This window comes from Lytechinus variegatus, chromosome 16 (assembly GCF_018143015.1).
Source record: "Lytechinus variegatus isolate NC3 chromosome 16, Lvar_3.0, whole genome shotgun sequence".
In the NCBI taxonomy this organism is placed as follows: domain Eukaryota; kingdom Metazoa; phylum Echinodermata; class Echinoidea; order Temnopleuroida; family Toxopneustidae; genus Lytechinus; species Lytechinus variegatus.
The window spans coordinates 16,774,721-16,846,809 of NC_054755.1; the positions used below are offsets into that span (position 1 = coordinate 16,774,721).

General features: G+C 38.1%; 3 protein-coding genes across 4 annotated transcripts; 2 read left to right on the forward strand and 1 right to left on the reverse strand.

Annotated features, from left to right (window-relative positions):
* Window positions 1–17,982: 17,982 nt before the first annotated feature.
* On the forward strand, window positions 17,983–18,801 carry LOC121430255. Its single transcript, XM_041627532.1, has one exon. The coding sequence runs from the start codon at window positions 17,983–17,985 to the stop codon at window positions 18,799–18,801; it is 819 nt and encodes a 272-aa protein (XP_041483466.1).
* Window positions 18,802–19,161: 360 nt separating this feature from the next.
* On the forward strand, window positions 19,162–22,804 carry LOC121429895 (probable Werner syndrome ATP-dependent helicase homolog 1). Its single transcript, XM_041627155.1, has 2 exons — window positions 19,162–20,293; window positions 20,789–22,804. The coding sequence occupies exons 1-2, from the start codon at window positions 19,770–19,772 to the stop codon at window positions 21,285–21,287; spliced, it is 1,023 nt and encodes a 340-aa protein (XP_041483089.1). The 5' UTR covers window positions 19,162–19,769; the 3' UTR covers window positions 21,288–22,804.
* Window positions 22,805–26,233: 3,429 nt separating this feature from the next.
* LOC121429809 (centrobin-like) lies at window positions 26,234–53,960 on the reverse strand. 2 transcript variants are annotated; one of them, XM_041627045.1, is made up of 20 exons: window positions 53,722–53,960; window positions 49,661–50,491; window positions 48,635–48,713; window positions 47,859–47,958; window positions 43,985–44,171; window positions 41,808–41,924; window positions 40,848–40,964; window positions 40,011–40,097; window positions 39,458–39,604; window positions 38,571–38,777; window positions 37,533–37,825; window positions 36,824–36,889; window positions 36,324–36,538; window positions 35,514–35,758; window positions 34,924–35,167; window positions 33,935–34,124; window positions 32,882–32,942; window positions 32,287–32,356; window positions 31,496–31,659; window positions 26,234–26,595 (listed from the first exon to the last, which is right to left on the reverse strand). In XM_041627045.1, exons 2-20 carry the CDS (start codon window positions 50,489–50,491, stop codon window positions 26,467–26,469), a joined length of 3,549 nt encoding a protein of 1,182 aa, XP_041482979.1. In that variant the 5' UTR covers window positions 53,722–53,960; the 3' UTR covers window positions 26,234–26,466. The 2 variants fall into 2 exon arrangements, with proteins under 2 accessions (XP_041482979.1, XP_041482978.1); XM_041627044.1 differs by having other exon boundaries at window positions 33,935–34,127; window positions 53,722–53,959.
* Between the last annotated feature and the right edge of the window lie 18,129 nt (window positions 53,961–72,089).

Consider the following 72,089-nt stretch of genomic DNA (forward strand, 5'->3'; position numbering starts at 1 on the left):
TCCGGGTTTTCTTACGATGTAGGTTAAGGTTTAGAGCTGTATGTAGACCGGTATTGTGCTGTGTGTTGCTATGGACGATGTGTAAATGCTTGTTGTAGGAGTACTTTGTGGTACATCCTTCCTCTCTCGCAACTTTTTCGCAAATGGCGGCCGCGAGTATGTGAGATATGATCTTTAGTAATTAGTATGAAGCACTGCCAACAGGTGGCGCTATGCCCTTCATTCGACATGCTTCCCGAATGCACACTATGAACTTGGGTTTGCACCCAATACAAGAGTGGTTGCACCTGTTGCGCTTGCGTTTATTTTGCAGGGCTGGTGAAATAGGGAAGAGGGGCTCTTAACTCGGGGGCCCCTATGGTTTGTTAAGAATAGAATAGACAAAATATGAGAGAAAATTTCGAGGAAAGAATAAATTATACTAAGAAATCTGATCATTTTCAATTATGAGTTTGATGGTGGGTGACGATGATGACGGTAATGATGATGATTACAGTGATGATGAAGATAAACAGTGATGTGGTGACAACGAAAGGTAAGAATATACGAATAGGTTGCGATGGTGATAGCGACCACGACGGTGGTGATGACGAACGGTGATAAATATGATGACGGTGATAAACAATGATGATCATTGGCGTACAGACCCCCCAAAAAAAAGGGGGGAGAGAGAAATATTTGCATTTTGTTGTTGAATAAAATCAATTTCAATAAATCACAATATATACAAAAATTGTAGTAAAAAAAATCAATTAACCATGTCGAATATACCACATTATTAGTTTTCATTTTAAAAAAGACACTCGATCAACTAAAAAGATGGTCGTTGACAATAATGGACTCTATAATTATGTGGTGAATAGTCATGATAGTGGTTGATGAAGATATACTGCTCATAACAATTTTGATAAAAATGGGTATACTAACTGAATGTTACATATAGGCATAGATCTAAGTTTTCATGTATGGGGATTCAAAATAAAAGACTCTTAATTAAAAGGGCTCAATTAAGTATTGAATTATTACTTACTTTTCACCAAACCATACTATGCTTTATTTACTTTACATATAGCTCCAACAATGCCTCGTAATAACTATAGATCGATGTACACCCAGGAGTCGGTAGATCGGGCAATAGAGAGAATACGTCTTGATGGAATGTCAGTCAGGAAAGCGGCCATTACCTACAGCATACCTAGAATCACACTACTAGACAAGGTGTGTAAACATTTAAAGTGTCATTAATATTGTGAGATATTTCCATATTGCCATGTCGTCATGAAGAAATAAGTTATATATTCCCACATGTCAAGTTAATGGCATACATCTTTAGACTTAAAATATGTTCCATTTTTAAAGACCATGTATTACGTTCTTTTCTCGTTAACATGGAATCGGAACAAATTGACACATTCAAATCGAATGATTCAGACACTAAATATTAGAAGCATATTTTCATAATTTATGGACATGAATAAAGAGAATCAAAAATGAACAAGGCAAAAGCAATTTTGTATGAAAATAACCAGAAATATCATGATTTGTGAGGGCAATGAAGACATACTCATGATGGTGGACCAGTTCACCAAATGGGTAGAATGCATTCCGCTGCCGTCGCAGAGGATACCCGCTGGCTATCTTCACAGACCAGAGGCGAAATTTTGAGAGCAATCTCTTCAAGGGGATTTGCGAAGTGCTCTTGATCCATAAGGCGAAGACTACACCATACCGACCATCAGGCAATGGCCAAGTGGAACGGTACAATCGCACTCTGATGGATGCGATTCGCTGCTACATTGGCCGGACTCAGAAACGATGGGACGAGTTTCTTCCTCAAATAGCGGGGGCCCTGAGGGCCACTGTCAATCGTCACACGGGCTATACTGCCAACCGTGTAATGCTGGGGCGAGAAGTAAACCAGCCGGCGCATCTGATGTACCCTCTGCCGGGAGAACCAATGTCCCTTGACAGCGGGAATATCTAGGGAGACTGACTAAGGCTACTCACATTGCCCATAAAGTCGCCCGGGCTACTCTCAAGGACACTCAGCGTCGCATGAAGCGCGATTACGGTATCCACTCATATCGACGGCAATATGAAGTGGTGATCCGGTCTACATCTTGGACAGCGCCAAGGTCAAGGGTAAGTGTAAAAAGCCGAGTCGTCCTTGGAAGGGTCCGGGCAAGGTGGTGAAGCAGCTAACGCCTGACCTGTATCGGGTAAAGCTGCGAAATTCAATATCTACTGTCCATCAGGATAGGATGAAGCCGTGCAGCGACCGCGAAGTTCCAGATTGGTGTCAGGGGTCAGATGAAGTGGATGCGGAAACGCTCTACTGCATCTGGGGCATAAGGGCCCTGGGATGCTAAATTGCATTTTTTACTGGGATAACGGGTTTATAACCACCCCTTTTATGATTGCTGGATACTTATATTTTTCTGTTCTGCCTTTTTGTCTTTTCTGCAGATGGAGGAAGCGGTCAATCTTCCGCTACCCTCTGATGGGGAACTTGAGGGCTTTGTTGGAGAGGAAGACATCCTGATCTCTTCTGTGTGAGTACCGTACGTGTGCATTGTCTATGCTGCTGGCAGCTTTCTGTATATGCACGTGTGTATACATTTGTTTACATTGAATGCAAGTGATACGGACGTACAGCGTTTGAGTTGGATTATCGTGGATGTTATAAGAATTTGTAGGGTGTGTGGTGTAACTTCTTCAACTACGAAATGAAGACCGTTGAGAAGAATGACCCTCGTGTTAGTGATATTGACAAGGATGTCTCCAACAAGTTCAAATGGCAGTGGTTGGACCATGAAGTTGAGCTTGCAAAATCAGCTACGGTGACAAAGTCTTCAAGCCAATCGACTTCTACAGGGCCTGTGGCGTCTGGTGCAAGTTGTACAAACTCCTAGACTGTTCGGATTCGCTTAGGTGATACCATCAAGAAAGCTGAAGAGGCAGGGAGAGCTTTTTGTAAAATTTGTCAGTCTCTGATTAACTATGGGAGCCTTGGCCATGTAGCACTTTGTAAGATATGCATTGTATGTGAATGACATAGCACCAACAGGTGTCTACATGATTGAATTTACTGTGTAGCGTTAGGAAAGTCGCATTGCGCATTAAACACACTTGAACTGGCAGAGCTTGTGTCATGATGTGTTTTTCTGAGTATGTTACAAATTGGCGACGAGGATGCTCATAAAGCTATAGTCTTAATTTTGCTGGTTAAAGGGACTGCTAATCTGTGAGAGGAAAGTTGATCCTAATTTTGAGGTCATAAAGTGACATTTTATGGATCTTTCTTGAATAGAGCTTTGCGAGACATACCTGTTTGGGGTTAGCTGATGAGCGAATTCAGAACAAATTGTTGAATACTCAAGATTTAGATTTTGATAAAGCCTGCCAAATTACGTTGTCGATGGAGATGGCATCAAGAAATGCTCGTGAACTTCGTTCTGTTCAAAATGCTGGAAGTGTGCAGAGTCAGAAAAGTTACACCCGTAAAGCTAAACCAACTAGTCGTGGAGGTAAATCCAAACCCTCTAATGCTGAAAGTGGAAAGCATGGAAACTGTTATCGCTGTACTTCCAGAAATCATCTACCTCAAGAATGTCCATTTAAAGGTTCACAATGTTTCAAGTGCGTCATGAAGAGACATATACATGTAGCTAAAGCTTGTAAGTCGAATAGAGGAAAATCTAGGGTACCGAGTAAATGTAAATCGCGTCGAACTGGCGGCAATGCTGAACTTCCTGAAGTTCATGCGTTGGATGAAACTGATGATCTAAAGAAATCTATGCAGCATAATTTGAATTTGTATTGTGTACAGATTCGATCAATAAGTTTGAAACGGAAGTTGTAATCAACAAGAAACCCTTGACTATGAGAATTGACACCTAGGCAGATTGTTCTATGAGTAAGGAAACATGTGAGAGAAACTTCAGTGATGTACCTTTGAGACCAAATTCGTTATAACTTATAACATATTTTGGTCAGCAGTTGGACTTGTGTGGTGAATTTGAGTGTGAAGTCACCTACAAGAAGGGAATACATTGTTGTTGCCCATGATGGTAACAAGCTACACGAATCGTCCTACACTGATGGGTAAGAATTGGCTGACTAAGTTGAAGTTAGATTGGAATAACGTGTTCCAAGTTGAGTCTTCAAAGTTGCAGAGTCTACTTCGACAGTATAGCGGCATGTTTGAAGACAGCTATGAAGAGATTTCTGGTGTGGAAGCGCACGTAAGAATCAAGGCGAATTCAACTCAAGTCTACTGTAGACCGCGACCAGTACCGTACGCACTGAAAGAAGTTGAGAAAGAGTTGAAAAATCTGGAGAAAAACAAGGTCATCGTAAAGACAGACTACAGTGACTGGGCAACTCCGATCGTAGTGGGGCCGAAAGCCGATGGAAGTGTTTGTCTTTGTGGAGACTATAAGACCACGGTCAATCGAGCAGTTGATGACAAGTGTTATCCTCTTCCTACATCACAGGATTTGTATGCAGAGTTAGGAGGTACCAAAGTTTTCTCGAAGTTGGATCTTTCTCACGCGTATGCACAACTCAACTTGGATCAGCAAAGTCAGCAGTATCTTACTATGAACACGCATATGGGATTGTATTCCTACACAAAACTAACATATGGAATTAAGTCCTCACCGAAGATCTTCCAAGCGACAATGGATAAGATTCTGCAAGGTATCCCCCATTGCTTGTGTAATCAAGATGATGTATTGATAGCTACAACCACAGTGGGTAAAAATCTTGATGTGCTTGCGCAAGTCTTAAAGCGTTTGAATGATCATAATGTGAAACTAAAAAGGAGCAAATGTGCCTTTGTGAAAAGTGAAGTGGTGTACCTAGGGCTGAAATTAAGCTCACAGGGGCTTCAACAGTCAAAGAGAAAATTGAGCCAATCATCAATGCTCCTATGCCAAAGAATGTGACCGAGCTAAGATCAATTTTGGGGATGGTTCAGTTCTATTCGCGATTTCTACCGGATCTTGCGTCAGTGTTAGCACCGCTCCATAAGCTACTACAGAAGGAACAGAAATGGGAATGGTCGAAAGCCCAACAGGAAGCATATGAGAAATGCAAACGAATCTATATATATATATGGAAGCAGACTAAGCAACACGAGCGAGTGAGCCTCTCCTTAAGATATTTCTTTTGACACCCTAGATATCGCTATTTCTTCAACACAAGTTGATAAACGTTCTTAAATTGGCATTAATATCAATCTGGTTAATATAATCGCCATTATCAGTATGAAGAATAGCCCCCCAAAAGTGCAAAAAAGGCTACCAAGAGAACCCGAGGAAATTACAATGTTCTGAACGATGAGCTTCAAGCTGCTGCTGCCGTCTCTTCTGGCCACATTGATCACACAATTCCTGCTAACAACTTGGACTCTCTTTCATCCTCTAGTGTGGAACTGGCAGAATATCTTAAAGCTGAAACCACCAATTTTGAAAAAGCCACGGATAAAGCTGTGCAGTCGTTGATTGAAAGTGTTCGAAGAGTGGAAAGGGCCTTAGAGTTTGAGTTATTCCTTTTTCTTTTCTTTTTTTTATTTTTGATCCTCCTTTATTCCTTCCTTCCTTTCCTTCTTTATTTCTTTCTTTTTTCCTTCCTTTTATTCCTTCCTTTTTTCTATCCTTTCTTTGCCTTTTCTTTTTTTTCTCCCTTCCTTCTTCTTCTTCTTCTTTGTTGTAGAAGGACGTGTCTCGAGCGAGCTCCAGAGTTTTTGTAAGTTTTGTTGAATTTACACTGTTTTATTTAGTTTTTTAAACTAGTGTACTACTAGTACACATTTATAACCATACCAAACCAAGTCCACCTATTATTTCTTGTTAATAACTTGTATTTTCAAGGATTTTTGTGGTGACCTTGTGTCAGGAATTTTTTTGGCCACTATGGCCAGTAAAGCCGGACAGGCCTCCCGGGACAAGCCGGGAACCAGTTCGGCTCAGGCTGCCGTTCCTGTTTCTGCTGCCGAGCCTTTTACGTCCGTGAGCAGAAACAATGGTATCTCTTTTGTGGCTGCTGCACATGTTCCTATTCATGATTACATAAGGGCATTCGCAGACACAATTCCAGCCCATTGTATAGTGTCTGCTTCCCGCATCAGTAACCAAAGAATTGCCATGTACCTGAATTCTAAAGACGATGTGCTGAGCGCGGTGAACAACGGCTTGACCTTTAAAGGCGCTTTTATTGAGATCTCACCCTTAGTTTTGCCGACAACCCGTATTACACTGTCTAATGTATACACTGAAATTCCCAACTCTGTTCTTGTCAAACAAATTTCATCTTTCTGTAAAGTAGTCTCACAGATCCGTCCTATTCCCATTGGTTTCAAGGACAAACAACTAGCTCACATCATGTCCTTCCGTCGTCAAGTTCAGGTGCTACTTAGTCCGAATGTCACTCCACCCGATTTCATTCATTTTACTCATGCTGGTATCAATTATCGCGTTTTTATTTCCACTGAGGCGGCTCGTTGCTTTGAGTGCGGCGAGGCTGGCCATCTCAGTAAGAACTGCAAAAAATCAGTCCGTCAAGATGAGTCTGAAAACCCACAAGCTAAAGGAAAATCGGACCCACGTCATCCCCCTAAAGTATCTAAACCTAAACCACAACGGTCTGTACCCGAAACCACTGATAAGAGGGCGTCCCCAGCACGCACAGAAAATTCTATTGGCCCCAGTCCTACGCCTGCCTCTCCGCACTCCAAAGTTGCCGTGACTGCTGAAGGAGCCTCTGCTAGTTTTCAGGGCGCGAATAATCTGCACAGCAATGATAATAGTCAAACTAGCAGCGACTCCGTGGGCATTAGCCGGGACAAAATGCCTCTTCCCGAGGCCCCCACCTCTCCTTTGACCCAAACCCCTTGCGACACCATTTGGGGAACACCGCCCGCCCCTTCCAGACTCTTTGCAGATGTTGTCGCAAAAAGGAAACAACCTCTCGTACCTCCTGTAGAAGACTCCCCCAAACTTATTCCAATTGTCTCTTCTACCCCACCCCGGAAATTAATGAAAAAAGTCTCCTCTCCTATGATCTCAGAACCTCCCTCCCCAACCCCCGTCCTACTCTCTACATCACCAACCCCACCCTCTCCCGCTTCCACGGTAGACACTACCGACACTGATGACGTAACGGTATGGGATGATGCACAGACTGACGATGAATCCTTTGACTGGGCTTCCTCATTCCCATCCAGTCAAGGACCCCTCTCTTCCAAGGAACTTTGCAAATTTCTGAAAATTGTTAAAGCACGGAAAAAACCCCTAGAAGTAGCAAAAAAATTCACTTCCAACATACCAGGACTTGTTAGACAACTGAGACCTTTGAGAAACAGTCCTCTGTTTACGAAAAGTACACAGCAGAGGATTTACAAATTGATCAAAAATCTAGATCTGAGATCTAGTATGAGCGTAGACATGCATGCCTTTCTTTCCTTTTTTATGACTCTGTCGTTGCTCACCCTTAACACTGGAGGTTGCTCCAATGCCATGAAGAATGCCTCAGTTTTTACTTATGTTGATAACATTGCCTTTGATTCTGATATTGTGTTTTTACAAGAAATAAATGACCTCTCCCAGCATTCTCATTGTTGGGATTTATGGTCATCCTATAAACCATTTTGTGCCCCCGGACATAATCGAGGATCTGGAGTTGCTACCCTTGTAAAGAATAACCATTGTAGCATCACAGATTCCTTAGTTATACTTAATAGTCATATCTTATATGTTAAAATTGAGTTTGATAGTGGCATGTATCATTTATATAATGTTTTAATGCCACAGGATGATAACCTTGCTATTAAGGCCATTCGTCTTCTTGTGCATCATGTTAATCAGTGCAGCGACGGTGTTATTTTAATTGGGGGAGATTTTAACTGTACCCTATCTCCAACATTGGATAGATTGTGCATGCCTAATGAGCATAGACCTAAGATATCATCTGCCCTCAAGAAAGTGATTGAAAGTAATAAATTATGTGATGCGTGGCGAAGACTTCACCCACATAAAAAAGAAATTCTCTTGGCATAGAAACAATCCTCAGTGTATATGGTGTTTCTAAAGCCAGACTTGATCGTTTTTATGTGTCTTTCCCTCTAATACCTTCAATACACGCTTGTCGTATTCTGCCTTGCACTCTCTCTGATCATTGTGCAATTTCCCTGAAAATTAAACCCCCCCACAGAAGCCAAGAGGAAGTGCTTTTTGGCAACTTAATAATTCTCTTCTCGATGATAATGACTACAGAAATATCATTTATCAATTTTGGACGGACTGGCAAAATAAAAAACCAACTTTCCTAACATTCTATCATGGTGGGACTTTGGTAAATACCACATTAAATCGCTCACTCAAATGTACGGCTCCAAGTTAGCCAATGAGAAGAGAGAAACGTTATTAAATATTACCAAAACCATCGACAAATTGCAATCTTCGCCTGACTTCACGCCTGATATTCAGCAGGCCCTTGCTGAACAAAGAAATGAATTAAACATTCTTCTTAAGAATCAAGCCAAGGGTGCTCTTGTAAGGTCATGTTTTCAATATGCAAATGAGATAGACACTAGCTCAGCTTATTTTTTCGGTCTTGAAAAATCGAACTCTACTTTTAAATCACTCTCTCGTACCCGTCTCCCTTCGGGTAACATTACAGAGGATCAGAGTGATATTAAAATTCACGTTCGGAATTTCTATAAGAGTTTGTACAGTCGTGTGCCAACTGATGATAATGCGGTTGATATTTTATCTGACTTACTGAAACTTGATACTGAAGATTCAAAAAGTCTTAATGCTCCTTTGTCACTTAATGAATTTGATAATGCTGTTAAACAGCTCGGGAAAAATAAAACGCCTGGTCTAGATGGACTTTCTTCTGAATTCTATCAGACTTTCTGGCCCTTGATACAAAATGATCTTTTTTCTCTATTACAATATGCCATAAGTACTGGAACCCTTCCACATACTTTTCGTAGGACAGTGATTACACTGATTCCTAAAAAGGGAGACCTGGCAGACATTGCCAACTGGCGACCAGTCTCTCTTCTGAATAATGACTACAAAATTTTTGCAAAGGTACTTGCTAATAGACTAAAACATTATATCTCTAATATTGTTTCAGAAGACCAAACGTATTGTGTTCCAGATCGAACAATCTATGATAATTTAAATTTGATCCGAGACATTGTACACTTTTCTAATTGTAATGATACCCCTCTTGCAGTAGTAAATTTGGATCAAAGGAAAGCCTTTGATAATGTAGATCATAATTATCTCTTTAACACTATGAGAGCTATGGGTATTGGAGAATTTTTCATTTCTTGTATCCAACTTATGTATAATGATGCCGAGGGCTTAGTCAAAGTGTGTGGATCCCTCACTGCGCCTTTTCCTTTTCAAAAAGGCATACGCCAAGGTTGCCCTTTGTCTGGCCTTCTGTATTCGATAGCCATAGAACCTTTGCTGCACAAGTTAAAAGTTAATCTTGCTTCATGTTCTTTTTCTTTACCTAACACGGATATGAATGTCTCAGTCTCTGCATATGCAGATGATATATCAATTTTTGTCACTGAAGACAAAGGCTTTGATATTATTCTTGATACATATAACACTTTTAGTAAGGCCTCGGCTGCCTGCCTTAATCATGTAAAATCTCAAGGACTGTGGGCTGGATCATGGTCGAAACGTAGAGACAGGCCCCTTGATTTCAAATGGAATTGTGATGGTCTCCTTTTTCTTGGAGTTCATCTGGGTAATAACAATAATTTTGTATACAACAACTGGATAAAGTGTAAAGAAAAATTAAATAAGACTCTATCTCGATGGAGTTCTCTTTCTTCTTGTCTATCCTTCAAAGGCAGAATCATTATTGCTAATCAACTAGCTGCATCTAAACTGTTTCATTGCCTTGCAGTTTTATCTCCCCCTCAGCAAATACTGGATGAACTCCAAGAAATGCTTATTAATTTTGTTTGGTCCGGAAAACGACATCTTTTAAGAAAGCAAATTCTGTTTCAACAACCTAACAAAGGTGGACTTGGTTTGGTATGTCTCCAAGCACGAACACTCACGTTTCGTTTTGCCTTTTTACAGCGTTATCTCAATCTTTGTTCTCATCCCGCGTATACCTTTTGTTCTTATAATCTTCGGAGATATAAGAAATTAAATTTTGATTTTTCTTTGTTTCTGACTGAATTAGACCCAAAGTTTTATACCAGTCTTCCTTGTTTCTATTCGGAAATTTTGCGTGCTTGGGGTATCTCTGGAGCCAGCATCGAGACATCGTCCTTCACTGTCAACCATGTGTTCAATATTCCTTTGAATTATTATAAATTTCTTCATTACACACTGGATGGCGACAAGATCTTCCCTGCTAGATTATTTGCATGTGGAATCAAACTCGTCAAACATCTTGTAAACCCGAACAACGGTACCTGGCTCCGAGCAGACGAGGTCGCCATCACATCCACCCTGCAGCGTCCATCTTTACGGCTTTTGGAATTTGACCTCTCTCGACTTCACAAAGTGATTTCCAGTTTGTTTCCCAGATTCTTTTTAAACAGCGGACTTAGACTGTCAATAGTTTCAACTCATCTTCACAATCTGGCTGAACCTATCAACTCTCCGTTCTCGATTATAACTAAGGACAACAAGAACATTCTTGCCACACCCACTAAATCGATATATCGAATCTTCAACCGTTCTATTAACTTTCTTCCTAGAACTCAAGTTACTCATTGGCACGAGATTGGGATACTTTCCCCATCTACACTAATCAACTGGACTGAAATCTACTACTATCCTTCGTCTAAGAAAGATGGGGACACTCAGTACAAACTATTACATAATGTCCTTCCGTCGCTTGCCGTTCTTCATCACCTCAATTCCGACATCTCCTCTTCATGTAGATGGTGTGGCAAGAAAGGAACTATATTACACCTCTTCATCGAGTGCACTTCTATTCAACCGGCCTTGGATCTTCTTCACCACCTCCTTTCATGTCTTTTGCCCGAAGTGAACATTGACTTTGACCTCTACTGGACCTTGGTTCCACATGCAAGAGGTCGTAGCAGGGAAGCCGTGCGCCTATCCAACTTTCTTATTGTTAGTCTTAAAAGCACATTATATTGGCTTTATCGAACCTCTCGTTTTTTTGATCCGCTTCCGTTTTGGAAATTTAGAATTAAAAACAGAGTCATTATTGATTATGAATTCCACAAATTACAAAGCAATTTGGCTTTATTTCTTAAAACATGGTCACCCAATAATGTACTCTTTCTTTTGGATAACGATAGTCTCACATGGTTGATTTAATTGTTTTGACGTGATCACATATTTTCTTTGCTATTATTTTTATGTTATGCCTAAGATTTTGTGTACCTCCTTCGGTATTTTGTGATTGATTTTTTTGAGCAAAGCTCTTTATGGAAATTAATAACTCCCCACAGTAAAATCGTTTTAAATACTGATGATACTGTAGTTCTGTAATCATCTGTCGTCAGTATTCAGTACATTTAAAAAATTTTCTTGTTTTCTATTGTTAAATTTATTGCTTGTTCATGAATTGTTTAATGTTTTCCGTTTTATGTATTACTTATTGATTGCTTTGTTTATTGTTTAGCTCACAAACACTTGACATATTAAGTGCATCAATGTCTGTATATTTTTATTTGTATTATTTATTATATGTAATGTAAATAAAGTTTTACTTTGAAAAGTCAAAAAAAAAAGTCTTTTTCTTTCTTTTATTCTTTTTCTTTCTTTTATTCTTTTTCTTTCTTTCTTTCTTTCTCTTTCTTTCTTTCTTTTTCTTTCTTTCTTTCTTTCTTTCTTTATTTCTTTCTTTCTTTCTGTCTTGCTTTGTTTTTGGCCTTCATTCCTTCATGTTATTTATTTATTATTTTGGGGGGAGGGGGTATCGAAAGGCTAGAAAAATAAACTCGCGCTTTTTTTAATGTTTTCTTTATTTTGTGGGGACCAGTAGATTTTAGGTTCGGACCAGTAAAAATTTGAAAAACTGGGTATCTACTGGTCCGACATGAATAGGTTGGACCAATAGAAAAAATGGGTTAGTGTGGAGCCCTGGTGTATGCACTTTGTATAGAGGGGAAACTTCACAATGTTCTGCGATTATGTGTTTTTCCTCAACCCAGAGCATGTAAAGGGCCTTCTGTACATAAATTAATCTCTTTCGCCTTATATCTTCATTAAAGATTATCTGTTTTATCATCAATCTCCTAAGTAAGGATTTATTGATTCTTTTGTGGTTGTCCCGTTTCACCCATTATGTCCAATTTCACCCCTCTTGATGTCCCATTGCACCCCGGGGTGTCTCATGTTACCTAAAAATTAAGGGTTCCAAAACCATTAATTACAGTATATCAAATAACATAATGTAGGGGTGGGTATACATACTTCATTATATACTGCAGTATATATAGTATATGATCATGGCCTAGTTTCAGGGAAGAAATTTAATGAATTTAATTCTTTTGATTAGACACATGTCCTGATTTAAAGATAGTTCATGTGTTGTAAATATTTCAACCCCGGTTACTGTTTGTACATGTGTTAAGAATATTAATCACATCCCAGTAAGGTGGATGTCATGTTTTTGTACAAGTGTTGGAACATCAGACTTTAATTAATTCAATTGTGCAGATGGACAGGAAGTACTCTTTTGTTGCAGGAATATTCTAGCTGATATGCTTTATGCACTCATCTGTTCTTTGCATTTTTAGGAGTGCTTTCCTAGTTACGATAGAGTATATAAGGGGGTTGGTTTCAGTTTATCAAGGAGAACCACCTTAAGCTAAGATAGACCATAGATCTTCGTTTAGGCAGTAAAGTTATAAGGAGTCCGCATTGGTGACGAGACTACGAGCCAAGCTGCCCGCCGGTTCTCAATCGACACGATACGTTGTTCATGTCAATAATCAGGGCTCGATCTCGTCCATAATCGTCGAAGTCCGATCTGAGGGGCATCGCCATCTGCGGAGGACAAGGGACCATCTACCAAGGGCCAAGTGGAGGAAGCAACGCTATCTGCGGGGCCCAGGAGACCGACTACCGGGGGCTAAGTGGAGGAAGCAACGCCAGCTGCGGAGGCCAGGGGCTGCCTGCCAGAGGCCGAGTGGGGCATGTCGCATCCAGACGGATGATAATTCTTCTTTATTTTGCCTACATGTAAGTTAAGTTCTATTTATTTGTGATCATTTCAATATCCATATAATGTGCAAACAAAAGAAAAGATTGACTCCCCTGGAAGTGAATGGTAAAAATATAACACTTTGTCAAGGGATAATAAAATCCAGTAGCATACATATTAACACATAAATATATATTCTATGCTATCCTTGAATCAGACATAAATCTAGAGACCTGGAAAGTAAACTTCATTAAACGAATTTTCAAAGAGGGTAACAATAACTATCCTGTTAACTATTTCTGGGGTGGACATGACCTTCAAAATGTACTTGATATGAAAACAGTTTTCATCTTGAAATACATTCCATCCTTTCAAATATATTTTGTGTCTGAAAATATTTCTTAAATATTACAATGATTATTTTTTTTATCTCTCTCTTATCTTTCTTTTTTCTTAAAAACAGACTAACACAGGAGATGAGGTCTACAATTGTCCTTAGAAGTCCACGCTCCCCGAATAATGTTGCGTCCCACCTCAACGATCTCATCACACATGTAGACCTACCAACTTCGATCGCATATGGAAAGTCATGTCTATTCTTGCTGGTAGATGGCGGTCCTGATTGTCACACCAATCATCAAGTGAACCTGTACCACTACGCAAAATTCTTCAAAGACATAAATCTTGATGCAATGTGTGTCACAGCATATGTGCCGGGGGAATCAGCCCTTAATCCTGTAGAGCACCTTTGGGCGCCTTGCACTAAGGCTTTGACAAGTGTGTACCTTCCTTCAACGTTGCCCGGAGAAACCGTTCCTCCATGCCAGCAGCACCAGCTTTCTATGGATGAAAGACTGCAAAAGGAGCATCACATGTTTGATTCTGCAATGGACCACATCAGGAAGCGATATTGGAGCAATGTTCGTTTTGCTGGACACAAGGTAAACGTCAAAGTCGAGAAGAGCAGAGGAGAGCCCCCTCCATATGGCACAACCTACCAACAAGAGAAGGATGCACTGGCCGGATCCGCTAGAGCTCTTCGTCAGAGTTGGATGATGGAAACGTATTAGTTTGCATCAAGGCAAATGGACAAGCAGAATCTGAATGGTAATTTTTGCAAAATGTTCGGAGCCAAAGTGTGAACATCGTTCTTCTTATCCCCCCCCAAGTTTCCCCCCAGAGATCTTCAATTCTACAAAATTTCCCCACACTGAAACTGTCAAGTGATCATGAAGGACGCTTCATGACATTCTTAGAGGCATGTAAGGAGAACATTGATATGCCTTGTGAGCACATGCCCCTCAAGAGAGAAAAGGGACTTAAAAGATGCAACAAGATGGGCTGTCGTAATGTCTTCGAGAGCAAAAAAGATATGGAGGACCACCGACACAAGGATTTTAGAACATAAACGTAAAAATATGGTTATCCATTTATTATCATTTTTCATTCAAGAACGTTTGAATGAATGTTCCCTTGAAAAGCCTATCGGGAATAACCTCAAAATTAAAAAGTAGAAAATGAAAATGGTCGGGCTGAATAAAAGTTAAGAGATGCCTGCCACCCCCCCCCCTCCATTCGCTCTCTCCCTCCCTCCCTGGCCTCTCACTCAACCACTCTCTGTGTGATCATTATAAACGTGTCTCTCATTTTACATTTCAACTTCCAGACTGCATTTTTAACAACCCTTAACCCTATACAGGCCAGGGGGAGCCTTGGAAGGCCACCCCCCCCTCGACGTTTTGCGCAATATTTTTCCATTTTGTAGATTATGTCTTGCTAGCCAATTTTCGGCACAATCTCACTACCAACGGCTGGAATCTCAAGGGGGGGGGCTGAGAGGCCCCCCCAGGCCCCACAACAACTCTCAAATTACCCCGGCTATATAGATAGTGTTAATTGATGAGATAATGGACTCATCATTTATTGATGATGAGATCATGGAGGTACATGAAGATGATGAGAACAAGGAGTCATTACTCGTATCACTCCAGCCTTCATATTGCAACTGTAATTGGACATGTTCTCGTGCTAGTGGGAGGGGGCAGTGCCCATGTAGAGTGATCACACAAGAGTACACTGACCGATGCACCTGTGGTACCACGAGGAAGGCTTGTTGCAACAAACCATCAGTTTCGGTAAGTTTAAAAAAAATGTCCTATATGTTCAATTTTCCACATGGTACCTAATGCATATGAAAACAAAACCAATGCTTGTGGATCTTTGAATCTACAGATGCTTCAAAATAGGTTTGATAAGAGGATCAGTGGTCCATTACAGCCAAATGCAGAAAGAGGTTAGCCATGTGGAAATGATAACCTAGCCTCTTTGGAAGTTTCCGTCAATGACTTTGCTAGTCAAATAATTGCCAACTGTCAGGCGTGATCCAGAAGAACTCATCAAAATTTTTCATCTTTTCTTCTCCATTCCCTGAAGACAAATTCTGCTTTTGTTGGAGCCCTGAAGACCTTTGGGAAATACACAGGGGCTTCCCTACATACAGTATGTCCTCTTCTCAGAAAATAAGATGGAGAAGAGGAGCCCTACTCCATCGAGAACAAGAACCTTGTTCAACAAGGAGGGGGGACAACAAAACCATCAGCATGATTTCTTCTTTCCATGATGTGAAAGAAGTTGAAAAAGTCGAGATATACGCTGGAATGTGTGATTTTGTACGAATGAACTATACACGGTTGTTTGGTCAGCCGCTATCACCATGTGAAAGGGTATACAGTATGGAAGCTAGATTGCAAAATTGCACAAATTCTAATCTTTATAGAAAGGTTTAATTGTTATTTTGCGTACTTGTATCCCTGGAAAATCTTCAAAATTGACCGGAATCCTCCTCCCTTGCATTCCATTGAGTAATGTCATATTGGATCCAATGCATGGTTTCACTCGCAAAGTTGAGAACCTTCTCATCCTTGACGTGGAAAAGATACTCTATGAAAGTAATAAGAATTAGGCCTGATTCGAAACGGGTCCCCGGCCGGGGCCCCGCCCGTCACCCTAAAACCCGGTTTTACTTTTTCAGGTTTCGGGTTTTCCACATACAATAACTGCCCATAAAATCCTTTATCATTCCTCAGTGTTTTGATTTCAAACATTCTCCTACCTTCTCAAATCACTGTCATGTACTTCGTGACCAGTTAACCGCCTTTGTGCTCATGCGAAAGCAGCAATACTTGTGGACTTCATGACCAGAAAACAGAAGTATGTCAACGTCAAATCAATTTGGAAGAGCCGCGCCGATCTACGGCCAGCTGTGCCAGCCTTGCCTACGCCACATCGCTTGCGCGCCTCCCGTACCCACGCCTATATCTCTGGCCTGAGCACGCAGTTGCGCTGAAGTGGCAAACGTGTGCGGCCAAAAGGAGTAACATTATCTAGAAATACATGTAGTTTCCAATCTAATGCGAATAATGGAAGAATTTATCATTCCATTTGACAATCAATTGCAATGACTTTTGAACTTGAAGGGCCTCACGTCTAAACAAATTTGGTTTTAGTTAAAATAGACTTACGACGGCCTATGGGAAGTTTTGTAATCATGCTTCTCGTCGAAGAAAATGGAATATGATAAATTCGGACGAGACGGAAGAAGAGTATAAAAGAAAAAAGAAAAAATCTGGGACCCTGGGTCGTGTAACTTTTTATATTACCCCTGTTATTCAATTGAGGAAATATTACATCACCTTTAGATCGTCTTGCCCCCTCCCCCATCAAAATACCCTGGCGCCGCCCCTGGGTAATATAATTATGTGACGCCGACTGTGAATTTGTTTGAGTCTGTTTTTAGTTTGTTTCTTCATCAAAACATGTCCTTTGTGTTTCCCTATTTTTAGAATCTCCCCTGTAATAACTCTTTCTCTGTGCACCTCTGTAGGCCTATCATTTCCTCTTGTCTTCTGTGTTTTTCCTTCATTTAAAATAAACTTTCTGCCTTTCTCTCTCTACCTGGCACTTCCATACATACCTATATTTTACACTTTCACTTCTTTCACTGAAATTCAGTCTAGCGGCTCCAGCCTTTACTCTCTTCCTTTCTTCAGGGCCTATCTACTATTACCTATCTACTACATTTCTTTGATAAACTATTATTAAACAATATGATCAACTCAAAAGTGCCAAGTAGACAAGTACAGATTTTTTTTTCTCTCTCTCTCTCTCTCAGTCGCTCTCTCTTTTTCTTTCTTTTTTTGTTTTGAAAGTGCCCTACATGTATGTTATGGTCTGGCAGAGGGTTTATCTAATGGTCCTTTCCAACTTATAATAGGATGAAGGATTATAATAAGCGTCGGAAAAAAAAACACATTCCACGGTGAAAGTTTCCATTCCCCGATCGCACTATCAGCCATAATTAAAATGGGAGGTTGTCTTAATAAACTGGTTTATCTTGATAGACAGCTTTATCTTGAATTCTTGATAAACTTGTGTTCATGAGTCCATTGTCATTTCACTTTCTGACATTGGCGTGGTCAGTCTTATATAATATTCGTTTCATTGCGCTCTACGTCTTCATTTGAGTTAATTTCGTTCATAATATTCTACTGAGTTTGAACTTTGAAGCGGCACAATGCCTATCAAGGTGTGGAAAGTGTTTCGCAAGTCGTCTGACACTTCAGCGACCTGTAATATTTGTGATCGCGTCTGTGCGTACAAAGGGGCTCGACGAGTAGTCTGCTTGGCCATATTAAGAACTTTCACCCGGCCAGTCTGGAGGAGCCTGATGCTGCAAAGCAAATGAGATTGGCCTTTTCTCGCAAGTGTGACCCAAGAAGGACTGCTGCCATATCGGAACGAGTAGCAAGAATGATTGCTGAAGATGGCCTCCCTATTAGTCTGGTTGAAGGGAAGGGATTCATATCCCTTGTGAAGTACATTGAGCCAGATTATACGCTACCTACTAGAAAAACTTTTGTTAATATCCTGGACAAAATGATGAGTGACAAAAAGGGAAAGGTGAAGCAAGATCTTCACAAGAGTGCCGCAATAGCACTAACAACGGATTGTTGGACAAGTCATGCACAGGAGGGCTATATGACTGTCACAGCACACGGCCTGATAGACTGGAAAAAAGCAAGCTTCGTTCTAGAAACGACCCCAGTTCAGCATCTAGCGGGTGAAGAGGAGGAGGATGAAGGCGCGGCCAGACTTCCACAACGCCATACGGCACTGGCGCTTCAAGCTCAACTCAACCGGGTCGCTGTTGAATGGGAAGTCGATGCTAAGATCAGTGCCGTCGTCCATGACAACGCAGCCAACGTTAGAGCGATCGGACAGGCAGTGCAAGCACCAGATATCGGTTGCACGGCTCACACCCTCCAGTTATGTGTGAATGCTGGTTTAGATTCGACCCAAACCATGAAAACATGCATTGGGGCCGTTTCTAGGCTTGTCGGCCATTTCAGACACTCAGTAGTTGCGACTCAGGCACTGAGTGCAAAACAAGATCAACACAATCTTCCGAAACACAAGCTAATCCAGTCAGTGAAGACACGGTGTAACTCCGTGTATGACATGTTCAGCCGTGTGAAGGAACAGAGATGGGCGATAACCAGCGTCCTCGGAGACGAACGGGTGACGCCTAGAAGGAATGCAGCAACATTCGAAATTAAAGATGAGCACTGAACAATTGTTGATAAGATGGTCAAAGTCCTTGAACCTTTCCAGGTAAATATTTCAAATTACTACAGCCCATTATTTCAGCTGGGGATACAGTGAACAGACCAAGGCTAAGTACAAAGATCTGGCAGAGAGCTAGACATAACCGAGGAAATAAGTTCTTTGTTGAATTCAGAAGATTGCCTGATGATGATCTGGAGCAGATTTGGTAAAATTTAATTATCAAGGAACCGGTAATTTTGTCCATGTTTGTATCACATCGTAAGAAAAGAGGATTTCCCCAAAATTTGCCTCAAAAGAGTAGTCCAATGGACTGCTCTCTATATTTATCTCTCTCTTTTTATTTTTTTTTTGCTACACTTCACAGACGCTGCAGTCTGCAAGGATCACAAAGTTGAGAAACTTCTCATCCTTGACGTGGAATAGAAACTCTATGAAAGTAACAAGAATGAACAGAAAACTGGAGCTTTTCCAAGAAAGTCCTTCTTGAAAACTTGGCAACGAATATCAATAACAGAGGTGTAAGACAAGGACATTTTCAAATTCATTTAGAAAAATCTGGTAATCAAGAGCCCATCTCCATGAACAAAAGCCATGCTCTGAGTGTTGTTGGAATCGTCAAAAGGATCAAAGGGATGATTATCCCCATGTTTTACACAATGTTGAACCAAAGCGAAAGTTACCCATTGAAACTCAAAGTTAAGGGATACTTTCAGCGTGATTTGACTGAAATTACGGAATATCATCTGGCAGCTCAAATATATGATACCATTTTCCTCATGTACAATATTTTGAAGGAGAAGATACACCCTGTATTATGACGTCTTGGAGCGAGATTAGGTTACATATTCTGTTAATGTTACACATGTGTTTGTTTTCGCTCGGCTTTTCGTTCTTGATCTCGTTTTGCACCTTCAAACAGCTATTTAATTGTAATTTCTGTTGATTGCAATTTATCATAGCGTGGTAGAATTATGTCTGTGGATAGTTCTCGGTGTTTTTCAGACGACGAGATCGCAGAAGCGTTGAAATATGGAGCAACGAAACTGGGATTGCATGACGGCTTTCGGAGTCAACAAGCTGATGCTCTGCGTGCTTTTTTCCGTGGACACGATCTCTTCGTTAGCCTGCCCACCGGCTTTGGCAAGAGTGTCCTCTTTCAAGCTGCTCCTTTCTGTTCGGACTACCTTCGAAAGAATGCTGATGGGCCCGGAGTATCTGATCCTTTGAAGGCGATTGCATTGATTGTTATGCCTTTGAAGTCACTGATATCAGATCAGATTCACAAGGTTGAGAGCTTTGGATCGTTTGGTGTGGATATTTCAGGTGGGATGACAGACGTCATTCGTGAGGGAATTTCTTCTGCAAAGTATTCTCATATTTTTGCCAGCCCTGAGAGTTTACTTGATGAGGATGGTCGTGAAATGTTCACTCTTCTGAAAAATCGCCACTGGATCTGTGGATTTTTCATTGATGAAAGTCATTGTGTTTCAAAATGGTGAGACCTATTCGAATAATAGTTTGTTTTGCGTGGATAAAAAAATTTAGTTAGGTCATTTAACTTTTATAATTCACTTTTCAGGACTATCATCAAATGTCAAAAATATTTAAAAGTGTATGAGTTATGACTATCATATTTAAATTATTCATTACATCCAATATTGTTACTTCATATAGCTTTTTATCCACAAAATCAGTGGAATTTAGTTGAACATTCAATAGATAATAATTTTTCAATGTCCTGTACGTTGATTGATAAACAAATATAAAGACACCTGAACGAAAGCCATTGCTAATATTAATAATTTCAAATTATGCATTTTACGTAAGTCTGTAGAGCGCCAAAGTGAATCGACACCATTGGTTCAGCTTGTTTCGACTTCAACCATCAGTTTTACAAGTTCAAATTACACAATTGAATCTTACTTATAGGAATATTGTAAAATGTACAAGATACTTGTTATTGATACTAATTTTTTTTTTTTTTCTACAGGGGCAGTTCATCAGGAGACACAAAAGCTTTCCGAAGTGCCTACAGCAAACTGGGAGAAATCCGTTCCAAACTACGATCAGGTGTTCCAGCCGTCGCGCTCACAGCAACAGCTACACGAGAAGTTAGACATGCGATCATCGACAGCCTCGGACTTCGGAACTTTCTGTGGGTGAACGAGTCACCAGACAAAGCCAATATCAAACACATCGTCATGAAGTCCTCTTCAAAAGACTACGACAACATATTCCGGCATGTGATAGATGGCGTCAGGGACAAAGGGTTGTTCTGTGAGAGGACAATTATATATTGCCAATCTAGGAAGACCTGTAGTGAGGTGTACGCAACCTTCATTGCACTGCTGCCAAAAGATCGTCATGCCTACATCAACATGTATCACACAAACACTGAAAACGACGTGCAAGAAAAAATAATTCAGTCAATGGCATCACCAGATGGAGAGGTTAGAGTCCTCATAGCAACTGTTGTGGGGGAAGGATAATTTGAGGGGTTGTTTATATTTAGGGCGTAGAGGTCGATTGTGTAGCATAGGGGCCAGGGTAAAAAAAAAAACACACACACAACAGTCCTGACAAAGGACTATGCCTGATGATGATCTGGAGCAGATTTGGTAAAATTTAATTATCAAGGAACCGGTAATTTTGTCCATGTTTGTATCACATCGTAAGAAAAGAGGATTTCCCCAAAATTTGCCTCAAAAGAGTAGTCCAATGGACTGCTCTCTATATTTATCTCTCTCTCTTTTTTTTTTTTTTTTGCTACACGTCACAGACGCTGCAGTCTGCAAGGATCGCAAAGTTGAGAAACTTCTCATCCTTGACGTGGAATAGAAACTCTATGAAAGTAACAAGAATGAACAGAAAACTGGAGCTTTTCCAAGAAAGTCCTTCTTGAAAACTTGGCAACGAATATCAATAACAGAGGTGTAAGACAAGGACATTTTCAAATTCATTTAGAAAAATCTGGTAATCAAGAGCCCATCTCCATGAACAAAAGCCATGCTCTGAGTGTTGTTGGAATCGTCAAAAGGATCAAAGGGATGATTATCCCCATGTTTTACACAATGTTGAACCAAAGCGAAAGTTACCCATTGAAACTCAAAGTTAAGGGATACTTTCAGCATGATTTGACTGAAATTACAGAATATCATCTGGCAGCTCAAATATACGATACCATTTTCCTCATGTACAATATTTTGAAGGAGGAGCCTCTTCCCATTTTGCTAGATGGCAAACTCGAAGGGTCTCTCAAACCAGAAGATTACATCTGGGGATACAGTGAACAGACCAAGACTAAGTACAAAGATCTGGCAGAGAGCTAGACATAACCGAGGAAATAAGTTCTTTGTTGAATTCAGAAGATTGCCTGATGATGATCTGGAGCAGATTTGGTAAAATTTACTTATCAAGGAACCGGTAATTTTGTCCATGTTTGTATCACATCGTAAGACAAGAGGATTTCCCCAAAATTTGCCTCAAAAGAGTAGTCCAATGGACTGCTCTCTATATTTATCTCTCTCTCTTTCTTTTTATTTTTTTTGCTACACGTCACAGACGCTGCAGTCTGCAAGGATCGCAAAGTTGAGAAACTTCTCATCCTTGACGTGGAATAGATACTCTATGAAAGTAACAAGAATGAACGGAAAACTGGAGCGAGTTCCAAGAAAGTCCTTCTTGAAAACTTGGCAACGAACATCAATAACACAGGTGTAAGACAAGGACATTTTCAAATTCATTTAGAAAAATCTGGTAATCCAGAGCCCATCTCCATGAACAAAAGTCATGCTCTGAGTGTTGTTGGAATCTTCAAAATGATCAAAGGAATGATTATCCCCATGTTCTACACAATGTTGTACCAAAGTGAAAGTTACCCATTGAAGCTCAAAGTTAAGGGATACTTTCAGCATGATGTGACTGAAATTACAGAATATCATCTGGCAGCTCAAATATACGATACCATTTTCCTCATGTACAATATTTTGGAGGAGCCACCGAAATATTGATTTACATTGAATTTCATTAATCTTGATTTGTAAAATAATTGATGTTAACGAGAAGTTACAATTGAAAGTTGTGGTGCAATATCAGCTGTTGCACAGAAATCCAGAAAAGCCAAACCACGCAATGATCTGAAAAATCAAGTCAGTGAGCTAACTCGGTTAGTTAGGGAACTCACGACCATTGTTGGAAACATGCAGCGAAGCCAAAGTCATAGGCGTGACACAAGCGCGATGCGCAGTCTAGCACCAGTGCAGCAACCTGGCAGACTATATTGGTACCATGATAGCAAGTATGGCGATAATGCTCATCATTGCCATCCGCTGTGCGCACACCAGACAGAAAACTAGCAAACCAGTGGATAGCGGCGGCGAAACAGGCTGGTCAAACGGAGAGCCGCCTGTTCTACGTTAGAGACATTGATGCTCACACAAAATTTCTTTTTGATACCGGCGCAGCAGTCATCTACACATCCATTGTGAATTATCTTTCATTGAAGCTCACTGGATTTCTCATACCGCTTGATAAGGGTTTAGCAAAGCATCTCCACTATCTGGTAGGTCATGAGACGCCATCTGAAAATACACGTGGAGAGGATTTTGTAGCCAGACCTAAGCTTTCGACACCCACAGAGAGCCATGGCATATTATCCCATATAGGTGTTTTGAAGAATCATATATTTGCCACAAGTATGAACTTGAGGTATGTTAAACAAGTAGCACGTGTGAATTGTGCATTTAGATTTTCATATGTTAAATGGGGCACTTACATTCTTGCATTATCTGGTATAAAACTTCAGTTTCAATAAAGTTTGGATTCAACAATATTAAAATGCTGAATGGTATTTTGTTTTTAATGACTATGCTTTGTTTGCTATGTGTGTGCGTGTGGGGGGTGTTGTGTGTGTTTGTTATCATGTAATATGCTTCTCTACTTTGCTTGTTATTTTCAATTGTATAAATTTGTTTTGATATTATGCAGGGGTGTGAGTGGTCACAAATAAAAAGATCTGAAAAAAGCTGAAGAGTGTTGACAAAGTCTGAAATAGAAAGAGCTTCAATAATATTTGTACTGAGGAAAGCAAAGAAAAAGCTTAAATCAAGCTGAAAATAAAAACAAAAAAAATCTGGAATCAGCTAAAAATATGAACTCTCACACCCCTGATTATTGTATATACATCTTTACGGACTTGCAGAAAAACAGTCTGACGGCTGAAAGCAGTTTTTTTTTATTACCATATTTAAATAAATAAAACAATGGTGTAATATGAGATTGTCCTTCTTAATTGCTTTTATTTTTGTATTGTTTTTTCATCACCCTTCCTTTGGTTTTGTAAATAGGTTTTTGTTTTGGTATTTCACCTTGTCATTCTGTTGCAATATTGATTGTGTCACAAAAAATAGAAGGACAGGTTTGAAATATGTGATCTTGCTTACAGTTGGTTTGAATCCTATCTAAAAAAAGATAACAGAAAGTTGTTATAGATGGTTACGAGTCATCAGTCCATGTATCTGATATAGGTGTGCCCCAGGGTTTGGTAGTCAGCCCTATGTTATTTACTATGTTTTCGTCTCCATTGGGAGATGTCATAAAGGCCAATCAGATGTCAGGGATGTGTTGTGCTGACGACACACAGATGCATGTATCTTTCAAACCATGTGATTTCCAGAGGGCAATATCCCAGGTAGAGTGTTGTGTAAAAGAGATAAAGCAATGGTCAATTATAAATGGTCTCAAACTAAATGACGAGAATAACAGAGGTTTCACACATAATATCTCGATTTCGTAGAAGATTACAACTTCCCCTGATTAAGATAAATGATGTTTCTATTGTTCCTAGTGTCTCGGCCAGAAATCTGGGTGTGATGTTTGATCAGCATATGTTATTGGACTAAGTAAGTATCAGACCAAGTGGAAATAGTCAATCAGACCATACTAAAAGTACACCAGAATGGGTTAGCTCCTTTGTCAGACTAACATAAACCCTTGGAAATTTGATTGAAGGACATGCCCGGAGAGAGCGTACTAATGGTACATTCAGACAGGACGTGGCAGTTACTATATTTCCCCTGTAGAAATAGGTTTATCTGATGTCATCGAGACAATTACATGAAGAACATTTAGAGCAGGTTTCCTCCTAAATGATGCTATGCATTTTTTTTTCAAACATGGCTATAAATTGGTTACCCTTCAAGGGCAAAATTTCCCAGCTGGGACTGCTGGCAGAGCAGCACCTAGTCAAGGCAGGTACATCGGGTATGAAAAAAAAAGTTTAAACAAATCTGTTTTAACTCCTCAAATTGGCAATTGCTTATGGAAACAAATGAATATGGATAATTATCATCAGTGAAAACAAATATAACAGTAAGATAACAACAAGAAGTTGCCAATTTACATTTGCAGTGATTTCAATGTTTTCAATGTGTTGCCAATTTATGATTAACTGAAATTACATGCTTTCTATTAGGAATGGTACAATGTTCTGCACTGGAGATGTTAAGTATAAAATCAACAACAAAATCCTATGCAACATTGGATACAGAAGGGGTTTGGGAATAAGAAGACACAGGATTTACTTACCATGCATTCAGTAATCATTCTTCTTTTTTAAAGGTCAAGTCCACCTCAGAAAAATGTTGATTTGAATCAATAGAGAAAAATCAGACAAGCACAATGCTGAAAATTTCATCAAAAACGGATGTAAAATAAGAAAAAAGTTATGACATTTCAAAGTTTCACTTATTTTCAACAAAATAGTTATATGAACGAGCCAGTTACATCCAAATGAGAGAGTCGATGATGTCACTCACTATTTCTTTTGTTTTTTATTGTTTGAATTATACAATATTTCAAATTTTTATGAATTTGATGATTAGGACCTCCTTGCCTGAAGCACAAAATGTTAAAATAATGGAATTCCACGTGTTCAGGGAGGAATGAAACTTCATTTCACATGACAATGATGAAAAAATAAAAATATTTCATATTTCATACAATAAAATACAAAAGAAATAGTGAGTGAGTGATGTCATCAACTCTCTCATTTGGATGTAACTGGTTCGTTCATATAACTATTTTGATGAAAATAAGCGAAACTTTAAAATGCCATAACTTTCTTATTTTATATCCGATTTTGATGAAATTTTCAGTGTTATGCTTGTTGAATTTTTCTCTTTTTATTTAAATCAAGTTTTTGTTGAGGTGGACTTGTCCTTTAAGAAAATAGGCACACAGCAGGTAAATTATGTTTTTAAAAAAATATATAAAGTTTTGGCATTTGTGCTATTGCAGAAGTAGCCTCTATTTTTCCCCACTAGTAATATACTTTCTTTAGCAAACATATCACCATTTTGATATTTAATTTTACTCTTTCTCTAGGACCTTTATAAAAGACTTTTCAGGTACCAGCTCCATGAAATCAACATATTAACCTTTCCTTTCACATACACATCACCAGTTCTCAAATTTATCTCACATTTTATAAGACATTATATCACTGTAGATATTTCAGACTTCTCAGAAGCCTACTAATCTTGTACTGTAGATGGCGCTGTTTATTCAATTCATCGCCACACCTTGGACAATTTACCTGGTCTACTATCAAGTCTCCTCGACTTCCCTGTAATGCCGTTCTTGACCTATAAATGATGCTGGCTGTCAAACTCAGCGCCACACCTTTGTTCGCTGAGACGACTTGGTGGGGTTTCCAGTAGTTTCTTGACCTCTTCCCATGGCTGGTCTTGGCCTGCTGGGGGCGCTCTTCGGTCCAGCAATGGGAGGTCCAGCCTGTTTCTGTGAAATGATTGGGAGATTTTTGACCAGGTGAATTACCACAAGGAGGCACCACAGGGAACTGTACACCCGAAGTACACGTAGCCCTACCAAAAATCATAACATGAACCCTCTCCAACTTTCTGACAGAAAAAATAATGGGATTTTGCTCAAAAATGTGAAAAATCATATCAAAAGAGCTTGCCTTGGAATTAACCTCATGGCCATTAGACTTAACCACCTCATGGCCTTTCCTTTCAGCACAAAAGCGTCAAGTTTTAAGATGAACCCTAAAACGGTTATTTAATCATGAGAACAAGATATAGGTAGGGGAAGGCGGGGTAAGTTGAGCATAGGGGCAAGTTGAGCCACCACCTCTGTGGTGAAAATGAATGAGTGAGACATTGAAATGGTGCCATCTATTGATGACACATTACATAACCTTTCACCCAGCCATTCTGTTTTCAAAATTGAAACAGAAGTTAGTGTGCTAGAGGGAAAAGTGTGATTTTCAGCCAAAAGAGTTGAAACGAGTAATCCAGGTAAGTGCCAAGTTTTTCCTAACGCATCATAGATATAATATAGACATTAGATGACATTTGTTATCCCATGTATTCAACATTATTCTTACCATAGCTTAATAAACAATTGATACAAAAGATTTGTGTATTTTTGTTGATTTCTCATAAAAGTGAGCCTGGGGTAAGTTGAGCCAGTCCCTATGGGGCAAGTTGAGCCATGGCTCAATTTGCCCCATAGGGTCAAGCCCATCTTGCCACTTACACTATTAATCTCAATTCTTTGCATCATTATTTTTACCAGTTAAAACCAGAGAACAATAGATTCAGTGGACCAAAACTATTGTTCTCTGGTTTTAAAAGGTAATAATGATGCAAAGAATTTGTGACTGGTAGTGTATGTTATGGAGCTATTCACACACCTTTAAAAAGACAACTTATATGCTACAATGACATAGACCTCGTTGATAAAGTAATCCTGGAACTTAAGTGCATCATATGATTTGCACATACCTCCTCACTTCATTACAGTAATCTTTATTTTAAAAAAAACACTTCAATATTCAAACTTTGACCAGGTGGGTGTTAAAGCTGTTCGTAAGATACGAATGACTTTATGCACGACTGGTGATCCTTTCTTGTGCTGTGTGATATCCCTATGTAATTGAGATATGACCTGAGAACATATGCCAGTCGTGCGTAAAGTCGTTCGTAACTTTACAAACAGCTTTATGAAACACCCACCCGGGCTCCCATGTCATTTGCCCTAAACATCATTGCAATGATGATTTTTTTTTCATTTTTGTCTTTCAGAAACACATGAAAAATGCGTACCTACAAGCGAAAGACAACGCGAGGACTTCGTCCTCCTGATGTAATTGAAGGAGCAGCTAATGCTGTTGCTGGCGGTCAGAGTGTCCAAAGAGCAGCCAAAGAATTTGGCGTCAATCGAATGACACTTTCAAGATATGTTGGAAAAAGAGATGGACAACAAAAAGAAGGGATTGCCTATGAACTTACATCTTTGAGTCATCAAGTTTTCACTCCTGATGCTGAGAAAGATTTGGGTGATCATGTGAAACAGTTGGCAGACATGTTTCATGGTTTGTCGATCAACAGGTGCTGCACACTGGCATATGAGTTTGCTAAACGAAACAATCTTGAGGTGCCTGCTAACTGGGATCGTGAGAAGAAGGCTGGCCGGGATTGGTGGTTAGCATTCAAGAAGCGCCAGAACCTGACAATAAGGCACCCAGAGGCCACCTCTTTTGGACGTGCCACTGCCTTCAACCGACCGGTAGTTGACAGGTGTTTTGAGAATCTTTCTCAAGTGATGGACAAGTACAAGTTTTCCCCAAGTGATGTGTACAATTGTGATGAAACTGGGTGTAGCACAGTCCAAAAGCCAGCAGCTGTTGTGACAGAGAAGGGGAAAAAACAAGTCGGGGCAATCACTTCTGCTGAACGTGGCGAACTAGTAACCATTGTGTACACTGTGAGTGCGATTGGCTCGGTCATTCCTCCTTTACTGATTTTTCCAAGAGTACGCTATAAAGAACTTTTCATAAGGGGTGGACCAACTCAGGGATGCTGTGCCCAATCCATATGTATCACCATCTGATGTTTACCCAGTTCCAAAAGCAACAGCAAGGAAGAAGACAAGAGCTGGTCGCAAAAAAAGGTAGCACAAAGATTCTCACTGACTCTCCTGTCCGTAAAGAGATTGCAGCCCAAGCTGAAAATCGCAAACGAAAGCCCTCTGCTATTAGACCAAAGAGATTCAAATCCACAGCGGAAGACCAGTCCCCCAAGAATCAAAACCCTTAGTTCAAATGAGACCGATGATGATTCAGAAGTTGATCATGATGACGAATCAGATGTAGACAGTGATATTGCACTTGCGGTTGTCAAATATGCTGGCAAATCAAGCATTGCATTAGTCGGGTTGATGTTCTGAATTGCAAGGAATTTAGCGCTGTAGGTTGCTGGAAAAGTTGAAAGTGACAAACCAATGTTTGTTCGTAACCCAGAGGATGGAGCAGGCTTTGAACTATGAGACATCGTGTATAAGTTGCCACAGCCGAAATGTCTTGGTAGTTCTACCCGTTGTTCTGGAAAACTTGTGTTCAGCTGTGACTTCTCAGTTTGCCAGGTCAATTGATCTGATTTCTGACATACTTTCAAGCCTTTTTTCCCAGTTTTTAGTTCCAGATCCGCATGATGAAGCCTTTAAAACTACAAGTATAGAAATGATGATCAACTGAAGATTTAGACTGTTTGCCTTTCTGGGTTTATTTTCTGGGTTCGCTGTTGTTCTATTGTGATTTTAAACTGGCAGCAAGATTGAGGAAAGTTCCTTGCAGTAGACTGTAAACAAATTTCTATTACTTGATATTTTTCTTTATTGCAGTAAGCCTGACTACAAGAAACAATTTAGAATTCCCTGCAGTGTCATATTTAGAACAATAGGCCTACTGTTTTCTTGCAAGACAGTGATTTTGTCATTTTGCAATTTTTTTTTATCAGTCATGAACTATTTTGGATATGATTTGTATTATTGTAACCTGACACTGTTCAGATGGAGAGCTCATTTTGTTAATGACTGATTAAAAACCAAGTTATCAGTTTGTTTAGTATCAAATCTTTTTGCAACATAAAAAATAAGGCAAAACAATGGTTTGTACTTATATCATGTCTCTTCATGGAATGTTTAAAATAGGACCCATATTAAAATGCGGCAGGTGGTAGGGGACAGTGTTCTAAATTTAGTTAAAATCTTGACATGTTTGTTTTAAAACAGAGACTGATTACTCCAGTTGACTCTCGTATAAATGATATTGATATAAAAATATGTAGGGCCTAATGACATGATTTTTTTGTCACATATTTTAATTTGCCTTTGAATATTTGGCTACAGCACTTACATCTGTGGTATAAATTCATTTAAACAAAGTACTTTTACTGGCCAATGAGTTTCTCATTATTTTAAGTCCACTGTGATTTTGTTTCTTACCCAAACCGTGGCTGCTGTATTGAGTTGTAAGCACGAATACATCTTCCCCAGGTAAACATTTCATTCACAAGTGTAGACAGAAAGCACACTAGTTGTCTCGGGCAATTTTGGGACATTTTTAAACAGACATGAACCTGTGACAAGTGATTTTTTAAATAATTTTTCTTGCTTTGAAAGTTACTTTAAATGTGTTCCAATAATCGGTGTCTTTATAGTCCTACTTATGCATTCAAAACCATCTTGTGTTGTTGAGCATTACAACATTAAAAATTTTGAAGTAAAAGAATGTTTTTGTACTCTAGTTATCTGTACCTGGATCAACAATCAATTTACTCTGTGTGACACAACTTACCCCATGTGACACAACTTACCCCAGAGGCTGGCTCAACTTACCCCTTAGGTGGGGCAAGTTGAGCCATTTGACGTCTGTTTTTTAAAAGGTCATACTGGATTTCTATGTTGGGATAGCAAGTAATAAGTGGCTACAAAATGATCCTCAATGATTGGATAATAAAGAAATGTACTCGTTTTGGGAATATTATCAATAGTGAGTCTCAAAACTTGCCAGAAGTAAAAACTGTCACAACTTACCCCGCCTTCCCCTATATAATGACCTGTGTGACCTTCTAACCCAAATCACTGTCACTCCTATAGGCATACTTAGACCACGTATGAAGTAATCTGTCAAACAATTCTTTAATATCATGACAACGAATATGAGACGGATGGATGACCCCGAAACACAGCGCCTCCAGCACCCACCTATCATGGGGCAGAAGGCATCAAAATCATCCAACAACTACATGTAATTCATACCCAGAAACTAATCTTTAGACTGACTAATATTTCATACAGGCCTACTATGTACACAAGACAAGCAAAATTTCTGCATACATTCCTAATTCCGAAGCATCGTTATTCCGAAGGTTCGGATATTCCCAAGATTCGTAATTCCGAAGGTTCGTAAGTCCGAAAACGAAATGAGGTTCGTAATTCTGAAGATTCATTTGTCCGAAATCAAAGTGAGGTTCATAATTTCGAAGGTTTGTTAATCCAAAAACGAAATGAGGTTCGTAATTCCGAAGGTTTGTTAGTCTGAAAACATAATGATCAACGAAACTTATTTCATTTTCGGACTAACGAACCTTATTTTGTTTTCGGATAATGAACCTTCGGAACAACGAACCTTATTTCCTTTTCGGACTAAGGAACCTTGGAACATCAAACCTTATTTTGTTTTCGGATTATCAAACCTTTGGAATAATGCCACAAATGTTCGGATAAACGAACCCTTTTACGTTTTCGGATTAACGAACATCGAGATATAGGCAATTTACGTGTTTCGGAATTACGAACCTTCGGAATTGTGAAGTGTAACCAAAATTTCTACCTTGATCTTGTCTTTGCTAACCATGCCTCTACTAGTTGCAACCACCTGTCGACAGGTCTTTGTTGTGGTAGAGGTTCTAACATCTGAACTACCTCGTTGCGGATGCTCCATAGCAACATGTGGTATACCACTCTGCAATCTTTCTTTCTCTATCACTGTTTTACCTGCACAGTAAAGGATGTAAAAATAAAATTCTGTCTTGGGGAGGGGGTGTTTTTCATAATGGTTCAAGTCTGACTTAAGTTGCTATTAAACTCCTTGTTTTGTTGATATTAATTAAGACAAATTGATCAAATAATGCTCAGGAGACCAGGGGGGTGTTTCACAAGGATTTAAGTATGACTTAGAGTCGCACTTAAATGCCTAGTTGCGCGGTATAAAAGCCATGACAGCATTGGCCAGATCATGCAAAGAGGATTATTGATCAATTAGATTGCGCGTTGCATTTCAGATATATGCGTCGGGATTTAAGTGCGATTTCAATCATACTTAAATCTTTGTGAAACATCCCCAAGGAATGTCAAGGCTGGCGTTGACGAGTTTCCAGCAGGGGAATACACTTTTGTGAACAATAGTCATCAGAGGTTACATTTCAACATTGTGTGCATGTTGGCATGTGAAAGTTACACTTCATCCATAGTGAAACAGTCCCCTGCTCTATGTGGAAATAGACTCCAATATTATTAAAGCAGGATAACAAGCGGAAAAACAGAAAATTTCTATGCCTGATCCTTACAAGTACTCTAGCAAAATGAAATCAAATTGGATGAAATTTTTTAAATGTAAATTACCCGTTGATGACGGAAGATTACGTTGGGGTAGATAGTCTTGTTGAACAGACCCTGGTGATTGTTCTAAGAGCTGTCGGAAAAAAAACATATAAATTAAACAAACATTACAATCCTTCTAATCGTCTATGTTCCAAGAGTAACCCCCTACTTAAAATGCAAGATCATGATTGCCGTCACTTATACCAGCTTTGTTACAAAGCAGACATTCTTTATGCATATATTTATAATGAAATAATTGAATTATATACATGTATGATCAAAATAGCAGATAGAGATGGTTCTTCGGATTTTGTATCACAGCATGAATGACATACATGTATATACATAAAAAAGAGGGGATAGGGCACATGACTCTATGCATTCATGAGGTTTTGCGCGTATCACCTAAATAACATAAAATCAATAAAATCCCATAATGCTTTACTTCTCATATGATTTCCATAAAACTGTCATTTTCGTTTGTTGAATGTTTCTTGGGTGTTTTTAAATCATATTTGTAAAGATTGGAGAACCCGTTGCAGATTTTAATGATATTGTTGATTAATCTAATATGATTTATTAGATTTTGTTACTTTCGACAAGAATCTGTACTAACCTTGGCGATGTATTTTTGGAGGGCAATTTCTCTAAAATCTCCTTGTGTTGATGAGACCGGGCTACCAAACACACACACACAAAAAAGAATTGCATTTAGATTTCATTTCAATATGTCAATATAATTGAATTGCATGTACTAAGCTGATCATTCTGAGGTGCTGAATTAGTTTTAGTGGCCAAAACAAGAGAGTAGTACATGCATGTACACAGTGTAGAGTATATGAAAGGAAAATGTGCAATATCAAATGACTTAGATGTCATTAATAATATCAATAAATGCCCCAAAAATTTCAATGACTTGGCGACTGAATGGAAGACGGAAAAGAGGTTGTCCCAAGTACATCTGGTGCTGGAACTTTCCTGAAGGATATTAAGGCTTGTAATCTGAATACATTATATATCAGAGGTTGAAAAAGTTGCAATTGACTGACCAAGGTGACAAGAGCTTGCTGCCCACTGCACTACAAAAAGCATGAGGAACTATAAAGTAACTAGTACTTGAAAAAGGAATTTCAAAATCCATAAATGATTTTAGCTATCAAACAGAAAATGTCTACATATGAGGTTTAATACAGCAGAGGTATATCATTAGCTATGGAAATAAATATTCAATTTTTATTCTTATCTTCCAACGTTGTTCTCAACAACAGGAAAGCTTGCCAGAGGCTGTCAGACATAGTTAAAAGTAATATATATAAATTATGCAAACTGGATTCTAAGGATTTTGATTCTTTCTTTAAAAACAAGTTACTTCTTCCCAATTAAAGAAACACTCATAGATATGAATCCCTTAGTAAATAATTGAATTTGATTCTGTACCATTTCAATGCCTTCTTTCAGGCAGTCCTACGAAACATCTGCTACACAAGACATTTTGTAAATATGGAGCAAATGCACAGATTTTTAATTATTCATAAATGAGATCATGAATAAAATGCAATGCTATAAAATATAAATTTCACAAGTGATTTCCAAAGATAAATTTGCTCTTTTCCAATAAGATAGCATTTGATTAGCCTACAATAATTCACTTCATGAAACCTCATCTTACCTATCAAGCATGTCCAGAGGTCCGGTGGAAAGGTCACTTGTGTTATGACCTTTGACCTGAGAATTGCTAGAGGTTGCTAGGGTTCCTGGAATGTGAATAGATAATCCTTGACCTGACTGGACATAGTAATCTGATGGACCATCCTTGGTCGGTGACGAAGTGAGAGTCGAGTTATGTTGACTCATCCATCCTACTATAAAAAATATAAACAAAAATAGATTGAAGCAACTGCAATTTGTGTGTCATTATAAATCTGAGGGAGTTCCGCCCTTGTTGCGATATAGGAGCGCCTTGAGCTCCTAGCAAGGTGGATATATGCGCTATAGAAATCCTATATCATTTTATTTCTTTATTATAATTTATTTACGTTAAATCCACAGAATAGTGGACCAACAACATAAATCAACAATGCTTTTTATTCTAAAAAAAATCACAAACCTTATTTTAAATACTAGTTTTGCTGCACATATCCCAATTGCACTTCTACTATTATCTCCTTATTCTTCAATGTGTTTGGACTTCAACGTTAAATATATTGTTTTTTTAATCTGCTGATTCTCACTCACAGCACATGTCATCTAAGAAGTATCTGCTGACCCACATAGAAAAGTAGGTTCTCTTGTGATAATGGGTGATTTCAAGTCTGATGTTGGCGTTGGAAGCACAATTGGGTTTGCTTTTCCTAGCTCCAAAACCTATTCTGAGATTACATATATAATCCAGATCACATTACTGACAGCTCAACACCTAGTAGTGACTTTTCGGACCATATTCATCTTAGGTTTGGTGTTATGCTCATGTACAAAATGACACCAACACCAAAAGGTCAACACTGAACCTAAAATCACCTAATGAATGTATGTGGTGGATTCAATTATGACACACACAAATTATCACATGAGAAAGTTATTGAGGCTCTCCATCCACACGCAGAGTGTTAGGAACTCAGCAGCTCACCATACAGCATAGGAGCAACAATGTCCACTCACCGATGTCTTGTTCTATCTTTGTATCCTGACGCTCAGAGGTCATCATCTCCAGGAAGGGACCGGTATCCGACTGGTCAACGCCCATCCATCCCGACTCCATCTCATCTCCTGCTGGTATTCCATTCATTAAATGGCTTGTGTCCAACCGCTGAAGTGTGCCGTTCAACATCCCTTTGTGCATCATGACCCCATTGGTAATGACTGCATTGGGTGTTGCAGGGAGTCTCTGGTCTACGGGCCAACTCTGAAACCAAACAAGGCAGAACATTCATTGATCTAGGTGTGACATATTAATATCGCGATAGATGGGACTTTTGATTGGCAGGTTTGACTAAACAAAATGTATTGATATTTCTATAATTTTGCAGTAATTCTTTTTACTTCTCCTCTACAATATGACAAACTTGTCAATTAATTCAGTAGCTTGTAGAATGAGCTGTCGGGAAGTGTGATGAATCGGAATCGTTGCAAATGATAATTGGTATAATGACACTCTTGATCACAAGTATCGAACAAACTAAGCCCTAAATGCACAACTTTCCATAATTTCACATTTCTCCTTTTCACTTTTCCACTTTATGATGACGTACCTGTCTGTTTGGTTGGTTGCCAGTAGAATGAGATGTCTGAAGATGTGACGCATCAATATCATGATAGACCGTACTCTGCGACACCTCACTGTTCGTAGGGGTGGACGGGGCAGCTTCAAGAGGGTAGAAGGATGATGCTTCGTGCGGAGCGTCTTCGTCAAATTCCTCTTGCTTCTCGAGATAGAGGCGTTGGATTGCTTGTCTGGCCTCCTCCTGGGCACGCTTTAATTGCTCTGCATGCTGACCTGAGAAAGTCATAAATAAGGTGACCAAAATGAATCGAGAATCTCCTTCACAGCTTAAAAATGCAGGGGGTGTGTTCATAAAGTCATACATGTTGTGCTGACGTGCACATGATATGTAATGTACAATCTTATTAATACACAGTAACAAACATCCTCTTCATATGATTTGACCAATTCGATGATGCTTACGTTTAGAACTAAGTCAAAACATTGACTTCAAGGGGTCTAATTATGTATTCATAAGGTCATAATCTCAGGCCACCATGGACCAATTCCCACCAAATTTAGGTTGTGGGTTTTGTTCATCATACTCTACCAAAATGTGGTATCAAAAATACGGAAATACAAAAAAAAATTTTATGACGTCATCACTTCGGTACTCTATTGAGAAATCCCATAATGATCATCTTCCTTCACTTAGGCTATCTAGAGTCCTAAACCCAACCAAATATCTAAAAGTTGTTCTTATCTGTCATTTCAAGCTCTACTTTGAAAAAAATGTAAATTTTCATTTAATTTCCTTACTTTAGTTTGGCCTCGACTTTTACCCTAAAAATGACCATACCTTCAATGCTTGTGTAAGGACCAACTGCACTTTTGACCTTTTGACCTTGATTGACAAGACCTCTGGCCCCTTGCCTTGCATAGCCTCTCTCACCAGTCACGTGTCCATTCACATTGACAGGAGTTTGGGGAGACTTCTCTAGAGAGCTGACCATCATCACAGCTTCGTTGCACTGAGATTGCAGAAAGTGCTGCAGCTTACTTACAATCCCAAACCTGTAAAAATGTACTTTCTGTTAAACGAAGGTGGGGTAGGAATCATCTCCACACAAAAAATATCAAAATATGATAAGAATATCTAAGATGCTTACAGATCATTATTAATACGCTGTTCATCAGATTCTGACTTGCATACGATACTTACGAGTCAAGTTTGCATGTATTACTTGTTGCAATGTCTTGCATGCTTTCAGAAAGTCAACTCTTGTTTGAAAAGTATGCATAAGATTTGAATACGGTATACAATTTTAATCTGTCTATTGAGTAGTCTCACATACTTACCTTTGCTGCTGCACTTTCTCAATCTTTGTGTTCAGTTTCAGAATTTCCTGTTGACATTCAGCCAACCTAAAAACAACAAAACATATGAAAATATTTTTTCTTCAAGAATATGTGTCACTTGCACAACCGCTTTGATTCAAAACCATACATTGATGTAGTTATGTAGTTCTTTTCAATATTTCTGCTTTCACTTAAACAAAAGAGATTTTAAAGAAATGAATGCAGATATCACTTTTAGAAAGTTCTAAATGAAATTCTTCAATATTAATGTTTTTACCTAACAGAACATCTGAACAAAAAAAACTTGGGTTTTACTTTTAAAAATCCATCTATTCAACAGCAATACTTCGATTCATGTTTTCAGTATTCATATAATAGCTTTATGGCCATCACTTTGATATATATATATGTTCGGCATTGATGTTATTTACTATACACCATTATTGTGATAAAAGAATGTTTCTCACATTTCCAAGTCATAGTACATTTAATTCTAAACTATCATCAGGTGCCCATTTCATAAAGGACTTGCAACTGTTGTAACTTTGCCATTATGGCAACTACCATGGTAACTTTGATTCTAATTGGCAGCTGAGGACCTGATGCCATGGTAGTTGCCATTATGGCAAAATTTACAACAGTTGCAAGTCCTTTATGAAACAGGCCCAAGATCATTGGCCCTTAATTAGACCAATTCAATAGATCTAACCTTGTCTGATATTGATGTTGTTTGTCCGCCCATCTCTGTTCTCTCTGCATCATCTCCCTCTGATGAACGTCTTTCTGCACCCGAAGCTCCTCCATGTGTCTCTCGCTCATCTCAGACACCTGCTTCCTCTGACCTTCCCGGAGCATCTCCTCCATCTCCTCCGCTTCCCTCTTCATCTTCTCCATCCTCTCGTTCGCCCTTGATCCTTCCCGATCCTGGATCTCCGCCTCCTGCTTCTGCAGCTTGGCTTCCCACCGGGCCTTCTCCAGGCTCAGCTCCAGAGCAGATTTCTCCTTCATGAGGATTTGCAATAAAAAAACAATGTTATCAATATCATTCAGATGAATTGAACCCCGTGTTCAAAGGTCAACTCAATGAGCTATGTGTCCCAAAGTGCGAGAAGATTACATGAATAAATAGACATACAGAAAAAAACACATGGGAAACACATTGGTGCATGGATGTTATATGCATGTGTCCATTTTTATTGTATCAGTAACTATTATTTGAAAGGAAAACCCATTTTTAAGAAGTGGGTAACTCAAATTCCAAGTACTTAAAGTGATTGGTTAACATTGGTTTGACTTTTAAAAAATCCGAGCTAGAAGGTCACACTTGTCACCTGTGTCTGTGATATGTTACAAAAATGAAGCCTAGAAAAAACTGCATTAGAAAATAATTATTTAGTGCTTCAAAAATTGAAATATAAAGTGACTGGAAACACCATCTTAATTTCATCCCATACACTTATATGTACTATTTAGGCGTCTATAAGACGCCTATTTACAAAATCGGGGTTCGCATTGTAGATTTAGCTTTTCATTCTCAATAATGGTTGTTTTCAGGGTTTATTAGTTCTAATACATGCACTTGTACACATGTTTCATCTTGGTTTGAGAATTTTTTAAATCGGCTGCTCACAAAGTTAATCTTGCCCAAACGTATTCTAGTCATTCATAGAGTAAGGCAATCTTTATAAACAGCTTTTCTTGAACACGCCTCACACACACACCTAGTTTGAGTTCCTTTCCAACATACCTTTTCCCTGAGGGCACTTTCCTTTTCCTTCCTACTTTCATCGGCTTCTCTTCTCACTTTGACAAGATCTTTCTTCAGTTCATCTACCGTTCTCTTCTCCTCCTGCAGTTGTCTCTGCATCTCATCAAAAGATGCGGTCCGCTCCGTCTCCAAGGATGAAAATTTCTGCTCCAGTTCGTCCTCTTTCTGCTTCCATTCTTCTCTCTCCTATCAGATTAATTCAATTACAAAAGTTTATCTTCACGTATCAGGATGAAAGCTATCAAAACAACACAAGTCTGGGGCTAATCTCTGTATCTCATCTCTGGTGTACCCAGTTACCAAGAGTCATTTCCATTTGTTTCATAATCCCAATAGTAAAACATTTAATTTGAATATCATTAATATCATATATTACAGAGAGCTCTAATATAAAGTCTCTAAAAATAAAATGTATTAAAATAAAACAATCGTTAAAAAATCCTAACATTCCATTTTTCAAAGAATAAAGAAAAAGATTTCTCTCTTTATTTACATGTATTATGTAAATAGCTTCGTTGTTGTTGTTCTGCTCTGAAGCGCCTTGAGCATCTAATCAAGATGGAAAGTGCGCTATACAAATATCATGTATTCCATTATTATTATTATTAAAAATATGTATTTCCCAGAATTAACGGCCAAATAAAAATATGCTCTCAATGACAGATTTTGAGTGCCATGTTTAACAAAATTCATTCTAGTCATAGGTAATAAAAAAAGAATTATCATACATGAATGAGATGTGTATTTTGTGACAATAAATACATTTTTCAGGACTTTCTTTTTAACTGTTTGCTGTGTTGTGTATAGAATTCAAGTGATAATTGATACAGCCTGAATTCTTTTGAAGAAGCAAGTGTCACACTCACTGATGCTAAAGTAGTTTGGACTTGCTTGAGCTGCCGTTCCACCTTCAGACAATCCTCCCCCATGGATTCCATTTGTTTATTGGTAAGCTGTGCCATCTTCTGTGCTTCCTCCCATCTCTTAGAATTTTCTGCTTGGTGTTGTTTTAACTGATCCATAACAATAAAAATACAATTTTAAGGGCACATCAATAATGTACACGTAAATTATCATTTTTTTAATACAAAAAATCATGCAGGTACACTTGAGCACATGTAAAATATCACCTGATTACATTTCATGGTCAGTTCACACATGAAACTCATAAAAAACAAATTATGGGAAATCCTAAACTAAAAATGACTTTTTATTTTGCCACTTCAAGAACAGGTACAATCACGAAAATAGTCACATGTGACTGACTTGCAATCAGAAAAGTGTGTCCCATTTTGGAGAGCATGATCATATAATAAAGTGATGCAAAACATCAATATAAAAAAATACATCCCCCTTTAAAATATTTTCTCTCATTTTCTTGGAGATCAACTCCAATTTGACATACATCCTATGTCATACCTGATCTCTCATAGCTCTCTCTGATTGCTTGAAGTCCTCACATCGCTGTTTGCTGGCAACCAATTCTCTGTTTTGTTCTCTTATTACCTGGTCATAAAAAACATAGAAATATGAGAATGGGTCATACAAAGGAAGCCATTACCAATACCAGTACATGCATGCAAGAGTATATGTGATATCTTGCTAAAAGCTGAAATTTTGTTTAAACATGAAATAGATGAAAAGTTAGTTTTACTTCTGACTATTGCACCTTGTGCTTTCACAAAGTTATCATTTCAAGAAACATTTGTGGAAAAGAAGAGATTATCTGAATTTATATTTTCAAGAGAAATAGAAAGAGTAGAACTGAAAGCTCGATACAGAAAAAGATATGTCTTTCTACCCAGAGACTTATCAAATACGTGTGAAACTCTGAATTTTTGTTTTCACTCAATGTCTTCCAAAATCTTATATTATTGTATACATCAGCTCATATAAGATTATTGGATAATTGCATAATCATGTTATTGTTTTTGTATTAATATAATTTTCAAAATATCTTGTCATTCCATGCATGATCATTTTTATAATTTACGTTGCTTTGTTTTAAATAAAATCCTCTAATTGGAGGCAAAATTTAAAAATCTAGCTAAAAGCTCTGTGATGATTTGAAATATGATATAACATTACATCAGGAAGCTGTAAGATCTTTTTATTCATAGGGGTTGCTGTGATGGGAAAATTACCACATTTATAATTCTTTATGAAACAGGCACTTTGTCTAAAGAATTGCCTGGACATGAGTAAATATTGGATTCATGGATGGCCCACTTCCGCATGTTCACCTGCATTACTTACAATCTTCTGTTTCTCAATCTCCTGCAGTAGTGCATCGTTAGCTGCTTTCAGCTTGTCAACCATTGCAACTTTCTCTTGTTCTCTCTGCTTCAAACTTGCAGAAACTTTGGCCATTGTCTGCAAGAAAAAGGAAAGAAGAAAGAAGGGAAAGAAATTAAAAAAAAAAACTTTTTAATATGAAATTATTCCCAAACATGACACACCCACAGGTTTGGGCCTTACTTTGTCAAAATCTTTGAATAACCGAGTGCAACGTGATGTAATGCCATCTTACACCGCCAACCAAAAACAAAGTAAACAAGAATAAAATACACATACTGTGCAAAATTCCTCTGTATCAAATTCTTTTGTCAATGCTTTAATTAATCATAACTAAATGGGGGGAAATCTTAAAAGCCATGAATCACCTAAACCAAAGATAATGTAAAAATCATTTTTTTCCATCAAAAATTGGCACATTGCTAATTTCAAGGCACTCTCTATATATTTCTCATACATAAACTTCAAGGGAAGATGCAGTAATGAAAGAATAAAAGGTGTTGAATAAGGCTTCAAGATCAAATTCACCTTTTTTTCAATGCAAAATGACAAATTTTCAACTTCTAAAATCTTTATTTCTAAAAATTGACCTTAAAAGCTTGTATACTTTTCATAGTTTTGTTTGTAATATTTGTATTTCTGTTGTAGGGCATCCAAGGACAACAGTATGCCAGTTACCAATGGAACCACCCTACCAAGATAAGACTTATAAATAAATAATAAATGAATAAAGGAAGGAAGGAAGGAAGGGAAGGGATGGAATGGAATGGAATGAATGAATGAATGAATAAATAAATAAATAAATTTTTTAAATGAAGCAAAGACAGAAAATAATAAATTTGCCGATTTAGAGAAGAAAAGCACACTGAATACGATTACAAATAATTCATATTAAAACATTTTCCTGACCATGATAATCACCTTGTCAAGTTGTGCGATCATGTTGTCTTTCTTCTTCTCTGTAGCCTGAGCGACAGCTAGGAGCTGCTGAGTTTCGAGGATCCTACCCTGCAATGTAGCTATCTGATCCTCACAATGCTAACAGAAAAAACAAACATGAAATAAATCACTGAAGCAAGACATCAGTTAGCAGGGTGCAAGTGACTGTACTACTGGGGAAATGGTAAATTTGTCGCTAACTTCAGTCCAAAAAGTAAAAAGGATGTAAGATGTAAAATGTATGACGATATCAAAATATTGTGATATTGATAGAATAATAAGTAGACAATAATGGGAAGATGATATTTGCAATAAAAATGAATGGTTTCAATGTTTCAGGCATCAAAACTACATCAATTGCAAATCATCAGTCAGTGACAGCAGGCCATGAAATAGCCCAACTTACCATGGTTGGGAGAAAAGGGTAAAAAAAGCTACTGACTGTGACCATGAATTTTCCCCTTCAAATACATGTTAATTGTATGCTGTTCTTTGTTCTTAGTGCCAGCAAACTTAGGAACGTTTGCCAATTATTCACAGAACAAGACACAGACAAAATATATCCATTCCAGCTAGTGATTTTGAATTTTATCCAAATTTACAATTTATAGAGCATCATTAACAGGATTTACTGATTTAAGTTGTCCCCCATTGCATAAAAGCTACCATTATGGTAACTTTGCCCTTCAATGGTAACTACCATGGTAACACTGATTAGTAGCCAATCAAAATCATGGATTTTATGCAAGTTACAATGGCATGGCAAAGGTTACCATACTGGTAACTGTAAGGCATTGGGCCCAGGACAGGTGCCCAGCAGTAGGCAGTGGTAACCTGTGGACCTACCAGACCGTAAAGGATAAAGGGATTACTCGCCCCCTCTCCTACACCCACAACTCTCTCCCTCTCCAACCCTTCTCAGCATCCTGATCTCTTTGCAGATTCTGCTTTCAGCTGCAGACTATCTCAGGTCTTGGAATCGCTAACCTATCCCTCTCCTACCCTACCATCAGCACCAAGTTTTCTTTGGTGATGCTGATTTAAAGGGGAAGTTTACCCTGAAGAAAAGTTTGTTGTAAAATAGCAGAAAAAATAATATAAAAAATTTTGGTGAAGGTTTGAGGAAAATCCATTAAAGATTAAGAAATTTATAAGAAATTTAAGTTTTGGATTTGTGGCGTCATAAACGAGCAGCTGTTCCATATATAACAGTGTATGTAATATAAAATGCATGAATTTCATTTTTGTTAATGGTTCCTGATGACTTATTTGATGTTTTCTTTACATTATTGGGTGTAAAATGATTTATCTATTGATATACAAAAGGTGCAGTAAAAACCATTTGCCAATTTTCTGAGAAAATTACATTTCATTGATCTTTTACAATTCATTATGTAGGAATGCTGCTCGCATAGGACATCATAAATCAAATAATCAAAATGCTAATAACTTATTTATTCTGTGATGGATTTTTCTCAAACCTTCGGCAATATTTTTCTGCTATTTTACAATAATTTTTGTTTGTAAGGGTGAACTTACCCTTTAAGCAATAGAACAGGTAAGGCCTTAGATTTCCCTTCCCACTACGCCTCTTCTCCAATCCTCTCTCAGCACCTTGATATTTTACGGTGATGCTGTTAAATCCGCAGACCAACCCAGGCCTACGAATTACTCACCCTTCTTCAAAACCTCCCTCTCCAAGCCCTACTCAGCACCCTAATTTCCTTTGTAGATACTGATTAAGGTACAAGATTTCCTCCCCCATCTTATTACCCCTCTCCTACCCCCTCTTCTTCACCCTAATTTCATCAGTTTTAATTTTCATACTGGAGCGTCATGGCCCAGTGGATTAGTCTCCGGACTTTGAAACAGAGGGTCGTGGGTTCAAATCCCAGCCATGGCACAATCTCCTTCAGCAAAGAATTAATCCACAGTGTGCTGCACTAGACCCAGTGAGGTAAATGGGTAGCGGCAGGAAGTAATTCCTCAAAAAGCTGTGTGCACCTGAATAGGTAGCCTAGCTTAGCCGGGTAATATTAATAGCAGGGCCCGTAGGGAGAACAGTTTTTGAAACTGAAGTGGCTACCCTGGTTAAATATACCATTATTATTATCATAATTTCAGTCACAGATCAACTCAAGCCTATGTTTTTTACTCACCTTTCTCCTGCACCTCTCCCTCTCCAACCCTTCTCTCAGTACCCTGTTCTCTTGGGTGATGCTGCTTTCGACCGTGCTGACCCCTGACCTTTGAGTTGAGGTCACATGTGACAGTTGGTAAGACGCCAAGCCGCTGTCCGATCCAGGTCTCAGAGAGGATGGTGAAATACCTTGGAAAACCTGAGCCCTAGAATAAGAAATTATTATCTTGTATAATGCATCACGTACCATTCAAGATCTCTAGCTGCTTCCGAAGGCACTTGGAAAATGATTCCCCTGGCCGAGCTCTAGCAACCCTTTTACACAGCATTATGCATTTCAAGGAATGAACTATTGCCAGATACACACTTAATACCTCCCCTGGGTTGAGTGCAGCACAGTTTGAAACAACTTCTTGCAGAAGTAAATTATCCACTTGCCAGGAATTGAACCCACCACCCTCTGTTTGAAAGTTAGGAGACTAATCTACTGGGCCACAATACACAGCAACAATGTGCAAGCAAGAAATCATAAAATATTAAACAGACGTGCAGGAATAGCAATAAGAGCATGTAATATCTTGAAAGAAATACTGGTTCAGCAGAATTTCAAGCGCTTTCTAGACAGACTTTGTGGAAAAATAAATTGTCATGTTCCTTTAAACGGGTTGTCTATCCTCTTATTTAGTTTTGTTTCATTATGTATTTTTTTAATCGCTAGAGGGTATTCATTTGTCTCGCAATCTACTATGGTCAACAAGGAAATTCGTGATCACTCTCGCAAAAAGTGTTCACTGGCTTTCTAGGAAATTCGTGATCACTCTCGCAAAAAGTGTTCACTAGCTTACAAGTTCACGAGCTTTCGAGTGCCGCTGCAACTCTTTATCAAGTGACAGAGATTTATCCGATATCGTACTCTATTTATACTAATCTCCAAGACCGTACACACAAACGCGAGAACAATAGGTGGGCACTGATCCGTTGTGTGATTGGTCAGGAGTTATGCAAATAAGCCGAGGGTATATGCAATATACGCCGTGGGTCGGCAATATGCAAATGAGACTAAAATTGACGGGCTCGCTAATTTCCCGTGGGCGGGGGTTGACTAGCTGAGCGGTCCCTCGATTGGGGCTGGGAACGATCGGGTCGGCGTGCACTGCCAGGTAAGGGGGTATTGTGCTGTCGGATGGTTCGCATCCAGAAATCGGGGATGTCGATCCCGCTGTCTCTGTTGAAGTTGTTAGGACAAAGACGTATACTAATAGCCTCCTTAATCCTGCGTGTATACCAATGTCTTTCTTTGGCAATGCAATGTACACCCTCCCAATCTGGGTGGTGTTGCTTCTCCCAAGAATGTTCTGCCACCGCGGATGTGTCGGTTCGCTGTAACCGAACATCGCGCTTGTGTTCAGAAATGCGTTCAACTATCGGTCGGGCTGTCTCTCCGATGTAAGTCCCGTCACATCCCTGGCAAAGGAATGTTGTATACTACGCCATCACGTCTGTGATCAGGGATAGGGTCTTTGGGGCGTACAAGCTGTTTTCGTACGGACCAGAGCTCAGAAGCTCGGTCATTTTGTCTTCGTAGGGTAGTGCCACAATCATTCTAGATAGTACCTCCTACGAAGACAAAATGACTGAGCTTCTGAGCTCTGGTCCGTATAAAATGCTAAAGAAAGACCCCACAGATCGAATGTGTCGCAAACTGACCAGTACGTTACTGGCACTAAAGGCAAAGTTCTAGATGAGGCTACATACAAAAAGATAAAGCCCACACAGAAACAGCCACCTAGAATATACGGGTTGCCCAAAATACACAAACCCGGAATACCTCTCAGACCAATAGTTTCATGCATAGGTTCTTTTGCCTATAACCTATCAAAGTACCTGGCGGACATCCTGTCCCCTCTCACTAACTGCTCAGAACACACGGTTACCAACTCCAGTGAATTCGCTGAATTCACATCGGAGCAGACAATTAACGAACAAGAATCTATGATCTCTTTCGATGTAGTCTCCCTTTTCACTAACGTACCGATAGAGGGCGCATGCAGTACGGCCCTGCAACGCATGCAATCCGACCCCACATTATCAGAACGTACCACACTTATGCCTGAACAAATAGCCGAACTCCTCGAGTTCGTCCTCAGATCCACATATTTTCTGTACAGAGGCTCTTTCTATGAGCAAACAGAAGGAGCAGCAATGGGTAGCCCAGTCTCAGCGGTTGTGGCTAACCTATATATGGAAGGATTTGAACAGAACGCTTTGCCCAAGTGTCCTTCCACATGCCGCCCACGGGTGTGGAAGAGATACGTCGATGACACTTTCATAATTGTAAATAATTCCGAAGCAGACAGCCTACTCGCATACATGAACAGCCAGCAACCGTCCATCCAGTTCACTCTGGAGACTGAACAAGGAGGGAAATTAGCATTCCTTGACACGCTAGTCCAAAGACACGAGGGCGGGAAACTTTCCACCTCTGTCTACCGCAAGCCCACTCATACAGACCAATACATACCATATGATTCTCATCACGACAAATCGGTCAAGAAGGGTCTTGTTAAATGTCTGTTCGACAGAGCAGCACGTATTATAACTCACCCGCCTGAACTCCCGAAAGAAAGAGCACACATACGTGGCGCCTTATACAGCAACGGCTACCCACGCCGTTTTATCAAGAACACTTTCAAGAAAAAACAACCACCAAGGGATCAGAAGGTTTTCAAGACTTGTACAGTCTTGCCATACATAGATGGCCTTTCACAACAACTTAAACGCCGATTAGAAGGTCACGGTATCTGAACGGTTTTCCGCTCGGACACCACCTTACGCAAACAGCTTGTACGCCCCAAAGACCCTATCCCTGATCACAGACGTGATGGCGTAGTATACAACATTCCTTGCCAGGGATGTGACGGGTCTTACATCGGAGAGACAGCCCGACCGATAGTTGAACGCATTTCTGAACACAAGCGCGATGTTCGGTTACAGCGAACCGACACATCCGCGGTGGCAGAACATGCTTGGGAGAAGCAACACCACCCAGATTGGGAGGGTGTACATTGCATTGCCAAAGAAAGACATTGGTATACACGCAGGATTAAGGAGGCTATTAGTATACGTCTTTGTCCTAACAACTTCAACAGAGACAGCGGGATCGACATCCCCGATTTCTGGATGCGAACCATCCGACAGCACAATACCCCCTTACCTGGCAGTGCACGCCGACCCGATCGTTCCCGGCCCCAATCGAGGGACCGCTCAGCTAGTCAACCCCCGCCCACGGGAAACTAGCGAGCCCGTCAATTTTAGTCTCATTTGCATATTGCCGACCCACGGCGTATTTGCATATACATGTACCCCCGGCTTATTTGCATAACTCCTGACCAATCACACAACGGATCAGTGCCCACCTATTGTTCTCGCGTTTGTGCGTACGGTCTTGGAGATTAGTATAAATAGAGTACGATATCGGATAAATCTCTGTCACTTGATAAAGAGTTGCAGCGGCACTCGAAAGCTCGTGAACTTGTAAGCTAGTGAACACTTTTTGCGAGAGTGATCACGAATTTCCTAGAAAGCCAGTGAACACTTTTTGCGAGAGTGATCACGAATTTCCTTGTTGACCATAGTAGATTGCGAGACAAATGAATACCCTCTAGCGATTATTTCAATCCGCAATAATGAACCTATTTAGTATGTATTTGTTTATTAGCAGATTAATGATGAAAACATATCGATGAGATATATGACAACAATTCATCAAACAGAAGCAAATTTAGAATGTTTAGATGTGGTGCCACTTGGAAAACTTGGAACTTCAAAAGCTTACAGCAATGATTTTTCATATTTAAGTAACAGGGCCCCGGTAGCATTGTCAGAGAACTTACCCCAAAAGTGAATCTGTTTTGTTGCTTTCTGTTGATTGTCTCTTAGCACGCTCCTTGTCAAGCATCAGCAATTCAGATAAACTTTCATCTTGAGATAACCCTAGTAACAAATAGCGGAAAGATGGAAAGACTCATACATGTAGTAAGAATTAAGCAAAGCATCTGCAGTTTGGAGGAAAAGGCTTTCAAGTGAAGTAACCACAACAGTTTGCCCCTCCATTCTTAGAGTGCATTCTGACCCAATTTTTCTTCAAGCAAATATTTGTTTGTACCTTGATTACTCTTGCTGTGCTGACGATGCAATTTTGCACATTCGTAAATTAAATTCAACAATTGTAATAATTATATTTCTCTTTTACCTTAATACCGGAGTATATTAAGATCAATACATGTAGCTTTACTCCTCGGAGAGATGTATTAAATAAATATCAATATCGATGGTAAAATTTTGAACTCTATATTCAAAGAAAATATCATCAGTACAATCGTCATTATTATTTTCCCAAAATTATTCAACCTCCAAAGAGTTAAATGTCAGCATAATTACAATAAATAACATGCATTGTAGAATAACTTCTGTTGTAAGAGAACTGCAGAAGGGGGAAAAATACACGGGGGTTTGGGGCAATTTCACCCCCCCCCCATTCTTAAGAAGCCTGGAAATTAAAAAATAGCCCTGAAAAATATCCATTCACTGCTACATGTATATTGAAAGTTTACTCAATGTAGCAAATTCACCATGAATCAGAGTATGATTTGTATTCATAGACACTTACCGGGAGAGGTTATCATGTTGCTCAAATTTTGTCTCAAAGTTTCGATTTCGGCAAGTTCAGCTGGAATGGATTGGTGATTCTGTAAAACCGTAGGGAAAAAAAATGATCAGGATATCGCGCAAGAGCAACTTTCTCTGAAAGGACTGTTGGAGCCTGTTTCATAAAAAAATTCAATTTTTGATTATTTTTCCATTATTGCAAACTTCCACGGAAACCTGGAGTGTGATTGGCTGCTGAGCACCATTAACATCCACATAACATTTGGTAACATTAGCATAGATTTCAACTCTTTATGACATTGGGCCCGGTGGGTGTTTCATAAAGCTTGTATTTAAAGTTATGATTGATTTTAAATGAATGACTGGTGAAGCTTTCTTACACGCTAAATAATCAGTAATGAACATTTAACGGTGAATATCATTTACCACAAGAAAGGATCACCAGTCATTCTTAAAGTCACTCTTAACTTACTAACAGTTTTATGTAATGGCTCCCTGGTCAACAATGATACAAAAATGTATGCCTCACTGTCCTCACCCCTAAGATTGCATGGCAACTTGAAATCATAGTGATTCTTTACCAGGATTTAAACGTGTAAACTTAATATCAAATAACGTTGTATGCAGAATTTTCTGTTCTGCGTAGTCCTTTTCAACCAAATTTTCAGCAACTAACAGGAGATTTGGGCCCTGCTGTCTTTAATCATCAAAGGCATAAGCAACGTCTATCATAAACAACATGTTCTAAAAAACATTTTATTAGAGTACAAAATTTTCTTTTTGTTCATTTCAACATTTTCGTGAAAAGACCGAACTGAAATTGGTAAATTGGTCTGGTTCATAATTATTTGCATAGGGCCATTTCACACCAATTGAATTAAATAGAGCTAACTCTGTATTTGCAAACACGTACATATAATCCACATCTTGGGGCTCCATGGATTTATTCTCACGTAATTGGGGTTGAGGATAAAATGCTGAAATGCAAAAAAATATTATTGCTTTTTCTACACTAAGTACTTGGTACCTCAAATTCTTTTTTTGACCTTCCCTCTGGCAGACCGTGCAGCTCAAATCTTGGGCTTGATGACAATGGCTGTTGCTGCGATGACAGTATCCCAGGAACCGATTCATCTTGACCTTGAGATATCCTTGACCCAACTGAAGCAGTCAAAGTGGTGTCCTGGTAACGTGAAGTGTTAGTACCTGTATCTGATGAAAAGATGCTGAAAGCATCGTGGGGTGAGCATTGCTCGATATCAATCATATCACTGTGAGAATTGTAACGATATGTTGTTCCATCGAAACCTGAATTCCCAGCAACATCACTCAACTTCTTCATCGCGGCTACAGAGCTTGGATGAGATGCTACACATGGCTTAGACTCATCTCCAACACTGGTTCCAGACGACATGTGACTCTCTTTCACAAACAGAGCTCTATTAACCAACGTCTCGGAGGTGGTCGCAATTCGCACATTCTTTGTCCTCTGGCTCTGGTCATATTTATCTTCGCCGACGTCTCTCTGATCCTGAGGCAGTCTCCAGTCCTTCTCGCCTGTCAAAGGTTCCGATGCAGACTTCCTGAAACGAGAGTCCGCCAGTCCACCGACATGTACAACAGGTTCGTGCTTTGCTTCCCCAATAGGCGAGAACAAGGAGTCTCTGGAGGTCCTTGCGGCATCTGTTTCTAGGTGTCTCATGGAGAGCTTTGAGGATGCATCTCTTGGGCTGCCTGCAGTCGAAGCGTTGGTACTGCTTCCCAGGGGTTCAATGCCACTCATTGTCTCTGCAATGCTGTGCAAGCTAGCATCCTGAATACCATCCAGTGCACTTTTAATTCTTGCCAGGTTCATCATCTGCAAGAATAAGGTCACAAAAACAAGATCACAAATTTTATAAAAACAAAATGTTATTTTTGTATTTTATCCATGGAGCTACTACGGATGGAGATCTAGCATTCTCGAACGCCTTTACCCCATGCAAAGCACTGCTAATCCCCACGCCTGTCAGCGACTTCAACTACATTTTAAGTGCCTATCCGTCACCAAACGACTGCATTTGAGCCATTTATTTTCCCCTTTTCCCTTATTTTTTTTTTTTTTGGGGGGGGGTTATTTAATCATTGATTATTTAGATAAACTCAGATTCAAGAATAACAGGACGGTGAACGCCCTTTCGTTTGAGTTGTGTACATTCCGACCTCTCTTATCCGGATCTCTCTATTATCTGGACGTACACTTGTCAAGATTTTTTTTTTTTAATGTTTTATTTAATCTAGTACCGGTACGTGAGGAAATGAGATTTCAATCTAAACTCAATCCTACACGTAAACTCACTTTGATAATTTCCAGTAAATCAGGGTGCAGCGCAAACATTTCATCACGTTTCTCCTTTTGCTTCGCAGGAAAAACAACACATGTCTTGCTAGCTAACTTTAGGCCTCAATACGGACAGCACCATCTATCATGTTTGAGCCTACAGTCAGTGTAACAATGGCTGACATTGCGAAGCTGCGATACCCGCCGCGATGATCTAATTTTAAAACTTGGTTTCATCGAATCATTCTCTTTCTTTCGAGGTATGCTTGATGTATACCTCAGTCATTTTAGCAGGTAAATTATCCAATTGGCCATCGATCGGTTTCATTTCCATAAAAACACTGCATATAATTTGCACTGACTCTGCAGTGAATATTGTCTTTACCGTATGCCCACTACAATAGTGTAGCTACCGCCGGTGGCCTGGGGAGGCAGCCGGCAGCGCAGCTGCATGTATTTAATATTGGGTCTCCAAGATCCTGATAAATCCCTTATAAATCCGGATTGGGGCTGGTCCCAACGTGTCCGGATAAGAGAGGTCGGACTGTATTTACATAGGCGAGATAGGATACCCCAATTTCTCTTTCAGTGCCAAGACCTGTGCATATGTGTCTCACAAAATTTCAAATAGAAATTTGTGCACAACTCGATCACAATTAGGACACACTTTAGGCTCAGATAACAGATATTTAGATCTCTTTGGAATAATGAAATTCAATGAAAGTCATTCATTTCCCTCTGAAAAAAAATCTGAAAAATAGCCAAGGGTCACCAAGTCACTGAAGTCTGAGGCGCCACAGTTGGGGTTACGAGCTCTTGCATAGTAAAGAAATCGAAAGTGATTTTTCAAGGTGAGTCTGCATGATTTAATTGAAAAAAAAAAAAATCTGAATTTTTTTTTAATCAGAATTCTGATTTAAATTCGGGAGAATATCATGCATGTTATGCTGATTCAGGTGGGGTACTTTTTAATGCTTTTACCCATAGGGGAAGAGTTCCTTTTGCCACAGCAACCCAAAATTGAAAATAGAATATGGTGAAGGTTCAAAATAAACATGTCTAGCCCTAGTAATAGAATGGGAGAGTGGAAATAAATACAACCAAAACATGGCTTTGTTCTGTCAAATTTTCAAGCAGAATCAATTGTTATTGTCCATAAGACCATGGCCATAGTCATCAAAGATATTAAATTTGAAATTCTAGCAATTTTTTTTCAGCAGGAGCACGATATTTTGTGAACATACTGACCCAGGCCTAGTTTCACCACAGATTAATGAATAGCTAGAGATTTTGCATATGATAAGAAAAATCTACAATTAATCATACATGTATTGTACTGAATTGATTTTAGCTCAAGGAGAGCGATTCTTAGGAGCTTAATTGAGCTCCTCAAAAAAATAAAGGAGAGCGATTTATTGAGCTCCACGAAATTCTAAACTTGAAGGACTGCACTGTACGAGGTTAGTATACCAATACTAAACTCGCACTAGTGTGAGTGATACTGGACAGGGTTTTCTAGCGATCATAAGCTGATACTTCGACTAGATCTAGTACAAGTTAGGCTTTAAGACCTTTTACTTATTTTTGGCTATTCGGCAGCCATAAAAATATTAAAGGACAAGTCCACCCCAACAAAAACTTGATTTGAATAAAGAGAAAAATTCAACAAGCATAACAATGAAAATGTCATCAAAATCAGATAAGAAATTATGACATTTTAAAGTTTCGCTTCATTTCACAAAACAGTTATATGCACATCTCCGTCGGTATGCAAATGAGGCCGACTGATTTCTCTTGCACATGTATTCTATTATATGAAATATTTTGATTTTCTCGTCATTGTCATGGGAAATGAATTTTCATTCCTCCCTGAACACGTGGATTTCCATTATATTAATATTTTGTGCTTCAGGCAAACATGTAATGTTTGGACCTCATTGGTACTAGGAGTGGTTAGCCTAATGTAATGATAATCATCAAATTTGTAAAAATTGAAATATTGTATAATTCAAATGATAAAAACAAAAGAAATAGTGAGTGACATCATCGACTCTCTCATTTGCATGTAACTGGCTCGTTCTTATAACTATTTTCTGTAAAAATAGGCCTAAGAGAAACTTTGAAATGTCATCCGATTTTGATGAAATATTCAGCATTGTTTTGCTTGTCTGACTTTTCTCTATTGATTCAAATCAATATTTCTCTAAGGTGGACTTGACCTTAAGTATCAAGAAAATTGATGCTACAATCAAAAAGGGAAGCGGGCATGGACGAGAAACATCACAATTTTTTTTTTTGTTAAGCCAATTTTTGAAAAAAATGGTAACAAGTTAGCCCTAACATTCTTGCGGCGGCCAAATTTAGATGCACGCGAGGACGATCAACTAATTTCTTTTTGTACTTGGCCCAAGGTTAAGTATTACTTTACCATCTGGATCTAGGTCTGGTACAGTTTAATAAACTTAACTTTGTGAAATCATGAAATCTAAGCTGAAAAACGATCACACTGAAGATCGCCAACATAGATAGGCACACGTGGGACACTGTAAACATAGTAACGTCTGTATTTGTAATTAGGCCCTATACACCGGGCCGAGCGAGCAAGCCTAACTTCGTCTTCGTTAACTTAAGGTCAAAGGTACCGGTAGCACAGTAAGATAAATATTGAACAAAACAAGGACACGACGCAGTGTATCGGATAACCTATTAGAAGATTCATATTTAACCCCAAAACAGAATAAAAATAGCCTAGTAGTACGGTACATTACCAATGAAATCCAGCAGCTTGCAGTACGGTTTCGTAGATCTTGAAGCAGGGCGAACTGGCGCGGTCCTTATCCCGTCGTTTTTTTTCCGGATTTGTGCGCGATCGGCGCGCGTCATAGCCAATTGTTCCGATTCGCTGTTTACACCCCTGTAACATAATGTGACAGTCTAGTCGTCATTTTCAACCAATTGGCTCCTTCAAATCAATCACACCCACAGTACTTGTAAACGCAGTTGCCGATTTCAGAATCTTGTAAGTAGCTCTTCACAGTTTCGCACAGGCAAAAAAAAAAACCGAATGAAAAAACAGATGGGTGAAATATATTACCGTACGCTGCCCAATCGACGCTCAGTTTAAGTATTTTCCTTTATGTTTCATTCAATTAGCTACGATACCCTTACTTCTATATGTCATCTGAAAGAGAAAATACTGGAAAATTGTTCCATAGGATAGTAATGATATGTCTTAAAAGCATCGCTGTGTAATTCGCCGTTTTCGTCACCCCTTGCGCCTGCCCATTCGCCGCTCACCACTGCCCTAACCCCGCTCACTTAGCGCGCGCATTATAGAAGGCCTGACTTATTCTTTTTTCTACCTTTTTTACTTGCACTTCTGAGTGAAAAAGTGTGTAATTTTGTTGTGATTGAATGTAAATATTGACAAGTTTTATAGTACAATACACTGTATAAATGTTCCTTTCACCAAGTGCAATTATTTTTACGGTTTTTGTTGCTTTTTGTTACTGATCTACGCCTATATCATTTTTTATCCTTCAAACTTTATTCCGTATTTTTTTATGAAATATATTTATAAAAAAAACCTTTCCCGACAATTTGTTCACTGATTATAAATTGTCTAATTATATGAATATGATTCTAATCTATTCATGAATTTTATGAGTGTATAATTATTATCTATCTATTTATTTCGGAAATGAAAAGTATGAAATTCAGTGGAACATAGTAGGCTACAACATATCAGAGTATAGATTGAGCACCCACTGGACTAGGATCAAATAAATGACTGTAGTCAATAAAGACCATTTGACCCAGTCCAGTTCTTATACATAAAATCGGAAGCGGATAAAAAGAGTCCGCATGAACAAAAAGCTTTAAAGAACAATATATATAATAGAATATAGTCAAGTTAATTTACAACTTATAAATAAAATGCTATAAAGCTCTTTCAGCACATTCACCATTCAAAAAAATCAACTTGAGTCCCCTCCCCATTTCGTCCCTTCCGCTCATTGCTCCCTGATGCTATTTACCATTGATTTCCATTATTTTTTAAAAGAAATAATTATTTGCATTCTCCTTCAGGTTCTAATTCCGATTTGTTGCTTTTACACTGTCTTGACTCATTATTTACAAGTATGTATTCGTTTATCCCACCTTTTTGTTTACTTTTCGTTTACTCTTTTTATAATTTTTTCCCTACTTCTTGTGGTATTGATATTTTATGGGACTCTCACTGCATATTCTTAATTTGGAGCCTTCAACCAACTTGCCTTGCTTTTACGTTTAGCTCCCTCATATCCACAACTCTCATTTTCTTTCTTTGTCATTATTTTAGAACCAATTACAAGAATACATTTAGTATTTTTTATATTGTTGTATTATATATTTTTACGATATTTTGCTTATCAATGAAAACTTTTATTGCCTATTGTTTGTATTGAATTGTTGATTTTTTTTATAATGTGAAATGTTGATGTGAATAAACCTTGAAACTTGAACACTGAAGTCCGATAATAAATATATATATATTTTTTTTTTGGGGGGGGGATTCCCTAATACTGACTTTCATTTAAAAAAGCTCATCTTGAAAAAAAAATTATTTAATCAACTCACTGGTTTAAGTTCACATTCAAACTCCCGTCAATGTAGATAATCGGAGAGAGAAAAAGACACTCAAGAAAATTCGATTTGTTCAAAATATATTGGTCAATTAAAAAAAAAAGGAAATCTCCAGAAACATGATAAAGTTTCATCTATTCAAATCAATCAGGAAACTACTGACCGGGTTGGCTTCTATAGGCCTATTAGCGGGAAACTTTTTCTTATATTCATTTAAATTCTTTATTTTATTTATATGAATCAAATAGGCCTACAGATAATGGGCCTATAACATGAAATATACCTATCATTAGGCTCATAAGCTATCACAAAGGTCCAATTGCACATCTATTTGATGTGACGTGTATCTAAACCTTGTTTAATCCCAATTAAATTATCCCTAAATTTCATACTCAGAGTAAGTAATCACAATCATCAAAATATGAATAGGCCACATAAAAACAGCATAACGATCGATAATATAGCCTTTATAGACTTGCAGGGGCCGCGGAACCAGGGAGGGGCTTCATCCCGAACAAAACAAAACTATCCCTATCAATGTCTCTAAGTTGTTTGTACGTCGGTATGCAGTCTATAATAAGAGTTGAAATTGATATACATCGAAGTCTCATTTTTTAGCATTGATGACCCTATACGATTCGTTATAGAGCAAGATAATTTTGGTAAAACCTTTTCCAAAAAACTTTGGGCCCGGGCAATGATTACAATTAAATCTCGAGATACCTCTGGTGAACAATGGTGAAATAATTGACAAATTCTTTTGATTATCCTTCAACATTTCTGTAAACGTCAACCTATCTGCCTGCTCCATGAGGGGCTTTTATTTGCCGTCACCCTCAGCTAAAGGAAAAGCGGAAGAGAGAGGGAAAGAAAAAATTGAAGAAGAGAGAGAGGAAAATGTAAGAGTATAAAAAAAGACAACAACGGAAGGGATATCAATCGAGGCCGGAATAGGAAAATAATAAAATGAAAAAAAAATAATAGGAAGGAAAATAAAAGGAAGAAGACAGGACGAAAATGAGAGTTGGGGGACCGACAAATACATTTCATTTAGAACAAAATAACTATTCAGCTCGCGCTTCGCGCCCGCATTGCCCGTTTGTTTCATTATTCATGTCTTGTTTTCAAGTCATTCTCGGTTTGCAAGTTAAAACATCAGTGCTTAAAATGTCTCGTTTTTTTCTCTGAATATAATACCCTCGTTGTCAATTTTGTTCATGACTGAATTTATATGAAACTCGATCTCTTTTTTTAAGACTTACTTTATTATTCATACATATGCAGTTATAATCTGCCCTAGCTAGGCCTATACTGAATTATGACCTGAAATAAATTCAGACATTCCTACATTGTTTACATTTAATTTTCATCTCATAATAGATTCACGAGTTGAATTGGTAGAGTAATCAGTAATCAGGTGTTACCATGGCAACTTACCATTACCATGCATTCAAATGAACTTATCCATGCAGAACACTCTGTTGTGTTCGAAATTTAATTTAAATGAGTTGGTCGAATGTATATTTTGGCATTTTCCACCATTCATCTTTTCCCACTATAATGTTGATTTTATGATGACAATTCAATGAATGCCCCCAACGTACAGGGCCAAAGTTCATTGACCTTATATTTTGACCGTGGCATGACCGGAACTCACTACAGGATTTTCACTGACTCCCTAAGTTTCATGATAGCTATAGAAATCAATAGGCCTACTACAAACTTATGAATTTGAAAACCTTATCCTGTTTTGAGATTTCAATGTTTACGACACCGCCCTCGCGTCGACGTCGGAAAAAGCGGCGCCCTGTCTCTGCAGACATTAAGACAATTGTATTTTTCTGCGAGAAAGATAAGCCGTTACCATGGTAATGGATCTTTTGCAACTAATACTTTGATGACTTGATAGGCATATATCTAGAAAGTAGAAATTGATTTTGGAAGGCTAAGAATGATGATTGGACCATTTAAATATTGACAGGGGAATATACCATATAGGCTCAATATGTTATTTTTTTAACATATTAATCCGTTGCCATGGCAACGGCGGAAGGAGGCATGTATAAAACTGGCAACAAGCGGATTGGTTCAGCACCCTCAAAATAAAGGAAATGACACAAAAATATCAGATTCTAAAGAAATGTCTACTTGAAAAATATGACGATTCCGTTTATATAGGCCCTATACTCTAATCATGATTATCATACAATCAGGGTGAGCGGAGTTAGGGCAGGCTGCTATCTCAAGGTATGCCCTCGCTAATTCATTCACACAGCAAATATTCATTCCTTAGAATTTGTCATGTTGACATATCTAGGACCTCTCTCACCTGCGACTCACACATTTTCATTCATTATATAAAAATATAACAATTTTCACGTGTTTTTAGGAGTTTTTAAAGTGATTGAAAAAACCTTAATCTGGTGCAGTTTCGGTGCAATTGATCGAAGTTCAAACAGTTATCGGGTTACTTTACACTTTAACGCAGTATTTCACGATGATTTATGAAGGGATTAATTTTATTTTTCCACACCTTGTTTTTTCATGTAATGGTCTCCTCTTGGGTGCTTAATTATGGGAGTATACAAAACAATAAGGAATTTGGGACGAATTTAAAATGATAATCAAAATAAGTAGCGTGCGCATCGCCCTTGTGAGGGTGAGCGAGAATTGGGCAGCGTACGGTACTCTGGATGTCATGTCAAAATCCCGGGGGGCCACTTACATTGACGAGTGGATACCATGCGCGACCAAAAAAACACGTAAAAAGGATGTCCTTTTCACGATAGGGCACGTTACGTACGTAACGTGATAAGGGTGTCAAAAACACAAAATAATGAAAAAAGGGTATCTATTTCGCTAGGAAAGTTAGGGTCGAATTTGCGGGAATGATAAAACAAAATTAAAATGTTTTAAAGGATGTCCTTTTTGCAACAACAATTCGTGTTTAGAGTCCGATTTGCGCGAGGTGTAGGTGGGTCCGGCACTAAACCAAATAAGGTGAAGCCGACGACCGGAGGACCCGTAACAATAAAACATTCCTGTACTTGTTTAGGGGTTCATTTCAGGGAATATTTGCCAAGAGTATCGTTTTGTTTCCAATACTTGTTTAGGGTAGGGTTTCACACGCCAATACTTGTTAAGGGGTGCATTTTCAGAATATGGAAATTACGTGTTTAGGGTGCTTTTCGAGACCCCATGGTCGCGCATGGTATCCACTCGTGAATGGAAGTGGCCCCCGGGGTCAAAATCTATCCAAAAAATTTGATTTTTGTAAATGTCAAAGCTAGTTTTTGCTCGCTCACTTCGCTCGCTCACAACTTCAAAAAAAGAGAGTAATTCTGCCCGATACGCAATTTCTTGCCCTCTAGTCGCCTCAATACACCTTTGTCTTGATTGAGCCAATTCAGGTAAGGATTTAAGAGGAGGGGAAAAAAATCAATTTTGATAATACGAGAGCCAAAGCATATGAGTTTCTCCAAATTGGTCCGTGTCATCTAAAATTGTATACTTGGACGGTTCGAGATAATGGGGTGAAAATTTATAGGGGAGACAATTGCTGCTCAGTCATGTTTATTTACAAAAAAAAACAAATTGGATAAATGGTAAAAGTGGCGAAAATTACCAAAATGGTTACATCTTTATTATGTTCTATTAGTAATATTATATTAAAATCAGTAAGTAATTTTCCACTGATTATGACTGAAATTCAAATTCAATTTCGGTTTATTAGATAAAAACATAATATACAACAATGAAGTAGTCTGAAGACTAGTTGTCCAATCTTTACATTAAAATATGATTATCATTTGTAATCAAGTAATTGCAAAATAATTAACCATAGCTGTAGTACAATTATACAGTGCGTATCAAAAAAAGTTTACACTTTGAAAAAGCCCTGGGAATTAATATACAACATGTCGGTAATTTTTTCACATATAATGTTGGGTTCGGGTCTCATCTATCCAATGAAAGTACAAGTTTTGAGTTTTGACAGAATGTTACATTGAGTGAGCACCGTCCATTTTTGTAAATCTGGCAGAAATCTGTTTGCGCAGAAATGCTCGTTTGTACGCTGTGTCATTTCTCATAATTTCCCTTGCATTTTTAGTCAATTGAAATAAAACGGATACATTCAAGCATTTTCTTACAATTTTGCCACCAATAGTAAACACAACCTTTACCCTTTTTGTGCCAGCTGGATCTGAGGACATAACTGAATCTGAACAAAGTTTATATTAGACATCTCTAGCATTTCTTCACTAAGTTTTTTATCATTTCAAGTGGGTTTACATTTTAATTTTCATTTAATAGGCCTACTAGTTTTCCCAAACTTTTCCCAAGCTTGACAATTAATGATTAACAAAATGAAAATCAAGCCTAAGCCATTTTATGTAAATCACACCTCAGTGTAAATCAAATATTGTAACGATTGTCACAAGGGAACATCTAAATAAAACAATATTCACATCAGCCATGTCATAAGATCTCTAATCAACTTCTTTAATTGAATAACACAACGCTCCGTTGATCTCCAAGTTACATATTATTCTTCCAAAATTATTATTCCTGCTTCGCAATGTCACTCAGACTATACCAAAAACAATCACAACAAATCCTGTATTGATCTGTGTGTGAAATCTCTACATCTCTTAATCAGGTATAAACTCAACAACTTAATCATTAAGATTTCAATGTCAATCCCTCTACTACAAACTACATGTACTCCCTGCTGTTCATGAACCAAAGGAGGCACTCCCTCTATCATTGTTTAAAGTCAACTCTCATACAATTGTTCAGTGGATCCAGTTCTAAACTTCTATACATCACCAATTGATGCTCTGTCATTTCAAAGTTCATACTTCGATGAAATCTATAGCCTAGGTTGACGAACAATCCTCGTCGTTGATGTCCATGAATATCACTCAGGCTTCTACCTTGAGGTTATGGGGTGGGGGAGCATCCTGCCCCAGACTACGTGTGCCATCTATAATTAAATAACATCCAGAGAAACATTCTCTACTATATGGTTCCATGAATAATTACCCATATATAAAACAACTAATTATTACACAAATACTTCAGAATCTATATGCTATATTCTTTTCATATACAGTGCAATAATACTCTTTGGATATCGAGTCTCTTGAAAAGTGTTACTACAAACTACTAGCAAGTTTTCACCAAAAGTTCAAACGACAATAATGTTTTTTTGACCAAATATTATATCATTTGGTCATAAAGAATCATGCATTCATTTTGTACTAAAAATTATTCATTACATGTATCATGAATTATGGTTGCATTCTTCTACATAAGATTTCTATCTTTAACTTTAAAAACCTTCAAAAGATCAAAGTTTAACTCACCGGTGGTGCTCAAAATAATGCTTCTAACAACAAGATCTGGTCTGTCATTGACAGGCTCTCCTAGTCTCAAACATGAGAACTTTGATGATACATAATGACTTGTATAACTAGATATAAATCTGAATTTCTTGAGAATAATCCATGCCTACGGCATGTCCTTCTCCAACAAATGACTGGGTGTGTCTGCCCCAAGTAAAGGCTTACTTCACTACATGTTAACTGGAAGAAGCATGGTCAAAAGTTAATTAGCATTTTTAAACACCTGGAAAATTCCAAACACAAAAGCCTATCCTGGGCTCAATAAAATGAGGCATTTCAACTATCTATAAAAGACTCTATATACAAGACTTTTTTATACTGGAAAATAAACTCTTTCTCAAAAAACAAACGAACAATCATATGAACTTCACTGACCTCTGGCATTGGGTACACTATACACAAGACCCTTTCACATTTGAAAAGTAAACCTCACTAATCTCAATTCATCTCATTCACCTCATTCACCTCCTTCACCTCATTCATCTCTTTCACCACCAATGGCACAAAAAGTAATTATCTGATTGGTCTATTCTATGTCTTATTATAATTATACTTTTAGGCATACACAATTTAGTAAATGGAATTCAAATTCCACTGTGACAACGATGACCTCACTGAGGAGTGGGGTGCGGCGCTATGCACTCCTCGAAGTGGTTTGGGCAAGGAAACAAGTTTAAAAAGGTAAAAGATATCTTCTAATCAATTTTACTAGCTAAATTCCACGTGTTATGGTTTACTTTTATTCACATGCATAACTATTTCAAAGTTCTGCACAAATCATTTTTCACTAACTTTTCAAAAGTAAGTTGTGCTCACTCAAGCGGAAGTAATTATCGACAGTTATATCGTTATTTGAAAAAAATCTTCAGGAAATTACAAAATATTATAATTTTACAGGATTTGTTCTGAGTGTAAACTTTTTTTGATACGCACTGAATGCATAACACAACTTGTTAGACATGACATCCGATGAGAATAGAACAGAGATAACTTTGAAATGCGACATTGAGGCTGGTATAATAATTCATTATAATTCATAAGAAAATCAAGATCCAAACAAAATGTATATACATATATACTAAATAAAGTTATATAATAATCTACAGGGCAGCAACAAAATTTGAATCCTTTTTGATACTGCAAATGCCATTTTTAATTGTAAGGACTAAAAGTAACCAAAATGACAACTTGCTTATAAATGGATATAGTTTACATTAACCGAACGTTTTGAAATATATATGCCATATCTAACATGAATTAATGATGCTAAAAATATCAAATTCCTTAATTTGCTGCCAGCTATGAAGTTTCTATTAACATTTACGATGTCGTCAAGGTAATTTTACTTAAAAAAGGGAAATGATGTTAAGACTATGGACAATGCAGACTGACTAAATGGGGATACGGTACACAGTCGCTATATAATTATTTGGTGCAATTATAGGTGAACTTTTAACAACAGCAATGGAATAATTTACTATGGCATTTCTGACCATCTACCAATCTTCATATGCCGAGATAATATACAAAAAACACAAAATAAAGTAAAAGTCACTCGGCGGCGAAAAGAAACTAAACATAACATGAGTCTCTTATCAGTAATTTGAGTGCAGAGGGTAGGGAAGATGTTTTTAGAAAAGATAATGCTAACAGATCATATGATATATTTAAAAAAAAACTTCTTCAATACTATGACAAAAATATACCTCTAAGTAGAATCAATCCAAGTAAAAATATGAATAAACAACTAAATATGGGTCACCCAAGATATGACTAGATCAATATTCACTCGTACTCGATTATATCATAATATATCGCTTAAATCTCAAGAACATCAAAAGAAATTCAAAAAAAAATCGTAATATATTAACATCAATAGTGTGTTTTCCCGTAAATTGTATTTTTATAACAAAATAGAAACAACAACGATAATAACAACACATTGGGAACACAGTTAATGATATGTTAGGTAAAAAAAACCGCATTATCTCAATAATGTTGATTTCCTTCTAAACGGGCTTAACAAGCAAGATCCTTCCGAAATCACAAATGCATTCAATTCTTTTTTCACCAATGTTGCCCCCAACCTCTCATCTTAAATAGTAACTAATGCAAACGACTTAACAAAATATTCAGTAACCATACCGAACATTGATTCCTTGTTTTCTTAATCACACCAATGTTCATGAAATTTAGAAATAGTTCGATCAAACCTAGTAAATCTAGTGGTCATGACGGTATCATTGTATATTTACAAATGATTAATTTTGTGTCTTCTCCAATTTCACATATTTTCAATTTGACTATCACAATTGGATTTTCCCGGATTAACTTGAATTGCAAAAATAATCATACAACAAAGAAGGCCCTTGCCAAATTGCTAACTACCGCCTTAAGCTTATTTCATTATTTCCAAGCATATGTAAAATACTTAAAAATAATTTGCAAACGACTATATTCTTTTATGGACACAAATAAATTATTAATTCCTAATCAATACGATTTCAGGTCAAATCATTCAACTGACTATGCAATTTTACAATTATACGACAAAATACCACATTCACTTTAAAAAACAGAGCACAACTGTCGGGGTTTTCATGGATCTATCGAAAGCATTCGAAACTATCGATCATCATCTAATATGGAATCAGGGGGATTGTTTTATCATGCATGGTTCAAAGATAATCTTTACAACAGATATCAATATGGTAATTTTTAATCTAAATCTTCTAAAGCTTGTAATGTACAGTGTGGAGTGCCACAGGCTTCTATCTTAGGCCCTTTGTTATTTTTAATCTTTAGGAATGATATAATCAATGCTTCACCCTTGCTTGCGTATATACATGTATGTTATCTTCGCAGATGATACCAATTTATGTTTTTTTCACACAGTAAATTAGGCATGCCTGTAACAGTATAGTGAATTAAATAAATTGTCCACGTGGTTTAAATCAAATAAGCTCTCCTTAAACAGTTACAAAGAAAATTTCATGTACTTTAAACACATCAATTCCAAGCAAATATTCGTGGTTCCATTAACATTGATAGAAAACATCCATCTTGCTGAAAAACAAGAAAAGAAATTCTTGGTGTATTAATTGACTCTAATTTAACATGGAATAGCCACATTCGCTATAGTACACTAGTTGCCAGATGTATTGGCAAACTATTTGAATTGAAATGTTGCCTTTCCAAAAGATCACTATTCATGATGTACAATTCTTTTATTTTGTCACATATCATATTGCAATATACTGTTAAGGTACAAAACGAAAATAATCTCAATTTGGGAATAAAGCACTTCGCATTTGTTCCCACTCGCATTTTAGCACATGCTGATCCTATTTTTCGCACCTAAAACATTAAAAATTCATGACATTCATACTTTCCAAACTGCTATTATACAAGCTCTTAACCAAATCTATACTTATATCCTTTCAAGATATTTTTGTTTACAATAGCAACATTCATTCATATCCTACACGCCACTCATTAAACATTCACCTAACAAACCCGAAAACAATACAGCACACAAAACGATCACACATTTTGAAATGATTTCCCAATGATATTAAACTCACTGCATCAATATTTTCTTTCAATGCTTCATTAAAAAAGTATTTTTATCCTAGTATTCTTAGATATCTCACCTGTGCTGCACGTTCACCTATTTTCACACATACGCACACTTTAATTCTTCATTTTCCTTCTTTCTCCTTTTCTGATGATTTGTGTCGTTATATTTTTCTTCCAGACCTCTGAAATATCATGGTTTCAATGTAGCCCCTTTCCCTTATGGCTGCTGTTACCCAAGCATTTATTTTGCTTATATAGTTGGGCACTGCATTTTCACTAAGTGTCGTATCCGTAAATTGTGTTTATGTCTAAATTTTGTTATTACTCTGTTATGAATTTATCATACTACGATTATGTAAATTTATTCTAACTACAATTAGTGCAGAAACTACTGCAATATATATATATATATATATATATATATATATATATATATATAATATATATATATATATATATATAGGTGTGTGTGTGAAGCTATACATGTACGGTTGAATGGGTTACACTTCGTAATTCCGAAACACGTAAATTGCCTATACCTCGATGTTCGTTAATCCGAAAACGAAAAAGGGTTCGTTAATCCGAACATTTGTGGCGTTATTCAGACGGCTCGTTATTCCGAAGGTTCGATAATCCGAAAACGAAATAAGGTTCGTTGTTCCGAAGGTTCGATAATCCGAAAACGAAATAAGGTTCGTTGTTCCGAAGTTCGTTAATCCGAAAACGAAATAAGGTTCGTTTTTCCGAAGGTTCGTTAATACGAAAACGAAATAAGGTTCGTTGTTCCGAAGGTTCGTTAATCCGAAAACGAAATAAGGTTCGTTTTTCCGAAGGTTTGCTAATCCGAAAACGAAATAAGGTTCGTTGTTCCGAAGGTTCGTTAATCCGAAAACGAAATAAGGTTCGTTTTTCCGAAGGTTTGCTAATCCGAAAACGAAATAAGGTTCGTTAATCCGAAAACAAATAAGGTTCCTTAATCCGAAAAATGAAAACCGGGAAAGCTGAGGCAGAAGCAAGGGGGGGGGGGGGGGGGACACTGTTGCCGTTCAATTGATATGAGGATGGGAAGGCAAGGGAGGCCGAACGAATTTTCGTTTGGGGGGTAAAGCCAAAAAATGAAACTCATACGTCAAAATGGGCACTTTGGTGATATTTTCACCTTAAGATTATCATCTGCTTGAAGTCATTGTGTGTTTGATAGTGATTAAGGAGAGAAAAACTTTTTTGAAGTGACTTCTTATTATGGCAAAATGTATATTTAGGCTTTATTTTTTCGGGAGAGAGTATAATGAGCGAGCGGCTTGGTAAAAAAATTCAAAGGTGAAGTTGTAAAACTCATTTATGGGGGTCAATTATTCTTAAAATGGCATTATTGCGAGGTGTTGCGAGCGTGAATCACAAGCTAAAACTTTAGGGTATTTCAATAAAAAATGAAAATAAGTTTTTAAAAATCCGAGCAGATTTCTGCTGTCATTAAAAAGATGTGCATCTTACTAAAGAATTAACACGAGCGCAAAACGGAAGCTTAAACATTCTAACCAGAAAGGGAACCTGTTAAAGAAAGCATTTAGTGACCTATTTAGGATACATATTTCACCAATCGAATAATTGAGAGTGCGAAGCGCAAGCTGAAAATTTGCAATATTCCAGCCTGAAAACTTAACTTGACTTGTATACCTAAAAAAGTATTTTATTTCGAAAAAACATGAAAAACGGCATATTTAGTTTTGAAAAAGGAAGTTTCCCATTTTGGAAAATATGCATTTCCCTGTTTTTTTATTTCATTTTTGGGGTGCAAGTGCCCCCTGCCTCCCTCCCGGCGGATCCAACTTTCGTCAAATGGGGGGGGGGGGATTTTGGTTTTCAGCCACATTTTCCTCGATCGGCAGCTTAAAGTTGATTTTTGTTTGTTTCTTTGACAGGGTAGTCCTAACAGTCAATAATTAACTTTATACTTATAAAATAAAGTAAATGTATAATAACATGATAAACCCTTTTTAAAAAATGCGAGCGCGAGCTATATGTTTGGACAATATGTTTGTGATCTTCAAAACGAGATGCCTAGATGTCGGGTGAAGTTGGGTTTTGAACAAGGACATTATAATTGGTATGGTGTCGAAAATCTGTCTATCTGACGGTCAATTGGATCAGGCTCGCCCCAACCGCTAACCCGTCTCTGTGGTCTGGTTTAGGCATCGGCGTTCAAAGCTGGGGGCCCGGGTTCAATTCCCGGCAAAGACATTTTTTCGGCATCACCAATTTTTCCAAAGGGTTGATAGCTCTGGAGACCCTTGATTTAAGCTACGCCTACCATTGTTCTCTTCATCTTTACACAATATTCAAAATAAAAGAGTTGCCAAAGCTGTTGTACATGTATAGCTTCACACACATTTGTATACTTTCTCCATCCATTGAAATCAATTATTTGTCACTGATTATGATTGATATAATACAACTTTTAATAAAATACAGAGCAAAAGCAACATTTGAATCATTTTGAACACATGCAAATGACATAATAATAATAATATAGAGTATTTATATTGCGCTAATATCCACCTTGTTAGGTGCTCAAGGCGCTCCTATATTACTCGGCTAAGCTACGCGTTCATAGCGCACACAGCTTTTTAAGGAATTATTTCCTACCGGTACCCATTTACCTCAACTGGGTTGAGTGCAGCAAATTGTGGATCAGTTTCTTGCTGAAGGAAATTACGTACATGGTTGGGATTCGAACCCACGACCCTCTGTTTCAAAGTCCGAAGACTAATCCACTGGGCCACAACGACATTGGTAATTGTAGGGACCGAAATGACGACTAGCTCATAAATGGATATATTTGAATATTTGAATTATTCTACTTCAGCTAGGAAGTTTTGAATTATGTCCTATCTAACATTAAATCAACAGAGTCAATGGACAACCTGGTGGTGAAGATGGCGACAGATCGCCTTGGCTGCACAATAAGCAAGGCTGACATCGAGAGATCACATCGATCGGGAAAGCCCCGCTCTGACAGAAAGCCTCGACCAATCCTAGTCAAGCTCTGCTCCTATCGAGTGAAGGCTGCATTGATGAAGGATCGTCGTAGATTGAAGGGGTCAGGTATCTCCATCCAGGAGGATCTAACTGAATTAAATCATCAAATACTCATAAAATTGTCCTCCCATCCAAAAGTTGAAGCGGCTTGGTCAACTGATGGGAGAGTCATGGCTGCCCTCAAGACCAACCAAGAGGGAATCCAAGTTAAGAGGTCATTTTCATCACTGCAACAAGTTTCTTCTTTACAGCTTTTGTGCTTAACTTTTTTCCACTTTAACCTCTCTCGGGGGTTTACCTTGTAACTGTAACTTAAAAATTACTTCACCTTTCTGATTTCCACTTATTTTTTTATCATTCTTTTCTTTCCGCTTTTTTTAATTTGTGTCTCGTTGTATATTTATAATGTAATTATTTGCTCTTGCACTTGTTTTTTTTTTTAAATAGGCCTATACTATGTACATACCTTTATATATTCATCATATAGTTGTTAATGTGTGTGTGTGAGGGTGTCTGTGAATATGTATAATGGTTGTTCTCATATTTCCTTGTTTCGTCTATATTTGTTTGGTCTGTAACTAAACTATGTGGATGTGGTTACAGAAGGATTCTATTGAGGGACCATTTTCAAAGAGTAATCAAAATCCCGGCGGGGGGGGGGGGCACTCAGTATATAATGCATAGTGGGTATGTGCCGCGGAGGGGACCCCCATTTTTACACTCAAATTTCCATTCCAAGGCATATAGTATTTTTGTCTTATTGAGAAAAAGAACAAAGAAAGCCGCTCCAAAGCATAGCATTTTCTTCTTATCGAGAAAAAAAGAAGAAAAAAATCCGCTCCAATTTTTCGTTACGCCGCGCCGTTCCAGTCGCATTGATCTGCTACAGTGAGCTGCAATTTTGGTGAAAAGCGAGGCTGCAGAGCACTGTCCGACCATCGCCTCTGCGCGAGCGCACCCGGCGGCTGTGGCGCCTGGCTAGCTGCATCATACGCGCATGCCCGTATCATAGGGATGCATACGCACTTACACGCTGGCGATTCGTTCCAAGGACCCCCGTTTTCACAAACATTTGTAGTTCCGAAGCCCGTTCCGAGGCTCCTTTTTTTACAACAAGCCCGCTCCAATTAAGGCCCTCGTTTTTTGTTTTGACGCACCCCCACCACTTTTTGGTCGAGTGCCCCCCCCCCTCCGCCGGGGGTCAAAACAGACAATTTTGGTCAAAAATTTGTCAAAATTGCTATGTCGTGAGGATAGTCTATAACACTCACATTTTTGGAATCAGCACACAATTTATTAACGTAGGATAAGCAGATGACCACTTTATGATTTACAAAACATGAACAGAGCGTCCCTTTTTAAGTTTTTAGTCTCAATTTTTCCACTCGCATCAATTGTTATATTCCCATCCCATTCACTAAATTACGCCCTCGCCTGTCAATCGGCGCATACCAGATAGGCTAATAAGATAGAGATGTCTCTATGGCTAATAACCACATGGCAATTCAACCATCCAGTCCACACCAGAAGATTTCGCTCTCAGATAGATGCTTGTGATCTTCAATTGCATTTTTGGACGCACCTTCAGAAAAGGGGTTGAATTACCCTGGAAACCGATTTGATAGAATTCATCCGATTGGTCAATCCAAAATGAATCGTACACAGATGATGTGCAATTAAGTTGACTCAGCACTGGACTTCTGTTTACCGTATGGACTCCAGTATGGTCTTGTTCCACGAACGCTACACGCCGGTCATAGCAGAATTCTGGTAATGCAAGTTACAAATACTTTGAGTGTAAATCATTTAACTTTGCTTTGATACATGGCTACGCCTACTGATGTAATTTTCCTGAATCAATATCTCCCAAAATTCAGTGACTTAACACTAAACAATAATAATTTAATAATAATAGTTTTATTGATTGTTTCATTTACAGACCATCCTTACAATACAAGAAATAGAGAAAAGCGACTTGTTAATCTTGACAAAAATAATACCAATTTGGGAAAACAATCAATTTAATTTTCGGGTCCTACTTTATGGAATCATCTGCCAAGTAATATTAGAAACACCCCCAGTCGTAAGATATTTAGCAAATCGTTAAAATTAATGCTACGGGAAGATTATCAATTTGGTATGGTAAAGTACTGCTTGAAAACAAATAATTCTATAGAAAGATTTTGTGAATAATTAAGATATTTTTTTCTTGTAAATAGTGTAAATATGTTCACTGAAAATGATCGAAATTTTCTGCAACAGTAATAAGTAGAATAAGTACTGAATTTGATGTACAATATTGAGATTTAGTTAAATTTATTGTTTAATCTATGATAATGACATTATTTGGGGCTAACCTCGATTAGCATCTTGCTATTATGTTAGCTCCAATTACCAAATGTTTTGTTTATATGTGATGTACTATTCCTTGTAATTGTACCTGACAGTGTTATTTGGTAATAAATTCAATTCAATTCAATAATACTAATAATGAAAATAATACTAATAATAATATTAACTATAGAATATAGAACAATAACTCTAGATTTCTGCGCTGTAAAAACTGTGGTGTTAAAACTGACAAGATTTGGTGTAAATAGAGGACCACACCCTGAGGCGTTAAAATAACACCCTAGAGATTGAACATAACACCAAAGAGTGTAAATTTAACAATCATAGGTGTTTAATAACACCTATATGTGTAAAACTAACACCACCAATTTAACACCGGTGTAAAATAACTGATGTGGTCCTCTATGTACACCGTTTAACACCACAGTTATTGCTGTGTGAAAGAAGTCCGGTTGCTGTTTGATATACCAACAGAATATCAAGTTGTGTACAAGGGAAATAATAATGACAATAATAATAAATAATAATATCAACATCAAATATATTGGCTATTTGTAAAGTGCTCAAGGCGCTTAAAAAAAAGAAAAGAAATCTAAGAAACAACGGTAGAACAAACGTTATCAGTTATAGAAACGAAAAATAATTTTAAATTGTCTCATCCTAATAGGTCCATTATTGAATAGACCATGCAAGGGGGGGGGGTCACAATCTATGGGTGTATCCAGCTTTCGCCAATAGGGGGGGGGGGCGAAAGTAAAATTCACCTGCATATTTTCCCCGATCGGCCGCTCAATTTCTTTGAAGGGGTAGTCCTATAATAGTCACTATATACCCTTATTCTTTTACAACAGCGTCAATGATTTAAAAATATCATAAGCTCTATTTATTGTGAGCGGGAAACGCGAGCTAAAATTTGGGGAAACTTCCTTTTTTGTCCAGAAAATTGAACAAGATGCATATGTAAATAAATGATTTCTGCGAGCGCGAACAGAAAGTTTAATTATATACACTGCAAAACTTTGGTGTTGATTTAACACCAGCCCGGAATCTATATATGTCCACACCAGAGAAGTGCTAAACAACACCAATTTCGTTTTGGTCTAACACCAGATAAGTGTTTATACACACTAAAAAATAAAGGTTCAAAATTGAACCCCGAAAAGGAGGTTGATGCAAAATCAGCACCCTATGGGTTCAAAATTTAAACCTTTAATTTGGGGTTCAAAAATTGAGCCCTGCGGTTTGGGTCCATTTTTGCACACTGAGGGTTCAAAAGTGCACCCCTAAACTTTAAATTGAACCCCTAGGGGTGCAGTTTTGAACCCGCAGGGTGCAAAAATTAAACCCCAACCGCAGGGTTCAATTGTTGAACCCCAAATCAGAGATTCAATTTTTGAACCCATAGGGTGCTGATTTTGCATCAACCTTTCGGGGTTCAATTTTGAACCTTTATTTCTTAGAGTGTACAACACCAATAATGATAAATAATGTTATAACAGCATCGGTTTGAATCCAAACTTGTGTTGTTTCAATACTTTTCTGGTGTGGAAATATATAGATTCCGGGCTGGTGTTAAATCAACACCGGAGTTTTTGCAGTACATTCTAGCCTGATCGAAAAGGGACCTGTTAAGGACTGTTTGCAGTTAGCCATGAAGACAATACATATTTCAACAATCAAATAATGCGAGCGCGAGGCGAAATTTTTTGGCGTTCTGACCTATATGATTTAAGTAAAGCATTTGATACTCTTAACCACGATATTTTACTCTCCAAACTCAATCATTATGGAATACGAGGCCAATCTCTCTTATGGTTCAAAGATTACTTGAATAATCGAAGGCAATATGTCACTTTTAATAATAATGACTCTGATTCTCTTTTAGTTCAATGTGGTGTTCCCCAGGGTTCGATTTTAGGTCCTCTTATATTTTTACTCTATATTAATGATATTATAAAAACCTCCTCTATTTTGTCATTTTTCTTATTTGCTGACGATACAAATATATTTTTTTCTCATCAAGACCTTAATTCATTAAACAATGTAGTAAATCTTGAAATGTACAAGGTGTCTAACTGGTTTAAAGCCTGTGTATAGCTTTGGTTAAAGGGTCAATAATGTGATTGATAATC

Excerpts from the sequence above, each read along its gene's own strand:
- LOC121430255 (XM_041627532.1), top strand. The coding sequence starts at position 17,983 with ATGATTGCTGAAGATGGCCTCCCTATTAGTCTGGTTGAAGGGAAGGGA.
- LOC121429895 (XM_041627155.1), top strand. The coding sequence starts at position 19,770 with ATGTCTGTGGATAGTTCTCGGTGTTTTTCAGACGACGAGATCGCAGAA. Across the intron at positions 20,294-20,788 it reads AGTCATTGTGTTTCAAAATG|GGGCAGTTCATCAGGAGACA; the intron begins GTGAGACCTATT and ends TTTTTTCTACAG.
- LOC121429809 (XM_041627044.1), bottom strand. The coding sequence starts at position 50,491 with ATGATGAACCTGGCAAGAATTAAAAGTGCACTGGATGGTATTCAGGAT. Across the intron at positions 40,965-41,807 it reads TGATCGCACAACTTGACAAG|ACAATGGCCAAAGTTTCTGC; the intron begins GTGATTATCATG and ends TTTTTCTTGCAG. Across the intron at positions 39,605-40,010 it reads AGAGAGCTATGAGAGATCAG|TTAAAACAACACCAAGCAGA; the intron begins GTATGACATAGG and ends GTTATGGATCAG.